At 35.6% G+C, this 72,089-nt stretch overlaps 4 protein-coding genes, 1 long non-coding RNA gene and 1 pseudogene across 9 annotated transcripts; 5 read left to right on the top strand and 1 right to left on the bottom strand.

The window, feature by feature from the left end:
- The first annotated feature begins 455 nt into the window (after positions 1-455).
- LOC145005420 (uncharacterized) lies at positions 456-4,155 on the top strand. The gene is made up of 5 exons (XM_078964504.1): positions 456-645; positions 1,528-2,535; positions 2,655-3,402; positions 3,496-3,614; positions 3,685-4,155. The coding sequence occupies exons 3-5, from the start codon at positions 3,375-3,377 to the stop codon at positions 3,958-3,960; spliced, it is 423 nt and encodes a 140-aa protein (XP_078820630.1). The 5' UTR covers positions 456-645; positions 1,528-2,535; positions 2,655-3,374; the 3' UTR covers positions 3,961-4,155.
- Positions 4,156-4,722: 567 nt separating this feature from the next.
- LOC145006213 (uncharacterized) lies at positions 4,723-5,868 on the top strand. Its single transcript, XR_013662836.1, has 3 exons — positions 4,723-5,114; positions 5,208-5,326; positions 5,397-5,868. It is a non-coding gene; the product is annotated as an uncharacterized LOC145006213 (long non-coding RNA).
- A 5,566-nt stretch (positions 5,869-11,434) lies between these two features.
- Positions 11,435-16,058, top strand: LOC145004448 (uncharacterized). 5 transcript variants are annotated; one of them, XM_078963373.1, is made up of 10 exons: positions 11,435-11,950; positions 12,064-12,170; positions 12,417-12,558; positions 12,650-12,943; positions 13,032-13,179; positions 13,289-14,203; positions 15,169-15,407; positions 15,481-15,554; positions 15,632-15,740; positions 15,866-16,058. In XM_078963373.1, exons 2-10 carry the CDS (start codon positions 12,130-12,132, stop codon positions 15,905-15,907), a joined length of 2,004 nt encoding a protein of 667 aa, XP_078819499.1. In that variant the 5' UTR covers positions 11,435-11,950; positions 12,064-12,129; the 3' UTR covers positions 15,908-16,058. The 5 variants fall into 5 exon arrangements, with proteins under 5 accessions (XP_078819499.1, XP_078819500.1, XP_078819498.1 ...); XM_078963374.1 differs by having other exon boundaries at positions 11,435-11,980; positions 12,111-12,170; XM_078963372.1 differs by having other exon boundaries at positions 11,435-11,980; positions 12,067-12,170.
- Positions 16,059-26,774: 10,716 nt separating this feature from the next.
- LOC145007365 (uncharacterized) lies at positions 26,775-31,401 on the top strand (annotated as a pseudogene).
- Positions 31,402-42,418: 11,017 nt separating this feature from the next.
- LOC145004584 (glucan endo-1,3-beta-glucosidase 12-like) lies at positions 42,419-44,993 on the top strand. The gene is made up of 3 exons (XM_078963529.1): positions 42,419-42,552; positions 42,642-43,976; positions 44,819-44,993. The coding sequence occupies exons 1-3, from the start codon at positions 42,507-42,509 to the stop codon at positions 44,851-44,853; spliced, it is 1,416 nt and encodes a 471-aa protein (XP_078819655.1). The 5' UTR covers positions 42,419-42,506; the 3' UTR covers positions 44,854-44,993.
- A 19,027-nt stretch (positions 44,994-64,020) lies between these two features.
- On the bottom strand, positions 64,021-65,659 carry LOC145005887 (large ribosomal subunit protein uL30w-like). The gene is made up of 7 exons (XM_078965002.1): positions 65,544-65,659; positions 65,095-65,286; positions 64,921-65,018; positions 64,775-64,832; positions 64,605-64,684; positions 64,417-64,519; positions 64,021-64,333 (listed from the first exon to the last, which is right to left on the bottom strand). Exons 2-7 carry the CDS (start codon positions 65,275-65,277, stop codon positions 64,118-64,120), a joined length of 738 nt encoding a protein of 245 aa, XP_078821128.1. The 5' UTR covers positions 65,278-65,286; positions 65,544-65,659; the 3' UTR covers positions 64,021-64,117.
- Between the last annotated feature and the right edge of the window lie 6,430 nt (positions 65,660-72,089).

Below are 72,089 nucleotides of genomic sequence, written 5' to 3'. Positions count from 1 at the left end.
AAATTGTAAAAATAGTCCATCTACTTTTCATTTTATGTGTGGTTAATGTCCAAATCTTTAAAACTTGTAGATTTTATCATTTTTAGTATAGTTTTATTGTAGATTTAGTTTATCTCCAAACTAAAAAGACTATTTTACCCCATTTTTCTTTTTATAGATTTTAAATAATTTCTAAATATTAAAAAAAAAAAATACCAGTGTTGCAGAAATCGGCTTTGGCGGCCGATTAATCGGCAATTAATCGCTTAGCGGCCATGGGCCGATTACGATTAAGGCTAGGCGGTAAATCTAATCGGTCTTTGGTCAATATCGGTCGACACCAGTTCTTGGCGGGTTAATCGGCCTAATCAGTCAACTAAATTCAACTATTAAAAAAAAAAAAAGTGATTTTCCGCTCAAAATTGGAAAAAGGCTCCAAATTCGTTCAGTCAACCCTAAAAGTTATTTTTGTCAATTCCTTTCCTCTCTTTTTTTTTCTCTCTACAGACGGTGATCTCCTTGTGCTTTAGCATCACAGTTCTCGTTGACAACACTTCGACAATCGACACCATCGACACGGCACCATCGAACGACGGCGACACCATCAAACGCCGACACAAGGGCAGGCGACGCAACTCACAGAGCCAGGAAACGCAACTCAGACACGTATGTATTCTTGAATCTTTGCTCTGGGATGTTTACTGATCTTTAATGGATGTTATGTGAGTAACCGGTTATTGTAAAAGTGATTATCGTGATCTCTACACATCAGTTATGCATTGTTTTTCTTTCTTTTTCGGTGTGGTGGACCATTTTACCCCTTGAAGTTCATTATCGTGATCTCTATGCAGTTGTACAATTTCGATTTCACGTTATTTTCTATAATTCCTCTGCGTTTTTTTTTTTTGCTGAGATTGCTCTGGGTTTTGTTCTTTCTAGTTGTTTTTGGTGTGGTGGACCGTTTTACCCCTGGATGTTATGTGTTTGCCCCCTAGAAGTTCATTATCGTGATCTCTATGCAGCTGTACAATTTCGATTTCACGTTGTTTTCTATAATTCCTCTGTGTTTTTTTTTTGCTGAGATTGCTCTGCGTTTTGTTCTTTCTAGTTGTTTTTGGTGTGGTGGACCATTTTACCCCTGGATGTTATGTGTTTGCCTTCTGCGTTTTTTTGCTTTTTTTTTTTTTTGTGTTTGATGGAGTTGTGAGTTGGTTTTTGCTATTGGTTCCATCTGTGATTGCTTCATGTCCAAAACACAGATTATGTAATTTTATTACAATAATCATTTCATTCTGTTTCATAATGTTACTGTTAGTGGGTTTGTTTTTGGTGTTTGCTTGATGGTGCTTGGTGGGTTAGTTTCTTTTGTTGTTCCTTCTGTGATTGTTGTTATTTATCAGTACAATTATGTAACTTTTTATAGTAATCATTTCCTGTTTGGTGTTTCTATTTCCTAATGTTACTGTTAGTTTCTTTTGTTGGGTTTTTATGTTTCCTGTGTTTTTATCTGTTCACTAAAATCTGATGTTATTATTGTTTATATGACAGTTGTGGATGAACTATGACTTCTAATACTGCCACCGCTGCTTATAAACGGAATTTGGATGACATTGGTTGGGAATATGGTTTTTGCCCAGATAAAAACAAGTTGGATAGAGTTAAATGTAACTTGTGTGGAAAAGTAATTAGCGGGGGGATTTATCGATTTAAACAATATATTGCTCATGTCCCGGGAAATGTTACTGCTTGTCCAAACTCTACTAAAGATGACCAATTGAAATTTCGAAATTATCTTAACGAAGGGAAGTTAAAAAAGATAGCTAAACACACACACGATAAGGCCTTAAGATCGGAGGCGATGCAAGAATTACATGACAGTGTTGATGTGGATGAAACTGAAGATTTTTTGGGGTCTAAAGCACCAAAGGTTATTGGCCTAATGGATACCTATGCAAACAAAATAAACCCCGAAGAAGGGAAAGGGAAGAAAAGTTGATCTTAACGATATTGTTCGGAAAGATAGAATATTAGCATGTCATGAATTCATTAGTAGGTGGGCATATAAAACTTTGATTTTGTTTCATGCATTGGAAGATGATAGCTTCAAAATGATGTTGGAGGTTATTGGCCAATTTGGAATCGGGCTTCCACCTCCTACTAGATATTCTTTGAGTGGCCCACTTCTCAAGCTTGAGGTTGAAAGAACAAAAAGTTTGTTGAAAAGAAACGAAGCTGAATGGAAAGAGATTGGATGCTCGATCATGACAGATGCTTGGTCCGATAAAAAAAAAGGAGCATTATGAATTTATGTGTAAATTCAAAAATGGCTATTGTGTTTTTATCATCAAAAGAATGTTCCAGTGAAGCACATATAAGCCACCATATATATGATTATGTGGAATCTTGCATCAAACAAGTTGGTCCCGAGCATGTTGTTCAAGTTGTGACCGATAATGCCACGAATAACACGGGAGCGGCGAAGCTACTAAAAGAGAAAAGACCAACAATTTTTTTGGATATTATGTGCGACACACACCATTAACCTTATGCTCGAAGGTATTTATATTTTTTTATTACATTATTTAGTTTTAACATGTTTTTAATTTATTATTCAACATGTTTTATTTTATACTGTAATTCATTAATTTATTATTCATCATGTTTATTTCTTCAAGGTATTGGTGGACTTCCAAGGTTTAAGAAAATCCTAGATCAAGCAAAGAAACTAACCATATTCATTTATGCCCACCACAAAACCTTAGCTATGATGAGAGACTGCACCAAGAAAATGGAAATTATCTGATCGGGAGTCACAAGATTCGCTTCCGCCTTTCTAACATTACAAAGCTTATCCGAAAAAAGAGAGCAACTAAAACATATGTTCACAAGCACCGAGTGAGAGTAATGCAAATTTTCTGGTACTCCTAAAGGGAGAACCTCATATGGAACGGTGACAAGTCTCCAATTTTGGGCCGGTGTGACACTATGTTTAAAAGTGTTTTCCCCTTTGGTGAAAGTTCTTCGAATGGTTGATGCGGATTGGAAGCCTTCAATGGGTTTTGTTTACGAAGAGATTAAAGTAGCAAAAGAAGAAGTTATGAAAGCTTTGGGTGGCCAAGAGAAAACTTACAAGCCTATTATAGATATCATAAACACCAAGATGAAAGGAAGGCTAGATTCAAAATTACATCTAACGGCGTATCTTTTGAATCCTTATTATCATTATAAGGATTCACAACTCCAACATTATCCCAACATAATGGATGCGTTTCTTGAATTTTTTGATACATTACTTTTTGGAGATTTAGAGATGCAAAGACAAGTTGTGACTATTGATTTGCCAAAGTACAAGGAAAAGTTATAGATTTGGAGTGAAGCTTGCATATAAATCTTGTATGGTGAACGATACCGACTTTGATCCGGGTAATTTGTTTTTACTTTTATTTATTTATTTTATAAAACAATAAAAATTTATATCTTTTAATTTAATAATGCGTTTTTATTTAAAAATTATAGCAAGATGTTGGGGACTTTTTGGTGGCTCAACTCCTCATTTGATAAAGATTGCAATGAGGATTCTTTCTTTAACAAGTAGTTCATCGGGTTGTGAAAGAAATTGGAGCACGTTTGAAGCGGTTAGTTATAAAGTTATAAACTTTAAATATCAAAAATATTTTTAACCCTTTTATGCGTGTACTTTTATAGGTACATACAAAGAAACGAAATAGATTGGAGACAAGTAGAGTGAACAATCTTGTTTATGTTCAATTCAATGCTAATTTAATGGGAAAAAAAAAGAGAAAAGATAGAACTTTGGAAGTGCTTTTAGCAAATGATTCTCACTCGGCTCAAGAATGGATTGTTGATTCTAATGATCGAGATATAGACGAAGTTGACCGAGAATCAATTATGGAATCGATTGATGAAGCTCTCAGGACTAACGATAATCAAGCACCCCGTCAAAATTCAACAACTAGATAACTTTTTGATGAAGATTTTGAGTCCGAGAATGAGGAGCAAGTGTTCGAAGAAGGTGAATATGAATCGGATGGAGTTCAAATATTGGAAGATGTCGGAGGAGATTAGAAGTAGATGAACATTTAAATCTATGAAAATGTGTTTTTTTGGGATTATTAAACTTATTATGTTTTAGACTTGTACTTTGATGGCTTTTTACTTAAATGTTTTAATAGTAGATTATATATATATATATATATATATATATATATATATATATATATATATATATATATATATATATATATATATATATATATATATATATATATATATATATATTATAATAATTAAGGGTCTCCGATTAATCACCGCCAACATCGATTAATCGCTTGGCACCAGTCGACCGCCGAGCATTTTTTACAACCTTGAAAAATACTAAAATAGAAAAATACCTCTTACCTTTTTTTTCAAATCCTATCTCCTCACCTTTCTCTTTCCCTTCACCGAAGAATACCTCCCCACCACAAACTTCAGCCTCACTACCTTCACATGTAGCCTCCTTTCCCCACCACCCTTGAGCCACATCCATAATTTATTACTTTAGTGTTAAATACCACTTTTCTGTCCTCCCCTTGATCTCAAATCAAAAACCACCACTATCATTTCCACCTATAACAAATCTTTCATGCCTGCCACCAAGACACACATACATAGACCCGTATAAATCAATCAATACATACACATACACACCTGAAAATCAATCAACACAAAAACTATCCTGCAAATAAACATATGTAGCTACATAGCGAACTTTCCTACACCATCAAATTAGGAACCTAATATATCCTCGAATCCAGAACCCAATAAACCCTTAGATCCATCTTACACACAAAGTTTCTCATAAACACCAAGATGAAAGGATGGCTAGATTCAAAATTACATCTAACGGCGTATCTTTTGAATCCTTATTATCATTATAAGGATTCACAACTCCAACATTATCCCAACATAATGGATGCGTTTCTTGAATTTTTTGATACATTACTTTTTGGAGATTTAGAGATGCAAAGACAAGTTGTGACTATTGATTTGCCAAAGTACAAGGAAAAGTTATAGATTTGGAGTGAAGCTTGCATATAAATCTTGTATGGTGAACGATACCGACTTTGATCCGGGTAATTTGTTTTTACTTTTATTTATTTATTTTATAAAACAATAAAAATTTATATCTTTTAATTTAATAATGCGTTTTTATTTAAAAATTATAGCAAGATGTTGGGGACTTTTTGGTGGCTCAACTCCTCATTTGATAAAGATTGCAATGAGGATTCTTTCTTTAACAAGTAGTTCATCGGGTTGTGAAAGAAATTGGAGCACGTTTGAAGCGGTTAGTTATAAAGTTATAAACTTTAAATATCAAAAATATTTTTAACCCTTTTATGCGTGTACTTTTATAGGTACATACAAAGAAACGAAATAGATTGGAGACAAGTAGAGTGAACAATCTTGTTTATGTTCAATTCAATGCTAATTTAATGGGAAAAAAAAAAGAGAAAAGATAGAACTTTGGAAGTGCTTTTAGCAAATGATTCTCACTCGGCTCAAGAATGGATTGTTGATTCTAATGATCGAGATATAGACGAAGTTGACCGAGAATCAATTATGGAATCGATTGATGAAGCTCTCAGGACTAACGATAATCAAGCACCCCGTCAAAATTCAACAACTAGATAACTTTTTGATGAAGATTTTGAGTCCGAGAATGAGGAGCAAGTGTTCGAAGAAGGTGAATATGAATCGGATGGAGTTCAAATATTGGAAGATGTCGGAGGAGATTAGAAGTAGATGAACATTTAAATCTATGAAAATGTGTTTTTTTGGGATTATTAAACTTATTATGTTTTAGACTTGTACTTTGATGGCTTTTTACTTAAATGTTTTAATAGTAGATTATATATATATATATATATATATATATATATATATATATATATATATATATTATAATAATTAAGGGTCTCCGATTAATCACCGCCAACATCGATTAATCGCTTGGCACCAGTCGACCGCCGAGCATTTTTTACAACCTTGAAAAATACTAAAATAGAAAAATACCTCTTACCTTTTTTTTCAAATCCTATCTCCTCACCTTTCTCTTTCCCTTCACCGAAGAATACCTCCCCACCACAAACTTCAGCCTCACTACCTTCACATGTAGCCTCCTTTCCCCACCACCCTTGAGCCACATCCATAATTTATTACTTTAGTGTTAAATACCACTTTTCTGTCCTCCCCTTGATCTCAAATCAAAAACCACCACTATCATTTCCACCTATAACAAATCTTTCATGCCTGCCACCAAGACACACATACATAGACCCGTATAAATCAATCAATACATACACATACACACCTGAAAATCAATCAACACAAAAACTATCCTGCAAATAAACATATGTAGCTACATAGCGAACTTTCCTACACCATCAAATTAGGAACCTAATATATCCTCGAATCCAGAACCCAATAAACCCTTAGATCCATCTTACACACAAAGTTTCTCATAACAACAACGAGATGAATCAATTATGGAAGCATTTGTTGATCCTCCTGTTGGTTTGCCATTTCAACTTTGAGATTGATTGTGGCGGAAACGGTTGATAAGTGTTTTTCGTTTTGGGTTGGGAAAGGAGTGGAAAGCATCTGTTAAGGGTCGATATGTAGAGAAAGACAAGAATTAGGAGTAATCGGAGGTGGTAGCTTGATCGGTAGAGTGTTCTCCGGCATGTTATACTTATTCAAATAATTTGATTATTGAGCCTAACATGTAACCAAGGAAGGTGCAAAAAATCAATCATTTGAAGGTCATAAATAAGAGTTACGAAAGTTTAAACTTGGTGGCATACAAATTTTGTTGTTGTAAAAAAGTTGACAATTGACTTTTAGCCACGTTTTGTTAAATTTGGGATCTTTTTAATAAATTAAGTAAAATTGAATTATAAACATGTTAGAACCTTAAAGTTACTAAAATTAGGTCCTAAAATTCAAACAAAATACATTCTGGTAAAGTAGGATATGCCTAAATAAAAAGGTGCCAACATGGAAAATGGATTAAAAGGTCTTGTTTGTTGGATTTGGTGCTTAAGCCCATAATTATAACTGGATGTACTTGACCCGATTATAGCATGGTCCTTTTGGGTTGTCTTCGCCAGTGCAATAGGATGGACTTTTGAGAATAAGTTACTTATGATTTATTAATATATTACAAGTATAATATATTAATATGAAATCATATTATTTAATTAGTATTGATCAATAATTAATTTGGAATTAATTTTATGATCAAAAGAGACTAATTGAATATATAGGGATTGATTATGTAAATTAATGATTCTTATAGTGTGGGCTAATGATCCATGTTATTTAGGATGTGATAAACCAATGACATAATCCATGGATAGTCCATGGAGGTTTTAACTTATGGAGCCTAAATAATATAAAAGGTCATCAGGGTTTACAATGTGTAACCCTAGCACTTGCCACACTATAAATAAACCACCTAGAGCTAAAATCGGTGACACGAGTTGCCACAACATTCTTGGAGGGTGTGTATTGATTTTGTGCTAAGTAACCTATTCTATCAAGCCTCCTCTTGAGGTACTCAAGCTTTCAAAGGTCAAGAACTACAAGTCCTTTTAAGAGGTAAGTCATCTAACTAGTCAAATGTCAATTTGTATGCTAGTTAGGATGTATGCTTTGGAAAATTGAAAATATGCATGTATAATTAGAGAAAACATAGATCCAAAGCATCTAGGGTTGCATGTGCACCATAGGAGTGTTATAGTGCTCAAAATCCAACAGTTGTATTAGAGCCTAGGGTTGTTTTCTGTTATACGTGATACTTATTAATTTTCAAAGTTGAAAAAATCAATTTCCTGGCATCTGACTGGTGAACTCACCGAGTCCACTCAGTAATAGAGCAACTCGACGAGTCAGTTCATGCACTCAACGAGTTGCAGGCTCTGGTTGCAGAAATTTGAGGTTTTTAACCAAAATTGGATTAGGATCAATACCACAAACTCTTTTGAATCATAATTTTTTTTTTCTGATATGGTAGTGATTATCTTCATCCAGTTAGAAGATAATTGTCAAAATTTCAAGATTTGTATTAGTTTATATGATTAGGCTAATTTATTGTAAAATTGTTGATGTGAATTATCTTGTGTTATGAGTTTAACTAGATCATAGATAAATTACTTGATAATTTTTGTTAGTTAAAATGTTGATCTTAATGCTTTTAATGACCTCCATAACTTGTCCTCAAGTTATGAAAAATGAAAGGTCGCATCCATTAAAATGCAATTAAACTCATAAGTTATAGAAATGAAGAGTTTTGACAAGTTTCAAAACTTGTCCTCAAGATTTGGAATTTGTAAAGTGTCACTAATGAAACTTTAATTTCAAACCCTATAGTTTTAAAAGTTAAAATTCAACCCTTAAGGGGGTATAAGGTTACTGCCTATAAAATCATATTTTAATGGGTGCCCACCATCACCCACTGTTTCCTTGATTGATGGAGGATCGTTAGGTGAACAAGTAGGATAGGATATTAATTCTCCCTCATTAAAATTATAATGATAAATATAAAGTAACTAAACTTTTATTAGAATCTTAATCTTAATTACTTTAGGAAAAATGTGAAAATGATGTTAATCCATAAAATTACACTTTGTACCATTGTTAAGTTGTTAGTGGAGCGTGGATGGTTTACTGGCACACTAATCTAGGACTGACAATGTGTGGCGCAGGGTAGCTTGATGTTAATCATAGATCAATGAAGCGTGTGTGGTCAACCGGCACATTGATTAGGTGATTTGTAACATCGGGTATACCAAGCTAATTTGCATGGTTATTCACACCTTGGGCCAACCCAATTCAAGCCCACCTAAAAGGAGTTGTGCAAGGCCGCCCGGAGGCGTCAGGCAAGGCTGACAAGCGCGCCACGGACAAGGCGGGCGAGCGAGTATCAGGAAAGGCTGACAAGGGAGCGACAACCAAGGGAGCGTCATATTGGGCCGACAGGAGAGTCCCCAACAAGGCTGGTAAGGGAGCGTTAGAAAAGGCTGGCACGCCAAAGCTGTCTAGGTCATGCTAATGAACCATATATTCAAAAAGACGTGGACTAAGTCAAAAGACACGTGGAAATAAGAGACGTTGAGTCCTTTCTAAAAATTAGGTTTAATTTGGTTTTGAAACAAAATAAAAATAAATAAATAAATAAAGAGTTAGAACAATCTTAAAATTCGGATTTTGAATCCAAAAAACCCAAGATATACTGGTCTTTCTATTTCTATTATTATACTACAAAAATACTCTATTGTTGAATAAAAACCGAGCTCGTTGTTATTAAGGATTGGAATTAAAACATACATCATTATGAAATCACCAAAGAACCCAACATTCTATCATCATAATAACTTCAATCGCCATCTTCTTGTGTTGAAATAATTGCAATAGCTCATACTAATTTACAATGTCAATAACTTCTACCCAATGATATCAGATGTTGTTTCCTTTTTAGGGGTCGGGGTTCACGTCTCGTTAAAAACATTAGTGAAATTAAGAGTAGTTTAAAAGTTGATTATATTTGTCGTCCAAAAAAATATAATGTTTATAGAAAAAAAAGTTCCTTCAAAGTCCTACCTATAATAACTAAACTATTAAGTTATTTTTTAAAAAAGTATGTATTTATCTTATGTCTTTTTATACAATTTTATACAAAGACTTACAATTTCCTTCAATACTGTCTTTTTATTATATTGTCGTTAATAAAGAAGTCTTTCATACCTATGATTGCAGTATCCAATTTGAACGATAATTTAGCAAACAAGATGACCTAAGGATAAGTACTTTAATATTTTATAGAAAAGGATCCTAAAATGGTATTAATGGACGCATTTGTTTTTGTTGGTTTAGGTGGGTTGAGAAATTTAGCCATATAAAACCACAACCACGTGCTACCCCACACGATAAGAACAACTGCTTCACACAAATCGATAGACATAACACGCGACAATATAGCAGTTGGGCCCTTACATTATTACCCATTGCTTCTTAGACCCTCATGTTACCAGAAGTTGACATAAACCCCCTTACCAAAAATGTAAAGATGTTACTAGCTAATTTGTTTATGTAATTCCTATGGTAGGATACCAATATTATTAGTTAAAAATACGTCCCAAAAGTCTCGAAGATCAAACCATTTTTTTAAATAGACAAGTATCAACCTAATAACAAAATGCAAACATTATAGATGACAAAGTTTTAAAAGCAAACACAAATCTAGTTGTAAATATTATGTAAAGTGATTAAAAAAACATATTATGAGGCCATTTATATATAGATGACAAAGATTCTTGGTGTAATGATTTTTCAAAATACATTGATACTTTGATAGAGACATGTACTTGTTTCTTGATACCATGTTTTATCTTTTGGCATATATGTGTATTTGTTTGATAACGACTAGAAAACTAATATGGTTTTTGTTTCTTTAAGTCATGTTCCAAAAATAAATAAGGACTCAAATTCAAAACAAAAATCAACCAAAAGCAAGAAACAATCCAAAACAAATTTGAAAAAATAAGAAGAAAAAAGATCAAATAAGAAAAAAAAACATATAAAAAAGAACAAGAAAAAAAATCGGAAAAGATAATAAATTTCATAGTTAGAAAATTTTCTTTTATTTTTTGCAAAAAGATGACAAGATATTTTTTAGATACTGCGTTGCCTCTAAAGTATAATAAATTTGTCGATATATGTCCTCGTATAAATGTGTAATTATAGTTATCTTTTTCTTTAGAAAAAAAAACATTTAAACCTTTTTGATCTAGTTGTAGATGACACCAACCTTTACATGTTTGATACCTCAATTTAAAAAAGATGTTATCTTCACCAATACAAACACCCATGGTTTTGGATTGACATACAAAAAATCTTCCTTTTTTTAGCTCTAACTCTACATGTACAAGTCATTTTTCAACATAGAACTTATTTAGTTATTTGCTTAAGTGAGGGGCAAGTGAGAATAAAGCATTAAATACTTTGAAAAATATTAATTATCCACATTAGTCTAAAGCAAGCAACAACTAGCATTGACAAACAACATACTCACTTTTCAAGATCTATATATAGATATATGTGGCTTCTCCATGCATATACATGTCTTTTATGTGAATATGCAAATGCTTTATACCTAAAACCTAAAACTGTCTATCAAATTTTACACATATATGTAAGCCTTGCATGGATAGTTTTGCTGAATTTCTATAAGGTTTCTTATTTGCCTTTGCAATCTCCATGATATTAAAGGGGGTTTATCTACATGATTTTAATAAATGAGGGGCTTCTTTTGCAACTAGACCATTATACAAGGGGGTTCCAAAGAGGAACCATAAGATCCCATGGACGTGAGCCACATAGTATCATCCCCAACTGACCCGCAAATCCTGCCCGGGTTTATTCGGTGGGCATCTTTAGCATTTATCCACTTCTCCGGCGTCGCTCTCATAACGGCGATGGCGGCAGAAGTCTCATACCTCTGAGTAAAATTATCTTTTTGCCCCTCAATCCTTCGCTTTCTCCCCAAGCAGCAATTGAACCTTGATTCGTCTCTTACGTATGGTTGACGAGATCCACGCCATAATTCTTCATCTCGAAGTTATTCGAAGTTTCCCCTTCTTCTTAATTTTGATATCAAGTCTCACACACATACACACACAGAGAAAATCATGTTTTTGTGTGTGAGAGAGTAAGGGAAGAAGATTACTACGCATGTGGTATTGATTGATTTTAATTCATAAACGGATTTGAATTCATCAATTCATCATCGGCGTGATATGTGGTTTAATTGCTCATGGATGCTCTGATTCGTGTGGCGTGATCCCTCTCTCTGTTATGAAGTTCGGCAGTACTTCTTTCCTTTCTTATTCTAGTTCGTTACAACACGCATGTGGGTACTGGATTAATCAAGTATCTTCAGGTTTAAATTCACTTGATTACTGTTACATTATTTATGTTCATTCACCAAATTTGTGTGTTTTCACTCTTAATATCATCTCCTAGAAGCTCATGAGATTATCGCTTTGATTTGGCCGATCGAGTTCAATCAGGAGTTAAAGCGTGGTTTACATGAGGAGATACTTCTATCCTTTAACCAGCTTCCAAATTGGGTATGAACTTTTCCTTTATCTTATCAAATTCACTTGAATTAGCAATGTTCAGTTTCGAATTGCGATTTGGTGTAAAATTTGAATTTTTTTTTCTGGTAGACCCCTTAAATTTTCGAAATAAAGTAAAAGTTCAGCTTTAAAGCCTTGATCTCTGACATTGTCTCTTCTGAGAACAAACAAATTGATAAAGTTTTTATTGCAAATTCTTATACCAGACATTAATCGTTGCTTTCTTTTTCCTCACAGGGATCTTCAGTCTTATCTCTCCGATCTTACCCTTTTCTTAACCCCTGATAGTAACACCTTTTATGTATTGGTGGATAATCGACCATGGCTGGAAGATCTAGCTTCAAGACCTGCACATCTATGGCAGTTGATGGTTACCAAGGTATCATACATCATAGATTCATAATGATTAAGTTGCAATTATGTAATTATGTTCAAAGATTCATGATGTTTCTTGTTGATTACATCTTCAGTCAAGGATGTCCCCTTTTGCAAACACAAGGGGCAGAAAGGGAAAGAAAAAGACCAAAGAGTTCATCAACCAGAAGGTGAATTCCAAACCTTCAACCCATACCCAAAACTTGAAAAAATGGTTTTCAGTAGTTGATGCTGCAGCTTTATCAAAAAAGAGAGCTTTATTACCTGTAAAGAAACTCAGAAGCTCCCTTCTTGCAAATAGCAAATTACACAGAACTTTATACGGATTCATTGTCTTTCAAGTTTCATGGAAAGATGTTCGTGGTATCAATTACTTAAATGAACTTCAGGTATTTCCATTTCTTTCCTTATTCCTTTAGATAAATATATATATAATTTATAATTTATAATCCCTCAATATCTGTCACTTATGAACAGACTGATACATCTCTTGCTATAGAGGCTAAATACATGAAAAGATGGGAATTCGATAGCATAGCTCAATCAGTTAAATGCATAAATTCATGGTTTCCAGGAACACCTAATGAAAAATCAATCTTGGAAGAGCATCTCAACTCTATGCTAGGTATAATTACCTTTTTGCCCTTGTCCCATTTTTCCTTTTCTTTTTGTGGTCTCTTATTTTCTTTCTAGATCAAGAAAATCAGGTTAACTGATATGATATGTATCTACAGGAGATGAGTTTTATGACGCCCCAAAAGAATTCCAAGAATACCCTTGTACAAAAGATGATGAAAAAACCTTACAAGGGGAAAATCTTGATAAAAAGGTAGAAACTTTAGAAAATGAAACAAGTGAAGAAATCCACACCCCTCCACCTTATAAGAGAAGAAAACTAACAAATTCAGCAGGAATCGATATCGAGGTGAATATTTACACAGACATAAGTAACGGAAGAACCGTAATTACCAAAATGCCCTCGTTAACCGATTGCGATGAAACAGCTGAACCCAGTGAGTCAAAAGACGTGTTGCTTTTATTCAAGTTTAACAACCATGATCTCCCTTTTGAATTAAAGGAAATAATCGTATCTGATTTAAGATTATTGACTCTTCTAGAAGCTGGACTTCCATCATGGGTAATTTTCTCCCAATCTTACCCTGTTTTTTGCCATATTTATCGACCATGGATGTGCCCTTTAGCAAGAGCTCTGTATGTCATCATCTCCATTGTTACAGTTGTCATTGGTTTCTATGATCTTTACAAAAACGTCCCTGTGCTTAAAGCAACTGCTTCACGTTTATGTGGGCCACTTTTTGATTGGATTGAAACGTGGGAAATGGTGTCGAGGATTAAGTATTTAGGGACGATGCTTTTTTTGCATAATTCCGAGAAAGCCCTTGTGTGGTTGTTGATGATGACGAGGACTGTGAGATCGTTTGTTTCGATTGTTACACAACCGTTATCTGGTCCGTTTCTTGATTTTCTTGAAATTCTTCTTCCGTTTTGGAATTTGTTTGTGAAATTTGGGCAATATTTGTGCTCGTTTTTGGGGATTTTGATGGAAAGTTCGTGGGATTTGGTGGAAAATCTAATTGAAGCTGTTATGCTTCCTGTGTGGTTCTTATCTTCGGTTGTTTGGACAATTGGTAAGTTGACTTGTCTTTTAAAATGTCGATTTTGTTAATTTGGAGCATTTTTTTTTTTACTCCTTAGGGATAATAACAAAAAGTTCGTATGTAAGAAATTGACCATTTTTTAGTTCCTTTTAACAAAATGACAATTAATTTAGGAGTAAATTACACGAATGGTCCCTATGGTTTACGGTAATTTGTGTATTTGGTCCCTAACTTATTTTTTAAACTCAGAAAGTCCCTATTGTTTGTTTTTGTTACGCGCTTGATCCCTACGGTTTGTTTTTGTTACGCGTTTGGTCCCTATCTTAGCTAAAAATATTATTATTTAAATAGGAAAAAATGATGGAGTGGATAAAAACAAAGTAAAATGAAGGGATGAGGCTGAGAGTGTATTTATTTAAATAAATTAAAAAATTAAAGGCAAAATAGTTTTTTTTTTTTTCGACAAAACACGGACCAAGCACGTAACAAAAACAAACAGTAAGGACCTTCCAAGTTAAAAAAATATGTAGGAATCAAACGCGCAAATTACATTAAACCAGGTCCATTCATGTAATTTACTCTTAATTTAGCAATGTGGTCGATTGTGAAATGCTAACTTGCTTTATAAATGGTCCCCACCACCAAAAAAGAAAATCATATTTCACAAATATGTGTGAAAGTAAATTCGAAAAGAAATACATATTTCACAAATATGCGTGAAAGTAATTTCGTATTTTATTATAGTAAACTCACAAATATTCCCATCATTAATTAAAAAAAAAAAAGAAGAAGATTGAGAACGATTATATTTCGTAATTATATTTCAAACTTGTTCATATTTTGTGAAATGAATTGTTTAAAAAAAAATCAGTAATCTGTCGCACCTTTTGTCGGTAAAAGTAATTTTGCAGTTTATGGAATTTCGCAAAATAAGTGGTTATTTATTTTGTTAAAAGTGATTAATATTTATTATTTGTTTTTTTTTTTTTTTGCAGTAATGAGTATTATGTACCCAATATTTTGGTTCATTTGGGGGATACTTTATGCACCAATAAGTCTCATTCTTGGTGTATCAAATTTTGTGGGATTTATGTACAACCAAATATACGATTTATTTAGAGAAATATGGATTCTCGTGAGTGATATATTTAAATTAGCTTCAAATGCTGAGTCAGCAGTCCACACTTACGAGGTTTCCATTTGGAGATCCCTTTGGAACGACTTATTTTCCCAGGTGTAATTTTTATTTCATTAATTAATTTTTCTCTTTTTGTTATTTTTACTTACACATTTCCTTATTGTTTTAGGTTTTCCGAGCTGTTCGGAGTATTTTAAACGGGTTTGTTGCGTTCTTTGCAGCTTGCAATAGACATCGATTGAGGTTAGATTCGTAATTTCTACACGTTTTTTTTTATTAAAATGAAAATTTTATAAACTTTTTTTTTAATGAATATGCAGTATATATAATCATTTACATGAGTTGATTCGAAGAGTTAATCAGCCAAGTGAGAGATTAGAGGGTGTGAATGTGAACTCTAGCCATGAATCACAAGGAACTCGGTTACTTGTAAGTATATGTCAATAATAGCAATGTACTTTTTTTTACATTATTTATATAGTTAAAAAAAAGTAAAGTAGGATGCTATTTCTTGATTTGAAGAGAATGTTGAGTTTGTTTTGAATGTTTTACAGGGGGGAGAAAAACAGGATAGGAGAAAGTGGAAGAAGAGTTAGATGATAGATGCAAGAGATGAGTATATAAATATAATACTAACTAAGAAGTGTATAAAGTACTAGTTATGTTATGATGTTTATAATTATAAGCTTAGTTCTTTTTGCTAACTAAAAATTTTAATTTAATTTGTTTGATTTGTTACTCGTAGAATGTGAATCAAGTTAAAGTATTTTATATATAAATGGATTGAAATTGTGGGTTCAACAGGAATAAAAGCAAAAATAAATATGTGCTATGGATTATGGGAAAGGTTTTTTACAGTTTGTTACCCAAAATGATTTCTTAAGGTTGTTGTATTGGTAAATGGTATTGACCGAATTAAATGTGAATGAAACTCCATACTCAATAGTATAAATAAATTCTGTTAGTGTTATTTGTTATTCCCAAACATATCATGGTCACTGTTTTCATCACCAACTATTTAGATTATGTAAACAGTAATTTTTCGTTTATTAATTCAATAAGGTATTTATATAGGGAAAATACCGGTTATAGATATTTTTTGGAATTAAATTTCAAAATATAGACATAAAAAAATGGATTTTCGGGTATAGTCATGGATTCTGTGGAGGCAAGCTCTAAGGGCTCCGCGGAATCTACTGTAGTTCCGTAGAATGACAAAACCGTAAATAAATCAGGGTATTACAAAAGAAAAGAAAAAAAAAAAAAAAAAACTCAAGATCCATTTCTCGGACTACCTCTGCAGGATGAGTTCATTCCTCCGATGATTCTTTTATGTAAAGATCTCCGATTAAAAGACCAATTTTTTCCACCTTACATTCATTCCAAACATTGTCAAGAAAAATTCATATTTTCATAATCTATTATTAAAAATTATTAGTTGGGGAATGAGTATAACCCCCAAATAATCGATATGAAAAAAAAAATGGAAGATCCATTGCTCAGAGCTACCTCTGCGGAATGAGTTCATTCCTCGGAAGTAGCTCTGCGGAATGGATTATGAGTTTTTTATCTTGATTTCTTTACGATTTTATCATTCTACGGAGCTACATGGATTCTGCAGAGCCCTCGTAGCTTATCTTCATGGAACCCATGTCTATACCCGGAAATCCAATTTTTTGTGTCTGTATTTTGGAATTCAACCTCAACAAATACGTATAGCCGATATTTTTCCATTTATAAAATCCAAATATATTGTTTTTCAGAACCATATAAATATCACATGATCCGACATACTGAACATGACATATTTTCAACTCTGAAATCCATTTTTCTTTATATCGTTACAAAAGTACGTTTTTTTTATATCGTTATATCATAATGTTAAAATTCATACAAACCATAAGCATTTAATAAATTATATGTCGTTTTCTATTGAACTAGATATTATAAATGTCAGCTTTAATAAATGGGATAATGGCTTGAAAGGATACTGGATTTTCGATTTTGTTCACATTTAATCACTAAACTTTTTTTCATTATCAACCTATCACTGAACTATTGAAACTGTTCACATTTTACCCTTATGACCGGTAACAGCCGGCCATAAGGGTAAAATGTGAACAATTTCAATAGTTCAGTGGCAAATAGAAAAATGTAACGTTCATAAAATTCGAACCAATTTAAAACTTTTTAAATCATTTAAAACCATTCAGTTATTAAAATTTGTTTTCAAAATAGTTTAAACATCAGAGTTCCCAGAAATCATAATCATCAATCGAGGAACTGTACGGTCACGCCTTCGCCTTCTCGCAGTCATCCGCTGAACCTGAAATAATAAACTGAAACTGTAAGCTCGAAGGCTTAGTGAGTTACCCCCAAAATACCAACCTCATATAACCATAATCATATCATATCAACAAATACAGAACAACATGCATAATGAGCCTTCAGCCTGACTGGACCGCTTCGAAGGGACTACAACCTATCCGGACCGCTCCCAAGCCTTCGGCATGACTGGACCGCCTCACAGGGCCTTCAACCTATCCGGACCGCTCGCTGGGTATGTTGGCCTTCAACACAAAGTAGGACCGCCTCAACCCAACCCCCAATCAAATAACCATGTGCACATATAACAGATATTCACATCACAGTCTATAGCAGACAAACCAATCTAACAGATCATAGCAACATATAACATCATATCTATGTAACATCCCCCTCTGGCACGTATCACAATATTGTCCACTTTGGGCCACTCGGCACGAGTACTTCCCAGGGGGTCACCCATCCTGGGAAGTACTCGTGCCGAGTGGTCCAAAGCGGACAATATTGTGATACGTGCCAGAAAGGGATGTTACAAAATGGTATCAGAGCTAGGGCACGGGTCGATGTGTTCAACGGGGACGTCGAACCCTATAATGGGGGGGGGGGTGAAAGTGGGTTAGATCTGATCCCACATCAGCTGGGAAGGAGAACTAAACATTCCTTATAAGGGGTGTGGATACCTTCCCTATCACAACGCGTTTTAAAGCCGTGAGGGCAGCAGATCCCACAAGAACTCTGCAGTTAAGCGTGCTCGGGCGGGAGTAGTACCAGGATGGGTGACCCCCTGGGAAGTCCTCGTGCTGAGTGGCCCAAAACGGACAATATTGTGATACGTGTAAGAGGGGGATGTTACAAATGGTATCAGAGCTAGGGCACGGGTCGATGTGTTCGACGGGGACGTCGAACCCTATAATGGGGTGTGAAAGTGGGTTAGATCTGATCCCACATCGGCTGTGAAGGAGAACTAAACATTCCTTATAAGGGGTGTGGATACTTTCCCTATCACAACGCGTTTTAAAATCGTGAGGGTAGCAGATCCCATAAGAACTCTGCAGTTAAGCATGCTCGGGCGGGAGTAGTACCAGGATGGGTGACCCCCTGGGAAGTACTCGTGCCGAGTGGCCCAAAGCGGACAATATTGTGATACGTGCCAGAGGGGGATGTTACGATCTACCAGGATACTGATCAAACGGATCATAACAACATATAGATCATAACTCTTGGATAAGATGTCTAAGTCCATAACTATTTCTGGTATGTACTTGACCCAGTTTGGCATGGTCCATTTGGGTTGCATGGCATCATGCATTTGGATAGACTAAAATGAGAGAAATAACACTTATGACTTATTAATATATTATAAGTTCTAAGATACTAATAATAGTATTTATTTAGTATTGATCAAGAATTAATCTAGTATTAATTAAGTGATCAAAATGTCACTAATTAAATATATGATTTGATTGAGTAAATCACTCATACTTGTATACTCGGCTTAATGCTCCATGGATTATAAGTTAGGCTAAGGCTCATAAGATGTTCCGTGGGAGTTACAAACCCATGGGTCATGGAAATGAAGAGTCATGTGACATTAGGGTTTACATGGTGTAACCCTAGATGTAACACACTATATAAAGGATATGAAGCTCACCAAAATCGGCCACTAGAAGAACAAGTGAGCACTAGTCGATTTTAGAAGTATTATACATTCTCTCAAAGTCTTTCCAAGTGTACTTGGTGTTGTGTGAGACATTTAATGCATCACACTTGGGGTGCTGGGCTCACAAGGTTTTCAAGGAATCAAGTCAACTACATTGTATGTAATTCTAGCCATATGTTATGTTTAAAGTTCCCCATATATTTTAGATAGGATTATGAACCTTGGAAAAAGTATTTTACATGTATTTTAGACAAACATAGATCCAAGGTTTTCTAGGGTTACATGTATACCTAGGAGTGTTAGAATGCTCTAAACCCTATAGTGGTATCAGAGTCTAGGCTTGTTTGTTTGATACTTGATGCAAAATAGTTGAAAAAATCGATTTTCTTGTTGTCTGCACAGGGGACTCGCCAAGTCCATGGGAGGACTCGACGAGTCCAAGTGATTCTTCAACCAACTCGGCGAGTTGGTTATTGCACTCGACGAGTTGGCCATACAGAGTACATATTTTCTATTTTTGCTATTGGAAATGGACTAAAAACATTACTCTAAACTATTTTGGTGTTTTAAAACTTGTTTTAGATGGTGTAATGGCAGTTCTAATCCATTTACAATGGCTAATATCAAAATTACATGTTTATCTGTGTTCATATGTTCTTGAAATTTTGATATGTATATTCATGTTCTTATGAGCTCTTGATAGATCATAGGAATTACTTGTTTAATGCTTAATTCATGATCTTTATGTGTTTTAATGGAGTCCATAACTTGTCCTCAAGTTATGGATAACCAAAAGTCACTTAGTATTAAATCCATTAAAAGAACACATAAGTTACAAAAATGAAGAGTCTTCATTTTTAATAAATCATAAGTTATGAATTAAAAGGTTTTCTAAAGTTACAAAACTTTCCCTCAAGTTTTGGAATATGTAAAGTCATCTAATAAACTTTAGGTCCAACCCTTAGAATTTTAAAAGTTAAAATTCAACCTTTATACTTTATAATATTATAAGTTTATATATTGTGACATCCCCAAAATCTCGGCCAGAAAAGACCGATTTTCATTTATGCTTTAAAAATAATTTCAGACTAAATCCATTTGATTTGAAAGAATTGCGGAATTTGTTCCCAAAAACAAAACATGATAAAACAATGTTTACCAAAGCATTTAATAAAAGAAATGTATTTTTCATTATATAATCAAAACTCGGGGTGTCATGTTCCGATACATACCAATAAGCATAAACGATAACATTACAAGTCATTCAACAAATATATACATATACAGACTTGTAAACAAAACAACTTGATGGTTCATCCATCTTACGCCATTGCGCCACTTCCTGTAATACAAATAAAACTGAGTGGGTCAGGCTTGGGAGCCTGATGAACATATAGGGTTTTCAACCCACAATAAATAATTAAATTAATTATTATCAACCAACAATAACCCAGTTACCCATTCCCGTTATTCTCACTTTATGTCCCTAAAATAACTAACACAAGGGACCTAGTCTAAGAATATTTTCATCGGGGTGACAACACATGCTGCGGGGGTTCCTCAGCAATATAAGTCAAATAAGGCAACCATGAGGGGGATGGAATACAGGAATGAACACCCAAGTTCATTAACACCTACAGGTTATGAGCCTGCTAGCGTTCCACTAGACTGTCTAGAAAAGTCCGTGGTCGCCATCTAAATTCCGCTAGATGACTGGATCAAAACAACGAGGCTTCTCATCTGTTTATTACACACCAACTATCTACCCATGCTCTACCCAACATATTAGTAGATAAAAACATACATTTTTATACATATTTTCAAAACCTGTATAGCATGCTTGATCAATACATTTTCCATATAACAGATGAGCACACACACAACACGTATGTCATACAGAAATAATCAGATCTGTAAGATAGAAGAAAGTGAATATACTTTCACACACATAACAACAAAATATACACATAACACGTATCTCGTATAAAATACTCCATAATTATATGTTAGGAGAAAGTAACAACACACTCACACATATAAACAACAATATACTTAATACACTCAAACCATACTTGTATTATTATTGCGTTTATGAAAGGTAGTATGCACTCACTTGATCAGAAGATGATCGGACAACACTACGACTTGCAAAAGTAGTAATCCTCAACAGATCTGGAAGATCTCTACAAAAATCGAACTTCTCGCGGGCAGAGCTTCGGCTCGGAAACTGCACTTCTCAGGATCTTTGGGATCTCGGGACTTGCTTCGGGACTCGGGAATATTACCAGGGCTTCGAGGTATTTCTGGCACGCAAATCGAGGCAAAACGGGAGAGAGAATGTAGAAAAATAGCAAAGAAGCCGGCTGCCCTCGCATCCTAATTATAGGAGGCTGGAGCCTCGGAGTACGTGGGGCGTACGCCTGTACGCGGGGCGTACAAGTCCGAAATCGTCACTGTGTTCGTCATCCGAAGCCACTTGATGCGAGTGTCGACATCCTCGGTGTACGCGGGGCGTACACGAGTACGCGGGTGATAGTTAGTTTTGTTTACTTCTTTTTATAGTTTATTTTAGCATATTTCATTCATAATTTAGATAATTTCCATGCATATTTTCCATTTTGTTATTTTATGACTATTCCGGGTACTTTCGAATCTTGTGAGCATAATTGCAGGTTTTCGGGTCTAGCGGAGCGGGAGTGTTCGGGACGTATGAGAGGCGATGAGATTTGGTAAACAAAAATGATGTTGGGATTGATGGGTAGTGGAGATGATGCATGGAGTGATCTTGATGATTATTTGAAGACTTGGAGAGAAATAAACTTTAAATTTGCTAGATGCGGGGGAATATTCAAGCGTACGTAGATTATTAATCGGGCGAGTTCACGAGCTTTGGAGGATTTGGAGAGGTCAAATTGGGATTAAAATGAAGAAAAACTTGAAGAAAATGGGCTAGGAGGTGATTGGATTCGATCTGGGCTAGTGAGATATGCTTCGGAGGCCCAAAATCTCAAAGAAGCCCATGTCAGGCACCACCCGCGCAACCCACCCGCGCAGCAGCACGCGGGTCGCGCAAGGCTCTGCAGGGGTAATTTCGGAAATCCATTTGGAAGGCTATTTGAGGAAGGTTGGTGCCTATCTTTTGGAGACTCTTAGACATCCGATTTTTGGAGATTCTCTCTGGAGTTTTGAAGACTTTTGAAGGCCAAGAACCCTTGAAGAACATCATATTTTTACCTCTTGATTCTTGCTTAATGTTTGGTACAATTTTCTCTAACATTGTTTCTTTGGGTTTAGCCATGCTTGGCTAAGCTAATCTGGTTGACTTTTGGTTAATCCTTTGAACTTTTGTTGAATGTTGAAGAATCCATGAACATGTTCTTGAATCTTTATGGGAATTTTTTGTTGGATAAGGTGTCTAAGTCCATAACTTATTTGGTATATACTTGACCCGACCGGCATGGTCCATTTGGGTTGCATCTCATCCAAACTATTATGGATAATTTTATGAGAGTTATACACATATGTTTATTAATATATTATGAGTTATAATATATTAATATGAAGTTACGTTATTTAATTAGTTTTAGTCTTAAGTTAATTATGAATTAATTTAGAGATTAAAAGGAAGACTAATTAAATTATGGGCTATTTGTTTTATATAGTGTGGGCTAATACTCATTTGTTAATGGGCTAGGCTTATGTGGAAGTCCATGGATGATCCATGGAGCTTTTAACCCATGGATCCTTGGAAAGGAAAAGACATGGGTTATTAGGGTTTCACCCTAACCATGCATACTATATAAGCATGCTTATGGAGCATGAAATGGAGCCTAAGAGGAAACTAGTGAACTAGTGTGTGTGTGCATGTGTGTGGCCGATTTTATACAAGGTGTATACTCTCTCAAAGTTTTCCAAGAGTTTGTGGTGTTTGTGATTCCATTTGAGGCATTCACACTATTGGTACTTGGCCCTCAAACTCCTTAGAACCAAACTCACCAAAAGGTATGTAATCTCTTCTAACTCTTTTATGTTGAAATGTTCCCCATGCCATGTTAGATAGGTTATAAACCTTGGAAAATTATTATTTTGCATGTATTTAGACAAACATAGATCCAAGGTTTATTAGGGTTGCATGCACACTTAGGAAGTGTTAGATTGCTCAAAACCCAACATGTTTTGTGTTTTAACATCTTATCATTACTTGTATGTTTTAGTTCATGATTTTAAATGTGTTTGTGGTGATTAGTTGGTTAATTTCTTGATTAAGTAAAGGATCCTCAAATTAGCAAGCAACAAATGATTTTTGTGTTGTTTTTGCTTCACACAATCATAAAAACATTTCCTCCAACATGGTGGTGAAAGCATTTGACCCCTCTTGGATTTGGTGACTTTTTGGTTCTTAATGCTAGTTGACTTTCACTAATTACTTGCTATTTGGAATTAGTGACTTTGACTAAGGAAATTGTTATGAGCTTCTCTAGCCATTTCAACAATTAAGAAAAGTCTAGGTAATCTCAAACTCCTTGGATTACTATACCCAAATTAAGGATTTAAATCAAAGTATTGCACCATTGGAATCTAATGATATGTTCATCAAAAGTCAAAGTGAGGAAACTTTAAGTCAACCTTCTCTCCCTTATTGATTTTACATCAAACTCTTATTTTTGTTGCATTTGTCTATTTAAATCATAGTTAATTCTAGTTTGTTTCAAGTGTTTCAAAACACCAAAACCCCCCATTTTATATTTATTGTCATTTTACAAGTATTTTTACAAAGAGATTTTTTACATAGAGTTATAAATTGAACCAATCTCCGTGGATTCGATCCTTTTACCACTATACACTATTTTAGTGTGTAATATTTAGGGTTATTATTTGTGTTGGTCTCGACAACCACCAACTTTTTGGCACCGTTGCCGGGGATTGGTTTATTTTTAATCAATTTGTTTCTCTATGCCCAAATCTCAGCGTACAGGTGACTTGATTTACAATCCAGAAATCGAAAAAGAAGCAAGGCGTTTGGCGAAGGAAAAGCGAATTGAACGTGGTCAAACTTCTAATCCTCACGGGGATCCGGAGGTTGAAACCGCTTCATTAAGGGACATAGAGCCCGATTCTAGTCCCGACCCTCGCCAAGAAATTCCCGAAACACCACCCCTACAACAAAATCCACCCATTATTGAACCAATTGAAATGGCGGACGGAGGAGAAGTTCCCGAAAGAACTTTGAGGCAAATGATGGAGACCGATGTTACACAAACTCCAACCGGTATCAATTACCCGGTTTTGGAAGGAGGCTCGGAGTTGAAGTCAAGTTTAGTCCATCACCTACCGACTTTCCATGGATTGGAGAATGAAGACCCTCATAAGCATTTGAAGATGTTCCACATTATTTGCACTAGCATGAAGCCACAAGGGTCAACCGATGACCAAATCAAGCTAAGGGCATTCCCCTTTTCATTGGCCGATAGAGCAAAAGATTGGTTATTCTATCTTCCACCGGGGTAGATCAACTCATGGACCGACATGGCAAGAGCTTTCCTTGACAAGTTTTATCCCGCCTCAAGAGTCTCAAGTCTTCGAAATGAGATTTGTGGAATCCGCCAAGGTCAAAATGAGACTTTCCATGATTATTGGGAGAGGTTCAACAACCTGTGCTATAGTTGCCCACAACACCGAATCCCGGAACAACTCCTCATTCAACACTTCTACGAGGGATTGTTGCCAATGGAGAGAAGACTAGTTGATGCCTCAAGTGGTGGAGATGTCTTTAGTAAAACCCCACAGCAAACAAGACAACTTTTCAACACCATAGCCGCGAATTCACAACATTTTGGCCCTCGCCAAGATATGAAAAGAGACACACAACACAAAGTCAATGAAGTGGGAACATCAAATCTCGAGTCTCAAATCAAAGATCTAACCTCCATTTTCCAAAAGCTAGCCATGGGGCAAACTCCACAAGTGATGGTTTGTGGAATATGTGCAACAATGGGACATCCTACGGATATGTGTCCCATCCTTCAAGAAGATGCGGAGCATGTGAATGCCACAGGAGAGTTCCAAAACTACCACAACAAACCATCCGGTTACCAAAATGCATATAATTCAAGTTGGAAGCCAAATCCCAACATGAGCTACAACCTAAGACCATTGCCTCAAAATGCATTGGTTAGACCATCCTATCCAGCACCACAACCTCATTACCAACATCAACAACCACACTATCAACCCAAACCGCACCCTCCACATCATCATCAACAACCTCCTCAATCTTAACCAAGTAGCTCCGGAATGTCTCTTGAAGACATTGTCAAATCTCTAGCCACTAGTACCCAACAATTCCAAAAAGAAACAAGGACTAGTATCTCCAACCTTGAAGCACAAATGGGAGATATAGTTACATCCATAAGCAAGTTGGAATCCCGTGGTAAACTCCCTTCTCAAACCGAAAAGAACCAAATGTCAATGTGGTGACCTTGAGAAGTGGCAAACAAGCCGGAGAAAGTAGTTCAAAGAAGAAGCCGAGGGAAGAAGAAGAAGAGATAGAAGTTATTCCTGTTGAAGTACCTATAATCAAGAATGATGCACAAGCTGGAGTTCCAAAGAAGACTGCCCCTCTAGTAACACCAATAGCCACTCAACCACCGTTCCCCTCTCGACTTGCAACTTCAAAGAAGAATATGGAGGAGAAAGAGATTTTGGACACCTTCCGAAAGGTGGAAGTAAACATCCCTCTACTTGATGCAATCAAGCAAATCCCGAGATATGCAAAGTTCTTGAAAGAACTTTGTACCAACAAGAGGAAGTTGAAGGGAAATGAGAAAATTTTGATGAATGAAAACGCATCCGCGGTTTTACAAAGGAAACTTCCACCCAAATGCAAAGATCCCGGAATGTTCACGGTTCCTTGCAAGATTGGAGATGTCACTTGTAGTAGTGCTATGCTTGATCTTGGTGCTTCTATCAATGTCATGCCCTATTCAGTGTATGAACCATTAAATGTCGGACCCTTAAGTGAAACCGGTGTCATGATCTCTCTTGCGGATAAATCAAGTGTCTTTCCTAGAGGTGTTTTAGAAGATGTCCTAATGCAAGTGAACCAATTAGTCTCCCCGACGGATTTCTATGTGATTGATCTAGATGAGCAAGTGTCTTCCAAATTGGCTCTAATCTTGCTTGGGAGACCATTTTTGAAGACGGCTAGGACAAAGATCGATGTGTATGCGGGAAGTTTGACAATGGAGTTTGATGGTGAAACAATAAGTTTTAATATTTATGATACCATGAGATATCCTAGTGATGTTTCATCTTTGTACTTTGTTGATGTTGTTGAGCCAATTACTCAAGAATTGTTTGAGTTATCTAACGGTGATATGTTGGAGGTGATCTTAAGCAAAGGATTTGATTGTGGGAAGCTAGCCGAGCAATTAAAGCTTTATTCTTTGGATTCGGAAGTTGAGAAGTTGGTAAATAAAATGGAAATGAAAAAATCCACAAGATTAGATGTCAAGCAAATTGAATTGTCCCCAACTCATACAAAATTGTCTCCATCCCTTGTTCAACCACCCGAATTGGAATTAAAGGTCTTACCTCAACACTTGAAGTATGCCTACTTGGGAAAGAATGAAACCCTTCCGGTTATCATCTCAACTCATTTAACCAAATTTGAAGAAGAGCAACTCCTCAAGGTGTTGAAGGAGCATAAAGAAGCCATGGGTTGGACGATTGCGGATATCAAGGGTTTGAGCCCCTCCACTTGTATGCACAAGATCTTAATGGAGGATGAATGCAAGCCAAGTAGAGACGCGCAAAGAAGGTTAAATCCACCAATGATGGAAGTTGTGAAGAAAGAGATATTAAAACTTCTTGATGCAGGGATGATCTATCCAATCTCGGATAGCAAATGGGTGAGCCCGGTGCAATTCGTTCCAAAGAAGACGGGAATCACGGTGGTCGAGAACAACAAAGGTATGATGGTCCCCACCCGTGTGCAAAACGGATGGAGAGTATGTATTGACTACCGCAAACTCAATGCAAGCACACGAAAAGATCATTTCCCATTGCCTTTCATTGACCAAATGTTAGAAAGGTTGGCCGGAAAATCCCATTATTGTTGTCTAGACGGGTACTCTGGTTTTCACCAAATCCCGGTGGCACCGGAGGACCAAGAAAAGACAACATTTACATGCCCATTTAGTACTTTTGCATACCGGAGAATGCCATTTGGATTGTGTAACGCCCCGGCCACTTTCCAACGTTGTATGGTTAGTATCTTTTCGGATTACGTTGAAAACATAATTGAGGTTTTTATGGATGATTTCACGGTACATGACAACTCTTTTCAAGAATGTTTGACTAATCTCACAAAAATTTTAAAAAGATGCATCGAAACAAACTTGGTTTTGAATTTTGAGAAATGTCATTTCATGGTGAGTTAAGGTCTTATTTTGGGTCACATTGTGTCTAAAAAAGGAATTGAGGTAGATAAGGCCAAAATTGATGTGATTCAAAGCTTAACTTACCCTACTTGTGTTCGGGAAGTTCGTTCTTTTTTGGGCCATGCAGGTTTCTACCGAAGGTTCATCAAGGATTTTTCAAAGATAACAAGACCAATGTGCCAACTCTTGCAAAAGGAGGTCGATTTCGAGTTCAATGAGGCGTGCAAAGAAGCTTTTGACAAGCTCAAAGAGTTGCTTACATCCGCTCCCATCATGCAAGCACCAAATTGGGATCTCCCTTTTGAGATCATGTGTGATGCAAGCAACTATGCGATAGGCGCCGTTTTGGGTCAAAAGAATGGGAGGGCCTCCCATGTGATCTATTATGAATCAAGGACACTAGACAATGCCCAAAGCAACTACTCTACCAAGGAGAAGGAGCTATTGGCCATAGTGTTCGCCTTGGAGAAATTTAGACAATACCTACTTGGTACCAAGGTCATAGTGTATTCGGATCACGCAGCTCTTAAGTACTTGATGACGAAGAAAGATTCAAAGCCGAGACTCATCCGGTGGATCCTACTGTTACAAGAATTTGACTTGGAAATCCGGGACAAGAGCGGATGCGAGAACCTCGTTGCCGATCATCTAAGTCGGATCACTTCAAATGAAACTCCTCTCCCATTGCGGGACGAGTTTCCGGATGAGCATCTCTTTTCCCTTACCCAATCTATTCCTTGGTATGCCGATATCGTTAACTTTTTGGTCACAAAAAGGTATCCCGACACATTCACACGTGCTCAAAAAGACAAGTTGAAAGGTAATGCAAAATACTATGTGTGGGATGAACCTTATTTGTGGAAACATTGTCCCGATCAAATCATTAGGCGATGTGTGCCCCAACAAGAGCACCAATCCATTTTGCAATTATGTCATGAATTTGCTTGTAGGGGACACTTTGGACCTAGCCGGACTTTGAGAAAGGTCCTTGAGTGTGGATTATTTTGGCCAACCATGTCACGCGATTGTTATATGTTTTGCAAAAGTTGTGAGCGATGCCAAAGGACGGGAAACATTTCGCAAAAGAACCAAATGCCCCAAAATCCAATCCTTGTTTGTGAAATTTTTGACGTATGGGGGATTGATTTTATGGGCCCATTTCCCGTATCATTTGGCAACGTTTATATTTTACTCGCGGTTGACTATGTTTCTAAATGGGTTGAAGCCAAAGCCACAAGATCGGACGATGCCAAAACGGTTATCGATTTTTAAAGTCTAATGTTTTTGCGAGATTTGGTGTGCCTAGGGCTTTGATTAGTGATAGAGGGACGCACTTTTGCAACAAAATGATGGAGGATCTATTGAAGAAGTATCATGTGACTCATCGTGTCTCTACTGCCTATCACCCTCAAACGAATGGTCAAGCGGAGGTCTCGAATCGTGAAGTGAAGTCTATTCTAGAGAAAACGGTGAATCCGACAAGGAAGGATTGGAGTTTGAGACTTGACGATGTCTTATGGGCATATCGGACCGCTTATAAGACCCCGATTGGAATGTCGCCCTTCAGATTAGTTTTTGGAAAATCTTGTCATCTTCCCGTCGAGTTAGAGCACCGAGCATTTTGGGCGGTCAAGAAATGCAACTTCGACATTGACGAGGCTAGAAGGCATAGGAAACTTCAACTCCAAGAGCTAGAAGAATTGAGAAACGAATCCTATGAAAACGCAAGGATTTATAAGGAGAAAACAAAGCTCTTCCACGACAAGTCCATCACCCGGAAGAATTTTGAACCGGGACATAGGGTCTTACTTTACCATTCACGGTTGAAGTTATTCCTGGGCAAATTAAGATCAAGGTGGATTGGCCCATTTGTTGTAATAAAGACTTTTGACCATGGAGCGGTGGAAATCCAAAGTGAAGAAACGGAACAAATTTTCAAAGTTAACGGGCACCGATTAAAGCCATTCTATGAAAGTTTTAATGCAAATGTTATTGAAGTCATCCACTTGGATGTCCCGGTGTGTTGAACCAAGCTAGAAGGACGTCTCGCCTAAGACGTTAAAGAGAGGCATTTTTGGAAAAGCTTTATGCTTTCGTGTTTCTATGTTCGAATAAAAAAGTTTTGAAAATGTTTTGATGCGTCTTTTGAAGTAATTTTTGAAGAAATCAAGAGTTTCTAGGTGTTTGGGGCATTTGGGATCAAGAACTAGTGAAGAAACGGAAGAAAACAGAGAAAAATCGATTTCCGGGAGCAGGGATCTGCGCGGCCCGCGCACGGGTGCGCGGCTGGTGTGCGCGGCCGGTCTTCAACTTGCGATAAAAATCAGATACCTAACTGCATGATCTGCGCGACCCGCGTGCCCTTCTACGCGACCCGCGTGCTGCTTTGACGACCAACCCATATTTTGTTGACCAGCTTTGACTTTCGTTGACCAGGTGGTTTAATGAGTTGACCAACATTGACCGGGTGTTGACCACACTTGAATATGGATTGAAAACCTCCAGCAACTCTTCTTCTTCATTTCATTCTCTCAAAAACCCCACCATTCTCTCTCAAACTCTCAAGAACACATAAACCCACTTTTCACAAAAATTTGATTTCCCGGAGTTCCACCGGTCGGAATACGACGAGACCACTACCATTCTTCACCATTTTCCGTGCTCTACAAACCCCACCTGAAATTTACTCCGATCCATCGCCGGGTCTAGGGGCGCCACCACCACCCAACTCGCCGCTTTCCGGCCATTTTCCGGCCAACTCCTACCACCTCTCGCAATTCCGACACCACCAAAGTGTTTCTTTTTCAGGGATCTTTACATCTAACCAAACAAAACCTCAAAATCTCACCAAAAATTTTCCCATAATTTTTGAGCCACCACGAGCCGCCGCCGGATTTTTCACACAAATCAAGTTGAAAATATCCCTTCAATGAACAAGTCTTGCATTTAGGCACCCACGAATAACCAAAGCTTGGGGTGCACGGTAGCGGATTCCGGGTTCAAGTTCAATTTTGGGATAATACGGGTATTCTCTTTCCTTGGTTTTTATTACATTGCATTGTTTCAATTCGATAATTGCATCCAATTATGCTTTGGAAATTGCCTAAGATCGTTAGTTGTTGTCCGGTTTATTTGAAAACATTGATTTGAGAAAGGTTGAGATTGGTTAATTTGCTTGGAAATTTGTTCAAAAATTGTTTAAACTTTGGTTGGGATTTTCTCATTTTGTCTCGTATTGCTGCCGAATTTTTGTTGGGATTATCAAATTAACCGAGAGGTGTTGTTGAAACCATTTTACATTGTCAAAAGTTGGGTGTCATTATTTCTTGGATTTTTTTGTGTTCGGTCTAAAGATAGTTGCATTGATTTGAGAGTGGTGAGGTGAGGGATTATGTTGGTGAAGTTGTTTTTGATATTGTAGGTTTCGAAAATGGGCAAAACCGCGGCTCGGACACGCACCCATGGATCATCGATCGATCCTAACCCGCAAAAGGATGTCGCCGGTCCATCACGCAAAGCAGCCGGTAAACGAAAAAAAAGAGGAGAAGAGGGAAGCGATCCTTCCCTTACAAATACTGAGATCAAAACCTATCGCTCCAACCTTTTGGATGCAAATTTCCGGTCTCGCAACCTTCACCCCGAAGGTTGGAGCGATAGGTTTTGATCTCAGCATTTGTAAGGGAAGGATCGCTTCCCTCTTCTCCTCTTTTTTTTCATTTACCGACTGCTTTGCGTGATGGACCGGCGACATCCTTTTGCGGGTTAGGATCGATCGATGATCCATGGGTGCGTGTCCGAGCCGCGATTTTCCCCATTTTCGAAACCTACAATATCAAAAACAACTTCACCAACGTAATCCCTCACCTCACCACTCTCAAATCAATGCAACTATCTTTAGACCGAACACAAAAAAAATCCAAGAAATAATGACACCCAACTTTTGACAATGTAAAATGGTTTCAACAACACCACTCGGTTAATTTGATAATCCCAACAAAAATTCGGCAGCAATACGAGACAAAATGAGAAAATCTCAACCAAAGTTTAAACAATTTTTGAACAAATTTCCAAGCAAATTAACCAATCTCAACCTTTCTCAAATCAATGTTTCCAAATAAACCGGGCAACAACTAACGATCTTAGGCAATTTCCAAAGCAAAATTGGATGCAATTATCGAATTGAAACAATGCAATGTAATAAAAACTAAGGAAAGAGAATACCCTTATTATCCTAAAATTGAACTTGAACCCGGAATCCGCAACCTTCAACCCAAGCCGACAGCGAGCCAAGCACATCGTTCACCCCTGCTGGCGAATTGCTCACCGAGTCCTTACGACGAGTATCTTCGGGCGTCTCGAGCCCGGTCAAATCAACAGATGTGATCTATTTTTCCTCCGAAGCATGAGGCGTGCACTCCCCCTCAGTTTTTCAGGCTTCTTTTTAGACAAATGCGACTCCATACGCCAACGTTCCTCAGGGGAAATTTTTATCGGGGGACTTATCACGATCATAGGTCGAGCCATCGGCCTAGACTTCCCGGCTCCCGAGTACATACCTGTCGACACCCCACCGAACTTCCTGCTAGACTGTGACACTCTCATCCGAATGGAGATGTTGCTCGATCGGGGAACCCACACGTACAGTTGGTTAGACTCTGACAAAGCCTCGGTTTACATCCTGCCAAGTTGGATCGGTTCTTCATTCGATACAAGCGACCCCGACACTTGGCTTCCTCCAGATCAGTTGACCCAAGCAGGTGTATTCCCAGAATTCGGTGATGATGAGGGTGACGACGCAGAGCAACAAGAGGAAGAAAATGACGAAGAGAACGACGAGATGCCCGAAGCTGAGGACCATTTTGACCAGCCCTCAATGCAGCAGCCGATGTTTCCGCATGATCAATTCCAGGCCCCTCCACACCATTTTGACCAGCCGCATCAGCAGGAGGGACACGAAGTCCCACCATATTCCCCCCCCCCCCCCCACGTTCTTTGACCAATTTGCCACAATGTTCTCCACGGTGCAGCGCATCGATGCCCAAACGCAAGAGAATTCGAGAGCCATCCAAGATGTGGCAAGTCGTGTTGATCGATTGGAGCAGTCCTTCCCTCACACTTCCCGCCAGGTCCAGGATATGTGGGACTACCACTATCGCCATGGGCATTTCCCGCCGCCTGACCCCCCGATTTAGGTCATTTCCGCCCTTTCCTCAAGCACTGAGGACAATGCTTGTTCTTAAGCTTGGGGTGGGGCATATCCCTTATCTTTTATTTATTTATTTATTTATTTTTCTCATGCATTTTTAATTAGGTTGCATAACATTTAGTTTTAAACTAATTTTCATTCATTTTTTTTATATAAAATTCCAAAAATATTTTATTTTCTTCTTTTTCACCTTTTATATTTTTGCATAACATTTAGCTTAGGGCATTAACATTCATGCATTTTTATTATCTGGTTATTCTCACCTCCTTGGATGCCATAGAACAGGTTCATAGTTATTGTATCATTATTGGTCCAGGATCTTGTTGCTATCTCACTCATCGAACCGGGACCATTAGCTGCAGTCTGGGACCTCATACTTGGGATCAGATGCTGGTAGCTTAAAGGGGTAAGTGATCATGGACAGGTAGTTTTCATGAAGAATTATGCATACAATACTAATGACTGTAGGATATACTATAGCAATGGATGTCTTAGCCTTGCGGTCACTACCGCCGAGAGGATCACACTTGATCATGTTTGAACCGTTAGGATGAAGCACTAGTGCTTGTCCCCGAGTAGAATCCATATCCAGTCTTTTTACATCACCATATCTTTTTGCGATTTTCTTAGGATTTTAGAGAAGTTTTTTAGTCCGCATGTGGACAATTTCGTTATGTTTTTAAAAAAATAAATAAATAAATAAATAAAATTAGAATATATATATATATATATATATATATATATATATATATATATATATATATATATTCACAAATTGGAAGAGGAGCTTACATTATATCTTTATGCTCCACACATGGTCATTTTCTCGCTTAGACCATTCGGATTATATTACCACCCTTTCGGTTCCACTTACACACTTTAGGAACCAAATGTTGAGTCAAAGGGTTGTTATTACATTACCTTCAAGTATGGTAACATCTTAAAATATATATATATATATATATATATATATATATATATATATATATATATATATATATATATATATATATATATATGGTGTGCAGACAAATTCCCAGCTGCAGAAATCTGAGAAGGGTGACCGGTTCAATTATTGAACTAATTTTTGTAACATTTTGGTCACCCGGCGTTTGATATTCATTTATTTAGGTATGTTTTATTGTATATAGATCGAGTTGTTTTTCGCAAATTGGTGATGTTAGGGAGACTGTCGAGTCGGATACTACGGGAGGTTTGGGCCAACACCAAGTGAATCGATTCCTACAACGGTGCTCGAGCGATTAAACCTAGTTACACATGAGAGAAACCGGCAAATGTGAGATCAGAGTGTACACTTAAAGAAGAGCTCCACCCGAGCCCATCCAGCTGCTTTTTCCCTACTACAGGTATTCTTCATTGTATGCATGTTCCATTGAGGCTGCGACTGCTCATCCCTCCTTACTCACCTAAAGGAGTTGTCCTGGTTGTGGTTTATGGTACCGGTGTCATCGGATGAAAAATTCGTAAGGTAATAGCAAGATCAATTCTGACCATGTTGACTAACTGTGATCAGGTTCTGCGGTTCTACCCATTCTTTTTTATTTTCTCTAGGATAGTTCATCCCAAGTTCATTTTAGTCTTGTCTTACTTGAGGACAAGTAAGGTTTAAGCTTGGGGTGATTTGATAGTTAGTTTTGTTTACTTCTTTTTATAGTTTATTTTAGCATATTTCATTCATAATTTAGATAATTTCCATGCATATTTTCCTTTTTGTTATTTTATGACTATTTCAGGTACTTTCGAATCTTGTGAGCATAATTGCAGGTTTTCGGGTCTAGCGGAGCGGGAGTGTTCGGGACGTATGGGAGGCAATGAGATTTGGTAGACAAAAATGATGTTGGGCTTGATGGGTAGTGGAGATGATGCATGGAGTGATCTTGATGATTATTTGAAGACTTGGAGAGAAATAAACTTTAAATTTGCTAGATGTGGGGGAATATTCAAGCGTACGTAGATTATTAATCGGGCGAGTTCACGAGCTTTGGAGGATTTGGAGAGGTCAAATTGGGATTAAAATGAAGAAAAACTTGAAGAAAATGGGCTAGGAGGTGATTGGATTCGATCTGGGCTAGTGAGATATGCTTCGGAGGCCCAAAATCTCAAAGAAGCCCATGTCAGGCACCACCCGCGCAGCAGCACGCGGGTCGCGCAAGGCTCTGCAGGGGTAATTTCGGAAATCCATTTGGAAGGCTATTTGAGGAAGGTTGGTGCCCATCTTTTGGAGACTCTTAGACATCCGATTTTTGGAGATTCTCTCTGGAGTTTTGAAGACTTTTGAAGGCCAAGAACCCTTGAAGAACATCATATTTTTACCTCTTGATTCTTGCTTAATGTTTGGTATAATTTTCTCTAAGTTTGTTTCTTTGGGTTTAGCCATGCTTGGCTAAGCTAATCTTGGTTGACTTTTGGTTAATCCTTTGAACTTTTGTTGAATGTTGAAGAATCCATGAACATGTTCTTGAATCTTTATGGGAATGTTTTGTGTTTTAACATCTTATCATTACTTGTATGTTTTAGTTCATGAGTTTAAATGTGTTTGTGGTGATTAGTTGGTTAATTTCTTGATTAAGTAAAGGATCCTCAAATTAGAAAGCAACAAATGATTTTTGTGTTGTTTTTGCTTCACACAATCATAAAAACCTTTCCTCCAACATGGTGGTGAAAGCATTTGACCCTTCTTGGATTTGGTGACTTTTTGGTTCTTAATGCTAGTTGACTTTCACTAATTACATGCTATTTGGAATTAGTGACTTTGACTAAGGAAATTGTTATGAGCTTCTCTAGCCATTTCAACAATTAAGAAAAGTCTAGGTAATCTCAAGCTCCTTGGATTACTATAGCCAAATTAAGGATTTAAATCAAAGTATTGCACCATTGGAATCTAATGATATGTTCATCAAAAGTCAAAGTGAGGAAACTTTAAGTTAACCTTCTCTCCCTTATTGATTTTACATCAAACTCTTATTTTTGTTGCATTTGTCTATTTAAATCATAGTTAATTCTAGTTTGTTTCAAGTGTTTCAAAACACCAAAACCCCCCATTTTATATTTATTGTCATTTTACAAGTATTTTTACAAAGAGATTTTTTACATAGAGTTATAAATTGAACCAATCTCCGTGGATTCGATCCCTTTACCACTATACACTATTTTAGTGTGTAATATTTAGGGTTATTATTTGTGTTGGCCTCAACAACCACCAGCGGGGCGTACTTCGGATGAGTCCGATGACTCGTCCTCGGATAATACCGGATTTTTCAATTAAATTTAAATACAAATTATTTAATAAACTTCGTAAATTTATATCTTCTTCATACGAACTCCGTTTTCGACGTTCTTTATATCCACACGAAGGTAAGACTACGCTCTACAACTTTCGTTTAGACTCCGTCGGCTAATTTTGAATTTATTTTTATTATTGATTTTTAATAGGCCGGGACAGAAAATTTCGTTATAAATTCATAACTTCTTCGTTTGACGTCCGTTCTCGCCTAACTTTTTATTGCTTTGATACTAACAACGAGATCTTCGATTCTCGTTTAGATCACTAAGGCTAACTATCGTTCTAACGTAAATTTCACTTTTTACGTCATTCAGCGTTGCCGGTTCTGTCGCGAAACTTCGACATGTCATAACTTCCTCGTTATAACTCAGATTTCGGCATTCTTTATATCTTCGGAAACCTTGTTTCAACTACTACAACATTATCTAAAGATATCGAGTTTATTTTACACTTAAATTTTGATGCTTATTTTTATTCTTAGTTAATCAAACCACATAATTAAGCAATTAAGCACAAAACACATAATAGTCAAATAATACACTTCTATTATTTCAAAACGGGTTAGAAAGGTTAACCTAGACTATTTCATTGCTAAAAATGGCAAGCCCAGAAACACATGCGTTACATATATATATATATATATATATATATATATATATATATATATATATATATATATATATATATATATATATATATATATATATATATATATATATATATATATATATATATAAGATCAAGTCGTTTTAGCGTTAGTAGGCCTCATTCACGAATCCGGTCTATAAGGGGGGTATAAGGTTGTTGCCTATAAAATGACAGCTTAATGGGTGTCCACTCTCACCTACCGCTTCCTCGACTGGTGGAGGGTTGTTAGTCGAACGGGTAGGACAATAAATTAAAAATTCTCATTAAAAGTATAATGATTATTATAAAGTAACTATTGTTTTATTAATTCTCAATCTTAGTTACTTTAGGAAAAATGTGAATAAGGTGCTAATCCATGAAATTACACTTTGTACATTGATGAAGTCATTAGTGGAGCGTGTGTGGTTAACCAGCACACTAACTTGGACTTAACAAGGTAGGCAAAAGGTGACTTAAGGTTTTTCTTAGGTCGGTGGAGTGCGTGTGGTTAACCGGCACATCAATTGAGTAAAAACATTAAGGGTACCAAGTAATTTGCATGGTTACTTTACACCTTGTTTTGTGATCCTCAGCATCCCAATCACAAAACATGAAGGGCATACTCAAGATTGAAACATTTCATTGAAAAGTTCAATGAATCTCAAAAGAATCTAGGAATTTCTAAAAAACAATTAAAACCTAATAACTTATGTTTCGTTTTTCATAGTGGAAATTGGTGAATCGTCATTCACCTACCTTTTAAATATATTATAGGTTAGATTACGACATCCCTTTTCTAAGTTATAATATATTGTGATTGGGTCCTAACCTTAATATTACATTTGGGTGTTTTATTAAGGACTATATTGATATCTAATCTAAACTTGTTTTCTTCTTTTAATATGTCTTCCAACAACGCTGCTTCAGGCTCAAACCCTACCGACTCCTTCTCTCTCATGAACCTCTGTGAGAGAGTCATATTTGATGGTTCCAACTTTATGGATAGGATCCGGAACATCAGGATGGTTACTCGCTACGAGGACAAGGAATATTTCCTTGATAAGGAGCTGAAGGAGATTGATGAGTCCACTACTAACCCTCAGGAGATCGCTGACTTCCAGACTCATGAAAGAAATGCCACCAAAGTGGCATGTATCATGATGGCTACCATAATAGTTGAACTCCAAAAGTCCTATGAAGACTATTACCCTTTTGAGATGCACCAAGACTTAATGGACCGCTATCATCAAAGTGCTCGACAAGAGAGGTATGATATAATCTGCTCCATGATAACAACCCGAATGAAGGATGGTGAACCTATCACCGACCACTTGCAGAAAATACAAAGGTATGTGGACCGGTTGCTGAAACTGAAAGTGCCAGTTTTGTACAGGAAACATACAAAGTCAAATATAAATTGAAACTGCCAAACGAACTAACCAACAACATCTGAGAGAGAAAAAGAAGTTGAATCTTTAATGAAATTAAGCAACAACATCAATTTTAAATCTATTATCAATAACTATTGGATTTACATTAAGTATGTCATGTTCATAAAGATTTCGAACTAACTTGCATCAACTCAAACATGAAGTTGAGCATCGATATTTAGATAAAATCAAAACACCTTATTGGTTGCCCATGATATTAGATTAAGTGTCTAAGATCAAAACTAAGTTGATATAACTTTATGAACTAAATACAAAACACTTTTTGTGTAGCCTTTAATATCTAGAAATAGCTAGGAACAACTTAAGGAGCGTGATGAAATAATTCGTTTTTTTATACCTTTTTGGGGTATAATATTAGGATAATTTGAAAGGGAAACGAACTTTCAACTTTGTTCACATTTAGTCATTAAACTTTTTTTCATTATTTATTTGCCACTGAACTATTGAAATCGTTCACATTTTACCCTTATGACCGGTAATAAGAGTAAAATATTAGGATAATTTGAGAGGGAAACAAACTTCAACTTTGTTCACATTTAATCACTAATTTTTTTTTCATTATTTATTTGCCACTGAATTATTAAAATTGTTTACATTTTACCCTTATAACCGATCATAAGGGTAAAATATGAACAGTTTCAATAGTTCAATGATAAATAAATAATAAAAAAATCTGGTGATTAAATGTAAACAAAGTTAAAAGTCCATTACCCTTTCAAGTCACTATCTCTTAATAAATTGTATGTCATTTTCTATTGAACTAGATATTATAAATGTCGGCTTGATTTTAAAACTTATTACACGAACATCAAGTTACGATTAGTTCTTTGTAACTTATCTCAATATAAAAATATCATCAAAATATAAAATTCGATCAACTTCTTTTTTATCCATATAAAATGTTAAGGGTGTGTTTGACAAAATTATATAGTTGAACCTGTGATTTTTTTTATGAGTGTTTTGCAAAAATAGGTCTTATATTTTAACAACTAAAAAGCTTGTATCTCTTAAACTAATTTATGAATTAATAGCATTTGATAAAAAAAAATAGTTTATAAGGTAGTTTATAGCTATCAAACAACAAAGTACAGGTGGAAAATTTTTATATGATTTTTTTTCAAATGAAAATGAAAATTAAAATGCATTTGGTTGATTTAGTTTTCGAAAAATTTCCTAGAAAATGAAAGTATTTTGTTTTTTCAAATTGTATGTAATTATAAAGTGATTTTTGCAGTTTTTCAAAATTTTTTATTGACAACCGAAAATGAAAACTCAGCTCTATTTCATAAAAACATATTTCTAGAAAAAATAAAAAAACAACCAAACACAAAGGAAAACTCAATTCTATTTTTTCGAGAAAATCTTTTTTTTAAAATTTTTTTCCACAACCAAACACAAAGTTCCCAAAACAACCAAAACCTTCCTACCAAAAAACTCTAAATAACTTTAGATAAATTAATAAAACAAGTAAAACCTACAATTTTGTCACCAATTTATAAAATCGATCTAAAAGTTCGTTGCTATTTTTTTTTTCCATTTAATCCTTCCACCGTTTTTGCTGCAACCTTCAACTGGGTAGAGAAAGATGGTAGTTATTTTATGATTATGTTTTGTACTTTCTTTTTTAACTATTAAAAGAAAGATGTTCGGTTTTGGTGTTTCTTAATCATGCTTTAAATGCTTACAGAAGGTTTGGTCATGTGCCAAGATTGTTGAAGTAGGTAGCAGCAAATAAATCTACACTTTCATGAGTTGCAATCATTTTAATGTTTTGTCTTTACGCAATGATGAAAATGTAAAAAAAATATATAAATGATGTTTATATTATACTCATTTTAATTTAATATTTTGTCTTTACGCAATGATAAAAATGTAAAAATTATATAAATGATGCCTTATATTATATTCATGACAAATTAGAAAATCGTATCGTGTTTTTGTCTGACACAGCACCACACAACACAATAATGTTTTATGTAATATGGCACGATGTCATGTTTTTTAACTAACACAAAAATAAACCGATTAAAAACGGTAAATACGACACGACACGACAAAAATAATTTAAAATAACAATTAGTTTGTTTAATTAATACATAATCATTTATAACACGACATTCAAAAAACAAGACAAACAAATGTTAAATCATGTCAATTTCGTATCGAATTTTGAACATGAACACGACATCATGTTTTTTATACTTGACATGAACACAAATTCAAATTTTAATTTCATCTCAATTTCATTTCATATCATGCATCTCATCTCAATTTCATTTCATATCATACATCAATTGCCACTCTTGATATACATAATAATTATTCATGATATACATAATAATAATATTATAATAGTAATAATAGTACATCACATTCTTTACTCTCATGATATAAGGATCAACATGAATACTTCGCTACCTTTACAATTATTTCGTATAACACACTCTTTGCTCTTATGATATTAGGATCTATATCATTAATGAATACTTTGCCATTATATATATATATATATATATAAAAGTTGTCATTTTTGTAAATCTTTTGAAGTTATAATTTTGTGGAACTTGATGACTTTAATGTTGTGTATTCCTAATCACTTTGCGTCGTTCTAAGAAAACCCTAACCATTTTGTGTAATTTGAATATGTCACTTTGCGTCGTTCTAAGAAAACCCTAACCATTTTGTGTAATTTGAATATGTAAAAGTGCCGAAGGAAATTCAAACGATCATATATTATAATTCAGTCGACAGAGAGTGTCTACTGACATAAAAATAGTTTAAACCTGGAATGACGATGGTGAGGGGCAACACCCTTATGACCAAAACAAAATTTTCAACTATAAGTATAAGTACGAGTCCAATATAGAAGAATGGAGTTTGACTACGAAAATAAATACTTTAGTTAACCCTTTAAACACATTATAAACATCCTTTTTAGATACCTTTAGAGTTTAAAACCCCTCCAAGGCTTCTGAACTTCTAAAGTGAACTTCACCCTTGAGACTTCTAGAGTGAATTCCACCCTTGAGAAAGTGGTCGATCATAACTGCTATATATCTGTTTGTGAATTATAGGAAAAAAAAACATTTCTTTTATCATCCTTATCTTTTTTAAGAGTGTAATAAAAAATCGAAAAGTAAATAACGTTTGATTTATTTACTTTGATCGGTTAATGATAGTTTTATTTTAGGTGTTTTCGTCAAAACTACTAGGTAGCGGGTAGCTTGTAGTTTGTAGCATTTTGTTAAACGCTACGTGAAGTGACATTTGGATTTGAAGTATTTTGTTTAAACTAAACGATAGAAACTTGTAATGTCAAACGAGACTTTCTATTCAAAACTAAACGTTTTGTCAAACGCTAGAAGCTCTTAAAAAAAAACGTTTTGTGCCGAACACATCCATTGTTTCGGTTAATAACCAAAAGAGATTGTTTGCTTAATATTTTAAAATTATATTTTTATACATTAATCATTTTGAAACCTAAATTGTGTTTTATATAAGTTTCATTTACCTTTTTTTTTAGTTAAATAACAAATATGATATGATGTTTTCAAATTTACAAAGACGTATTTGTCCAAAATAAAACATATGGAATCTTATTCGGTTTACCCAGTAAACAAAACCGCACAACCCAAACCGATTAAAGTAAACCATATTTGAGTTGGTTACGATTAAATTAAAATTGTTATAAAACATATTGGAACCCCAATCGAATAAACCAAAATCCGATTAAACCGATCTAATAACATCCGCATATTTTATGGGTTATATACTAGATATACACCACCTTTTGATCTCTCTTATAAATTTAAACATTTCATACATTATTTAGTACATTACTTCAATTTTTCTCCCAAAAAACTTAGATGTGTATGAGTATTTTAGTTAATTATCATTCACACTCTTTTATCCCCTCTTTCTAACAGTAAATATTTGTTAATATTCCAGCATAATTTTGGCATTTTGGTGATTAGTCGAAATTATGTCGATGTAAAGTAATTCAAAATTGACAATACACATTTTTGTGACTTTTGTAACAGTGCTGAAATGGTAAAACTAAGTGGGCCCACATTTCGACATGGCCTCACAAATCCAACGGCTCCGATTAACACTAACCAACATGACACCCCCTAAATAAAATCACTTTTTCCTCTTTCACTCTCCTCTGTTTTCCCAGCAAAATGGCACCACTCTTCTTCTTCCTCCTCGCCATTTTCTCGTTTGCAGGTTCATATCTCTCATACATTTGCATTACTGATCACCTTCATGGTAATCGGTCTTATATTTCTTACATGGGTTTTGATTTACCTTTACAGATGGAGGTTCAATCGGTGTCAACTATGGTAGAATCGCTAATGATCTACCATCGCCTTCGAAGGTCGTTAAGCTCCTGAAATCTCAAGGAATCAATCGAGTTAAGGTCTACGACACTGACCCTGCTGTACTTAAGTCACTCGCCGGATCCGGCATTAAGGTCACGGTGGACCTCCCCAACGAGCTCCTCCGCGCCGCCGCTAGTAAACGGTCGTTTGCTTCCGGATGGGTGGAGCGAAATGTCGCTGCGTACCACCCACACACGCAAATCGAAGCCATCGCCGTCGGTAATGAGGTGTTCGTCGACCGGAAAAACACAACCGGGTTTCTCGTAACTGCCATGAAAAACCTCCATGAAGCTCTTGTTAAGTTTAATCTGCATTCCGATATCAAAATCTCGTCGCCGGTGGCATTGAGTGCTCTACAGAACTCATACCCTTCTTCATCCGGGTCTTTCAGACCCGAACTCATTGAACCGGTTTTCAAACCCATGTTTGAACTTCTCCGTCAAACCGGGTCTTACCTTATGGTTAACGCCTACCCGTTTTTCGCATATGAATCAAACTCCGATGTCATCTCCCTCGACTACGCGCTCTTCCGTGAAAACCCCGGTGTACCTGACGCCGGCAACGGCTTACGTTACTTCAGCCTCTTCGACGCTCAAATCGACGCCGTGTTTGCCGCAATGTCGGCTATGAAGTTCGATGACATCCCGTTGGTTGTAACGGAGACGGGGTGGCCGTCGAAAGGTGACGACAACGAGATCGGAGCTAGCATGCAGAACGCCGCTGCTTACAATGGTAACCTAGTAAAACGCATTCTCACCGGCGGTGGTACACCTCTCCGGCCTAAAGCAGACCTCACCGTTTTCCTGTTTGCTTTATTTAACGAGAACAAGAAAGACGGACCTTCGTCGGAGAGAAACTACGGGTTGTTTTACCCGAACCGGGAAAAAGTTTACAATGTACCGTTCACGACGGAGGATTTGAAAGATTACAGAGACAAGCAGTCGCCGGCCACCGGTGATATGGGTGGAGGTCAAGTGAGGGTGTCAGCTCCAAACAACGGGTCTAGGTCCGGATCCGGGTCTGGGTCGGGGAATACTTGGTGTGTAGCAAGTGATGTGGGAAAAGATAGGCTGCAGACTGCTCTAGATTACGCTTGTGGAGAAGGACGTGCTGATTGCCGTCCGATACAACCAGGTTCCACGTGTTACGATCCTAACACGTTAGAAGCTCACGCATCGTACGCTTTCAATAGCTACTATCAAAAGACTGGACGTGCTGCTGGTTCGTGTTATTTTGGTGGGGCAGCGCACACTGTAACCCAGCCACCTAGTACGTACCTTATTTTATCTCCGTAAACAATAGCTACATTTTTTACTTATACAAAAAATATAACACTAGATTCTATTTAGGGTAATTAATAAAATAAGTAAAATTGAATTTCACAAAATAGTTTTGTTATTGTTTACGTTTAGCTTTTTTTTTTTTTTTTTTTTTTTTTTTTTCATATATTACCTTTAAGACCAGAGACGCTACAAATATAATATATATAATATAGAAAAACAACTATAAACAAAACTAGTTTCCTTATTTTTGCTCATTTATTGATTCACCCTTTTATTTTCCATTGCGATTAAAATTTAAAAGCACTATGGTCAACAATTAACATTATTTTTTTATAATATCAAGAACATAGAAGACCGTGAATGTTTTTTGGAATTACTAGATTTTTTGGTCTAGTGGTGCTAACATGCGCATCTGGTGGTGATTGACGGTGGCCATCTCTGACAAAATGGTCGAGGGTACCTATTTTTATACATAAAGTACCACTAAGAAGATTCTTTTATATTATGGGTATATGAGTTTTTATAGGATTTCTCAATAACATGATATGAATATTCAGGGGTCAAAGTTGTAAAAGTGAAAATTACCAAGTTGTTTCTAAAATAAGCAAAGTACAAATCTTCAAGAATAAGTTACAAGTCTACATTGTAGTGTTGTGGAAGCATGTCACCCTTATAAAAAGTTAAAGAAATACAGTAAGAATTATGAAAGTGAAAAGTGGTCAAGATTTACGTATCAAATCTTTGAATAAGAAGATTATGACGTTAACAATTTATTTATTTTACTTAATATTGGAGAATTAATATTTTTTTTTTTTGTTAATTTTGCAGAATTTGGGAAATGTGAGCTTCCAACTGGATACTGAAAAGGTGAAGTGGTTGGACAGATTGTTAGAATTGATTGTAGATTTTGTAGCTTCTCTTGTTAATCTAATTAATGTAATATGGATGGTGGTCTAATTAATTCATTTTGGAAATGGTCATTTTCATTATTAATGTTTGATAATAGTTATATGTATTTTTATTTAATTTACTTATTTGGTATGTTTTTATCTCAAACATGTCAAATAATTTTAAAAATTAAGTAAAAAAACATAGTCCAAAAGTTGCATCTTGCTTGGTTAATTTATTATTTATTATTTTTGTAGCATCATTTTTCTGTTGATTTTATTGGATAAAATTTATATCAAGTGTCATCTTTAATATATTATTAGGCTTTTCATTTTGTTTAATATATATATATATATATATATATATATATATATATATATATATATATATAAACACATTATATTTTGCAAATTAATATTATTTTACATAATGATAATTATTTAAGAAAATATATACATGTTACTTTAGTATAAACTAAAGTATTAATAAATGCATGAGCAAAATATATCAAATGAATAAACGCATTAACCACTAAGCTTTTTTAATGGCCGAAAGTAACTTAAAAATATACACATATCGATGGTAAAAGTCTTTCAAAGATGTTATCAAATTTACAAAAATGTTACTATCGAAGATGCCTCTACTACAGAAAAATATCAATAATTGTTTATATTATAGTTTTTGGATTAATATTCAATGCTTCAATTGTTTAATAAGTTATTTAACTTGAACCCCTATCTAATCTCCTTAACCCTTTTCACTTTGTGAAAAATTATATCCGTATTATCATATCAAATCAAATTTGTGTTGCATTGTATGTTATCTAAAACAATTAAAAAGTATTTATAAATATTTAAAACATGAAACATTGGATTCCATGGCCTTTAAAATGGGGAAAACATTTATTCGAAAAGGTTTGAATGTGGGTGATACCTAGAAAAAGAGTCGAATTAAAGTTGGTCCCATGACTAATAAACTTTAGGCAAAATAAAGTGTTGTTAGCACTAAAGCTTGTAAGAGGGCTTGAAATGGTCAACTTGCATGCACTTTGCACTCCTACCACTACCAAAGTTAATATGAATGGATAAATTTGAAATAGGTTGTGTGTTGTGGATTGGATTCACTGCTCAATACTTTTTTTCTAGTTTACAAACAATTAATATAGTATATATATTATTACAAAAATAGTCAGCTATAAGATAATGTGTTTTTCTAAATTAATAAAAGGTTAAGATGTTTTTATTCGTTCACCACGAGACTTAAACCTGTAATAACTTAAAATGGAGCTTAAGATTTAAGTAGTTTATATGAAGTTGTTAAACTAAGTTTGTGATCTTGTCAACGAGTGATCTACATTCCAACAATGCAACCATATGTGACGAGATTAGACTTGAAAAACGTGTCAGGTCATATCGTATCGGGTTGAAAAATTAAACATGTTGAAAGAGCTTGACTCTAACATGGACCTTTTATTTATTGTGTCGTGTTAAACTGTTTATTTCCATATTGAGTTTTAGGTTAAGGTTTAGATATTGTAAACAGTGTCATGTTTGACTGAAACACTAAACAGGTTGAAATAGTAAGATTTAGAGAGACGGAATGATAAAATTTGTAGTAAGTTTTGAGGAAGAAGTGGAAAGATTGCGAGTTAAGGAAGATTGAGAGGGGAGGAGGAAGAGGGAGTGGGCTAAGAGGGATTGTGGAGTATAAGAATGAAAGAAAATTTAAATTAAAGTCTTAACCTACACAACTAAATTGTTTCCATATTATAAAGAGTAAACCCAAGAATTTTCTTTTACATATGATTTTTGTTTTGGGTTTCTCATATATAATCTAAAAGATATTAAAAAACCTTGCATATTTAAACAGATTATTCTTTAGTTGAAATTTTCGTACCTAACCTTAATCACTTAATTTTTTTTTATTGTCATGTCAACTTATTTAATCAAATAGGTTAAAATCTCTTATCAAGATACGTTTATTTCATGTTAGCTTAGCACATAACGTCGATTTTTGCAACTTCTAGGTGAAATGTGATGATTATGCAAACTATATAATGACCAATAATATAAAAGTTACTATAGTGGCCTAATAAATGGTTTAAACATTGTTTTTTTTTTTTCTACAAAACCACTTATACTTTCGAAAATTACCTTGCTACACGATTATTACTTCTTGTTGGGTTTTTGACGGCTTTTTTTTTTTTTTTTTTCTAAAAACCACCAACTTTTTACAAAAAAAAAAATAATAATAATAAAAAAATCATCATGATCACTATACGTTTTTTGTTTTTGTTTAAATTTTTTCGGAGTTTATTGTTTATTGAAAAAAATAAATATATTAAAGTTTATAACTTTTTATTCTACACTCATCAATATCAACATTTGAAGCAAATATTGAATTGTTTACGATAAACGATAAAAGTTTATATAAAAACTTATTATTTACATGTAAAACTGTGAATTTGGCGTAAGTGTGGCTTTTCGCCACATGTTGAGTAAAAGTATCCAAATGAATCCATCAAATGTTGAATCTTAACGGCCATAAGAGCTTGAAATATGTTTTTTTTTTTTTTTTTTTTTTGACCAAAACGAAATTTTTCTGATAAAAAATAAGCTATAAAAAAAAAAAAAAAAAAAAGGATAATAGTAACGGTGAAATGATTTCAAAATACAAAGATTTTTTTAGAACAAAAAAACTTGCAAAAACAAAAGCAACAAATGGTTACGATGATTTTTTTGAAAGTATAAGTCGTTTAGAACATTTTTTAGTTAAACCTTATACTTGTCAAACTATAGTAACTTTTTATGTTAATAGATAACGTTTATGTTATTAGCCCATTATATAATGGGTAAAACCTAATAGTTTTTTAAAGACAAAACTACAAATTTAGTCGTTGTGGTTTGCAAAAAACTTTGGATAGGATCCAAAAAGTTTTCGATTTGCATGGAAAATCCAAAATCAAGGTTTTTCTGTGTTTTTGGTCCAAAAAAAATTTGAAAAGACGGTTATACCCTTTTACTTTCTTTTTTTATTTTTTTTCCATTTTAAAATACTATTTTAATTTAAAAAAAGAAAAGAAAATAACTCTCTCTCTCTCTCTCTCTCTCTCTCTCTTTGTGTGTGTGTGTGTGTGAAAGTCAATTGGGTACCACCCAAGCACCTATAAACACCACCACCACAACCTCCCTGTCGTTCTTGGGGTTGTGCCACTGGGAACCACCCAACCCGTCTACAAATTGACCCCCGTTTTGATTTCCCCTAAATCCGTATAGACTCATCAATGGTCCTCCATTCAACGAAATCAGGTAGGGCATCAACGGAACAAGGAGAATGACGATCCCTTTTCACATTGTTCGACTTCCGCCTAGAATCGATCGTCTTAGCATTCACGTGGCCTAAAAGGAACTCTTCCTTCGTCAGATCTGAGAACGTGTGGGTTACCCGATTTTTTGCTTCCTTCCCTCCAACCTTTCTCCTTCTATCTTCCAAATCCAGATGGGGTTTTCATATCAGGGCTCTTGTATCATCTTCCTCCCTCGTCTATTAGACACCACAGGTAAGGAACGAACAAAACAATCAATCCTCTTGATTGATCGAACAGGAAAACAATAATAACAAGGTTGAGAATTGGAATTATAGGGGTTGCAAGGGGTGACGAGGTTGGTTGGAGATGTGATCGACGGAAGCAGCGGCTAGTGACGATAGTGGTTCACAGCAACGCCGATGTGGTGGCAGGGGCTGCTTCGACGACTTCTGTTGCTTCGTTTCTAATAAGCTCGACGAGAAGGAGGGCAGGAAGAGGATGATGGTGAACGGAAACGACCGAAATAAGGTGGTGGGGGTTGTTGGTCGGTAATCCAAGGAAGAAGGAAGGTGGAGTTGGGTGGTTCCCGGTGGCACAACCCCAAGAACGACAGGGAGGCTGTGGTGGTGGTGTTTATGAGTGCTTGGGTGGTACCCAGTTGACTTTCACAAGGGGAGAGAGAGAGAGAGAGAGAGAGAGAGAGAGAGAGTTATTTTCTTTTTTTTTTTAAATTAAAATAGTATTTAAAAAATGAAAAAAAAATAAAAAAGAAAGTAAAAGGGTATGACCGTCTTTTCAAGTTTTTTTGAACCAAAAACAAAGAAAAAGTTTGATTTTGGATCTTCCATGTAAGTCGAAAACTTTTTTGGATCCTATCCAAAGTTTTTTGCAAACCACAAGGACTAAATTTGCAGTTTTGTCTTTTTTAAATAGGTATAACTTGATAGTGTGTTATGTGTGAAAGTTGGTAGGCTAGTAACGTGGTTTTACAATTCAATTGGACATTAATAATAAATTAATAAATGATAACAATAGTGGTAGTGTCTACTACAACCCTTTTTCTTTGAGTTGTATGTGCACAAATGCTCAAATTATGACTATTAACGTTGATGTTGAACTAGAAGCGGGCTAGATATCAATGGCATTGTCACGATATATGAGTATGGTCTTTGTGACATTATCAACAGGGATGGATGTAGGATTTCGTAATACGTGTTGTCAGTGAAACAATTTATAGTAGAAAAAAGAAAAAAAAAAAAAAATTGCATTGTGTCTGAAAAAACCAGGTGTGGTTGGTGCCACTAGTGGCACCATAGTAGATCCGCTCGTGATTAGCAACCCCTAAGAATGGTAGAAAGATGGAAAGAATGAGAAGGAAAAAGAAAGTTGTAGAATTAAACATGTTGCAAAGTGAATGGAAAAAAATACCCTCATGGTGCAACTACATGGGGCTTTCTAACTGCAAAATAGACTGAATGTCCACACAAGTAAATAACAAATATCAAAGGTATGGATGGTCCGACTTAAAAAATAATAAATTAGGAGCCAAGAGTGAAAATAACACCAAACTACAATGACCATCCGCGTAATTTTCTCTAATATTAATCTTCCTAGATTAACTCAAAAGCACCTAAGTTTAACTCAAATGTAAACATGTAGTTCACTTAAACGACGACATTGTAAAGAGAAAGAATTAACAATATATTTCTAGGAAATGAAGTAATCAAATATAGGGCTGACAATTCTTGATACGATCCGCGAAACGGTACGAAAAAAATGGGAATTGGTTGAGTTTTTCAACCCGCTAACCCGTTTATTAAACAAATCATATATAAGTTTTTTTAAAAATAAACTGGTTGGTCCGCCAACCCGTTTATATTTTTAATAAAAAAAAAATTATATTATTTTTAAATATATCAAATATTAATATTTAATAAGTATTATATACCACTGATTCATTATTCATTCACCATTTGACATTTTGACTTGTGCACGTGGCCATAATGACGTAACCTTTAAGGCTCAAAGGTTAAAACCATTTTGCTCATTTGCCCTAAAAGCTAAATAATGAGAATTGTGTGTGTTTTAACATTGCTTATTGTTTCTACTTGAAGGTTGAAGCTCATCATAAAGAAGAAAATTATGTTGGAGAATTGACTTTGTTTTTTAGGAGAAAAAATTAGGAATTGTGGCTATTACTTTAGCACTTGAACTATCTATTTTTGTAACTTTGTATAAATGTTTAGTTTAAACATGTTTCTGTGAATGTTTTACTTTTCATTTGGATGTTTAACACTTACGTTTCTAAAATTTGGATATGTTTGCATTAACTATCAAGAATTTATTCATGTTTAATTATCAATTTTATTTATGGAATCTAACCTACAAACCCAAATCTAACTCACGAACCAACCAACCTGTAAACTCGTATAAATAAATTGGTAGGCGGGTCATATATGAGTTTTTGTTTCAAACCCGCCAACGCGTGACCTGTATAGTTAAATGAGTTGTATTCGGGTTGACATATTTTGATCTGTCAACCCGCGACCCGCCAATGCGAACACGACACGATTGTCAGGCCTAATCTACCATATGATATTTAAAAAAAATAACCATTTTTTTCTTTGAAAAATCATTTTTACAGGATATCTAATTTCAAAGAATGCTCAATTTGGAGTTTGATCTTTAAATTCCAAAGTTAAATTTTTTTTTTCAACTTTATTTTTTGAAAGAATATCCTTATTTAAATCTGAAATGTTTATTTCGAAGTTTTTAATGTTACTGTTTCACTCATTAATACTTGTATATATTTTTTGTTTGTTTAAATTTTTGTTAAATTTAAGTTCAAACTATTTTTTTTTTTTTTGAAATTACAAAATTATCCATTAGACTCTGGACTGTTTATTGAATTCTAGAGCTTTTTTACAACGAAATTTTAGTCCATAATCTAAAATATTGGCCAAAATTCAATCCGAAATATTTTTTTATATCAAAAAATGTTATTTTTAAGATCCGGACCAAATGGTTAATTTTACTAAAAACATTTTTTTTTGGATTATTTTTTCGAACACACATTAAATTGTGTTGAGTTAACTTTACTTCTTCATATTTCTTTTTTTATTGACAAAACTTCAAAAATGGTCCTTGTGGTTTTCAAAAATATCAAGTTTAGTCCATAAGTTCAAAAAACCTCACAGATGGTCCTTGTGGTTTCAAAACTTTTAACATTTGGTCATTCCGGCTCACTCCGTTAGCATTTCACCGTTAACTAATTTTTTTATTTTATATTGCAGGGGTAATTTCATCATTTCAGTTGTAACCTTCTCTCTTTATAAAAAATTGCATGTCCGATTTTTAGGCAAACCCTTTACCTTTATCAGTCGTCATCTCTCTTCTCCCTTCCACTATTGCTCGACCTTTGCACCTTTCACGATATCCAATCGCTTCTGATTCAAAGATGGTAACTTGCAGATGTGGGAATGAAGCAATGAAGATCACTTCATGGACGGATCGTAACCCTGAAAGATAATTTTGGAACTGTACAAGATGTGGGTTCCTTCGATGGTCTGATCCTCCAATGTATTGGTGGTGATTCTAGGTTTGATAAGATCAATGAACCGATTGGAAGAGAGGGTTGCCATTGCAAGTGCAAAATTATGGAACTACCAGCTGTTGTTGTTTTGTTCATAGGTGTTTTTTTTGGTATTATTTTAATCTCTAAGTATCTTGTGAAGGTTTGGATGGTAATGGAGTTTTGGTTTTCGGTTTGTAACCATTGCAAGGTTTTTATTTTTTATTTTAATTGAATAGGGTTTTTTTTTTGCTTTCAGTTTATGTAGGGGGTTTTGGAATTGATGGTGTTGTATTTGTTTTATGTATCAGATTAATGTGTAATGGAGTGGTAATGGTAATGCTAATGGAATGTAGTTTGTAATAGTTGATTGTTCAATTTCTTGAATGTTTTTTAAATGCAATTGTTAAGTGTATTTTAAATGCTCATTTAAGATGGTTTTGATTTGCAACTGAAATGTACAATGTTATTAATTGATCTGTGAAGGGTAGTACACAAAACAGATTAATTCATTACCAAAATGTGCATACTGCATACACACCATTACATGCAAAATTTTAAAGTTCTTAACAAAAACATCATACTAAGTTTCAAAAGACCTACAACACAAGCATTACATGTAATTCCTGAAAAGTTCTTAACACATCTTCAAACAATTACACTTGACTTTAGTTTCAAAACACCTACAACACTAGCACCAGGTCCAACTACTAAAAATACTTTTCAGCCCCCTCCAACTTCACCACTATCTCCCTGCCCTTTACATGTTCTGCAATTGTGCCCTTGGTTATGACGCTTAGAATAAGTGACTGCCATATATTTCCTGCTCAATCTACTAGCTTTGCTGTTTGGCTCATCAACACCCCTCCTTCTCTTCTTCTTAGGCCTTCCAACCTACACATATTGATGCGGAATTTGTTCCCAAAAACAAAACATGATAAAATAGATATTTATCAAAACATTTCATAAAGAAATATGATTTCATTTCATAATCAAAAGTCGGGATGTCATGTTCCGATACAGATCATAAAGCATAAACGATAGCATTACAAGTCTTTCAACAAATATATACATATACAGTCTTTCAACAAATTCATAACTTCTTCATCTGACGTCCGTTCTCGCCTAACTTTTCATTGCTTCGCTACTAACAACAAGATCTTCGATTCTCATTTAGATTGTTTCAGCTAAAAACCGCTCGATCTCAAATCGAGTATTCGGGCTGCATACTGCCACGTCGAAACTTCAGAAAATCATAACTTCGTCATACGAAGTCAGATTTGGGCGTTCCTTTTATGCACGCTCTCGGTTTAACGAAATCTACGACTTTCGTTTAGATTGTTAAGGCTAAATATCGCTCTATCTTAAATTCATATTTTACGTCACTCATCGTCATACCGGTTCTGTCTCGAAACTTCGACAGGTCATAACTTCTTCGTTATAACTCGGATTGTGGCATTCCTTATATCTCCGGAATCCTTGTTTCAACCACTAAAACTTTATGCAAAGATGTCGGGCTTATCTCACACTTTAATTTTGACGCTTATTTTATTCTTAATTCATTAAATTATAAAAATCAAGAAAATAAACACATAAATCACATAATTCACATAATTCACAAATAATACATTCTTATTATTTCAAGTTGAGTTACAAAGGTTAACCTAGACTATTACATTGCTAAAAATGGCAAGCCCAGAAACACGGGCGTTACAATTCTCTCCACCTTAGAATGATTCCGTCCCCGGAATCACACATCAACAAACAAATGCGGATAGCGACTCCTCATGTCACTTTCCGTCTCCCAGGTGAGGTTTGGCCCATTCGTGTGTTTCCATCGGACAAGCACTAACTCCACCATCTTACGTCGCAATTTCTTAGTCTTTCGGTCAACAATTGCCTCTGGTTCTTCAATCAACCTTTTGTTCTCATCGATTCTCAACTCCGAAAGTGGAATCATGTCGGGAACTTCCCCCGTGAACTTTCGTAAATAACACACATGAAAAGTGTTATGAATTCCACTCGGTTCTTCTGGTAGTTCGAGCTTGTAAGCTTGGCTCCCAATCCTCTGAAGAACTTTAAACGGTCCAATAAACCTTGGACTCAACTTTCCCCTTTTACCAAATCTTATAAGTCCCTTCCACGGCGAGACTTTAAGCAAAACCGAATCCCCAACTTCAAAAGTCGTTGGTCTTCGCTTTTTGTCAGCATAACTCTTTTGATGATCTTGAGCTGCTAACATTCATTCCCTAATTATTTTCAACTTTTCAGTAGTCTGATGAACCATCTCCGGTCCCATAAACTGCTTTTCCCCAGCCTCAAGCCAACAAGACGGCGTACGACACTTTTGTCCATACAAAGCTTGGTAAGGTGCCATCTTAATGCTCGAGTGAAAACTATTGTTATAGGAAAATTCTACCAACGGTAGATGTTCATCCCAATTACCTAGGAATTCCAAGGTACATGCTCTCAGCATATCTTCAAGTGTTTGTATCGTTTGTTCGCTCTGGCCATCGGTCTGCGGATGGTAAGCTGTACTTAAACACAACTTGGTACCTAATTCTTCTTGTAGACTTTTCCAAAATCGCGAGGTGAAACGACTATCACGATCCGACACAATTGTTAACGGAACACCGTGAAGCCTCACAATTTCCTTTACGTAAGAATTCGCAAGCTTTTCCATAGACCATTTCTCCTTGGCTGCTATGAAATGCGCACTCTTAGTGAATCGATCAACGACCACCCAAATCATGTCGTGACCATTCTTTGTTCTGGGCAGTTTAGTGACAAAATCCATGGCAATGTCTTCCCACTTACCCATAGGCACAGGTAAAGGTTCTAAACTCCCGTACGGTTTCTGATGTTGTGTCTTGACTCTCGCACAAGTCACACACTCGGTCACATACTTTGCAACATCAAGCTTCATCGTCGGCCACCAGTAGTAGGGTTTCAGGTCCCTATACATTTTAGTGCTACCGGGATGAATCGAATACATGGTCTTGTGAGCTTCTTCCATCAGAAGATCTCTAATTCTTCCTGACTTAGGTACCCAAATACGATCTTGGAATACCTTCAGTCCATGACCGTTTGTACCAAACACCAACGTTTTACCCAAACGTTCCTCCTTTCGGTCATTTTTCTCAGAAGCTTCCTCTTGAGCTTTCTTTATACTTTCCACAATGGTCGAGACAACTTCAATTCTCAACGCTCTTGGCCTTTTCCTTTCAAGATTGACTTTCCGACTGAGAGCATCAGCAACAACATTAGCCTTACCGGGGTGGTAAAGTATCTCGCAGTCGTAGTCCTTGAGTAATTCCAGCCAGCGTCGTTGCCTCATATTCAATTCCTTCTGATTAAAGAGATATTGGAGACTCTTATGATCAGTGAAAAGTTTGCACTTAGTGCCATAGAGGTAATGCCTCCATATCTTCAGAGCGAAAACTACTGCTGCCAACTCCAAATCATGAGTCGGGTAGTTCTTTTCATGCTCTTTCAGTTGTCGAGACGCATATGCTATCACCTTTTCTCTTTGGGTTAAAACACAACCCAATCCAACCCCAGACGCATCGCTATAAACAGCGAAGTCTTCAACTCCTTCGGGTAGAGAAAGTATCGGTGCCTCGCATAGTTTCTTCTTTAGCTTCTCGAATGCTTCTTTATGCTTCTCACTCCAAGCATAAGCAGCTCCTTTGTGGGTCAAAGCTGTCAATGGAGTAGCAATCGAAGAAAAGCCTTGGATAAACCTTCGGTAATATACGGCTAATCCTAAAAAGCTTCGAATCTCCGTGGGACTTTTCGGTTGTTCCCACTTCATTACAGCTTCAATCTTTGCTGGATCAACCATTATCCCTTCCTGGTTGACCACGTGACCCAAGAATTGGACTTCACGAATCCAAAAATCACATTTGGAGAACTTAGCATACAACTTCTCCTTCTTCAAAACTTCTAACACTTCTCGCAAGTGTCTGCCATGCTCCTCCTGGCTTTTTGAGTAAATCAGAATGTCGTCGATGAACACTATCACGGATTTATCAAGGAACGGATTACAAACCCTATTCATTAAATCCATGAATGCTGCCGGAGCATTGGTTAGTCCAAACGACATAACCAAGAACTCGTAGTGTCCATATCTAGTTCTGAACGCAGTCTTCTCTATATCCTGCTCTCTTACTTTCAGCTGATGATATCCTGACCTAAGATCGATCTTCGAGAAATAGCTCGAACCTTGCAATTGATCAAATAGGTCATCAATCCTTGGCAACGGATATCTATTCTTTATTGTTGCCTTGTTCAGCTCTCTGTAATCAATGCACATTCTCATACTTCCATCTTTCTTCTTCACGAATAACACCGGAGCTCCCCAGGGCGATGAACTAGGTCTAATGAAACCTTTGTCCAACAACTCTTGAAGTTGCATCATCAGCTCCTTCATCTCCGTTGGTGCTAATCGATAAGGTGCTTTTGCTATTGGCGTGGTTCCTGGTAGCAAGTCTATTCTGAACTCTACTTGTCTATCAGGTGGTAATCCAGGAAGATCTTCGGGAAATACTTCCGGATAATCACACACCACAGGAATACTCTGCATCACCTTCTTTTCCTTCTTAGCATCAATCACGAATGCTAAATATGATGTACATCCCTTGGTCAAACACTTTCTGGCTTTCATTAGGGAAATGATTCCAGAATTCACTCGGCGCTTGTCCCCATACACCATAAACGATTCATTTCCAGGCGGGTTTACTTTAACTATCTTCTTTTTGCATAAAATTTCGGCATCATTGGCGCTGAGCCAATCCATTCCCAACACGATGTCGAAACCATTAAGTTCGATAGGCAATAATTCCTCGTGGAACTTATTCCCATTCAAGTCGATTAAGATGTTTTTCATACGATGGCTAACAGGTACAAACTTGCCACTAGCAACTTCGACTAATAAAGCATTATCTAGTCTATCAACAGGCAAAGCTAGTTTTCTACCAAATTCATGCGATATAAAGGAGTAGTTGGCTCCAGAATCAAATAAAATTTGGGCAGGCAAATTGTTAACGAGAAAGGTACCTGAAGCGACATCAGCTTCATCCTTAGCAGCTTCCAGTGTCATCTGGAATGCTCTCGCCTTTGGCTTTGGTGGAATGTTGGGCTTAGCTGCCTCCTTCTTCTTCGGACAGTCTTTCAAAATATGCCCCTCTTCATTACAACCAAAACACATCCTTTTGTTGTTCGGACATTCATTGGCAAAATGTCCAATCTTTCCACACTTGTAGCAAGTTACATCCTCGCTACATTTCCCGAAGTGCTTTTTTTTACACTTTTCACACCACTTCGCTTCCCCTCCTTTACCCCCACCAAACCTTTTCGAATCAGATTTTGAAAATTTGCTTTTCTTGCCGGAACCAGATGTTCCCTCAAACTTCCTCTTCTCACCAACCTCAACCTTGTTGGTGGTTCTCCCCTTTATCATGTTCTCAACAGACTTGGCAGCCCAGATAGCTGCCTCTAAAGTATGTGCCTGACGTACTGGCACCTCATACTCCCATGGGAGTCCCTTCGCATACCGGTCCACCTTCGTCAGCTCGTTTGGAACGATACGCAAGGCAAACTCCATCTTATCGGTGAAGTTATTGGTGTATTCATCAACTGACATACTGCCCTTAGTCAATGTCAGGAACTTGTTCTCCAACTCCAACAGATTTTGAGCCGAGCAGAACTTGCGCTTAAACTGCACCAAGAACTCCGCCCATGACAATTGCAGTGGCTCATTAGGGCTCAAAGTCTTCCCTAGAGTGTTCCACCAACGAACGGCTCCACCTCGGAATTGACGCACGGCATAGATGGTTTGCAACTTACCTCTACAGCCACACGTCATGAAGGCTAGCTCCATTTCGGAGATCCAATCCATAACCCCAATCGGATCCTCCTTTCCATTGAAGGTCGATGGTTTGCAAGTCAAAAAGTCTTTGTACTTGCATCCCATTCCATCATTCCTTCCATCGCGGTTATCTTGCCTAACTATCGGTGGGTTGGCTTGACCAACTGATCCACTGAAGTTTCCACCTTCCGAGTGCCCTTCATTTAATTCAGGCTCTTCCACACGAATCGACAGTTCTTCACGATTTTGTTGAAGCAACCGTCTAGTTTCCTCCATCTGACGATCCAACATCGTCTGAATCATCAATTGCACACCAGCCATGGTTATTGGCTCAGGTGCTGCTGCTACAACAGGTCTTTGTTCAATCACTGGTGGTTGATTCCTATTTTCATCAGCATTTCCAACTCCACTTCTTGTTCTCACCATTTTTGATCTACACACCGAATAAGGTGAAATTAGATCCTTATTCACGATAGATATTCAAATCATCCTTATCACTCCGAAACGTTTACATGCTAGTTCTAATATCGTAGACGTACGCTTAGAATCCTACACACATAAGGTTTCTAGATCCGGTCGGCAACAGACCATAGATCCGAACAAATAATATCATATATGGCAACATATAACATTTAGCACATAAAGCATTTTAGGTAACTTTCCTAAAATAAACTAGTGCTTGTGTCTTAAAACATAACAGACACATCTCAAAATTCCACTTAGCATTCTAAGTTTAAGTCTAGAAATCCTACAAATTCCTAGTTCGCTTAAACTAATGCTCTGATACCAACTGTGACATCCCCAAAATCTCGGCCCGAAAAGACCGATTTCATTTATGCTTTTTAAAATAATTTTCAGAATAAATCCTTTTAATTTTAAAAGAGATGCGGAATTTGTTCCCAAAAACAAAACATGATAAAATAGATATTTATCAAAACATTTCATAAAGAAATATGATTTCATTTCATAATCAAAAATCGGGATGTCATGTTCCGATATAGATCATAAAGCATAAACGATAGCATTACAAGTCTTTCAACAAATATATACATATACAGACTTGTAAACAAAACAACTTGATGTTCGCCCATCTTAAGCTCTTGCACCACTTCCTGTAAAATAAATCAACTGAGTGGGTCAGGCTTGGGAGCCTGGTGAGCATATAGGGTTTTCAACCCACAATAAATAATTAAATTAATTATTATCAACCAACAATAACCCAGTTACCCATTCCCGTTATTCTCACTTTATGTCCCTAAATAACTAACACAAGGGACCTAGTCTAAGAATATTTCATCGGGGCGACTACACATGCTTCGGGGGTTCCTCAGCAATATAAGTCAAATAAGGCAACCATGGGGGGGATGGAATACAGCGAATGAACACCCAAGTTCATTAACACCTACAGGTTATGAGCCTGCTAGCATTCCACTGGACTATCTAGAAAAGTCCGTGGTCGTCATCTAAATTCCGCTAGATGACTGGATCAAAACAACATCGAGGCCTCTCATCTGTTTATTACACACCAACTATCTACCCATATTCTACCCAACATATTAGTAGATAAAATATACATTTTTATACGTAGTTTCAAAACCTGTATAGCATGCTCAATCAAAACATTTTTCACATAACAGATGAGGCATACACACATAACACGTATTTCATAGAGAATACTTCAGATCTATAAGATAGAAGAGAGTGAATATACACTCACACGTATAACAACCAAGTATATACACCTAACACGTATTTTATAGGAAATACTTCATAATATTGTGTTGGAATGAAAGTAACTACACACTCACATGATCAGAAGATGATCGGGCAGCACTACGGCTTGCAGAAGAGGTGTTTCTCCGTAGATCTGGAAGATCTTCACAAAATCGGGCTCCTCGCGGGCAGCGTTTCGGCTCGGGAATAACGCTCTTCGGGATTCTCGGGGCTTCGGATCTTGCTTCGGGGCTCGAGAATATTACCGGGGCTTCGGGGTATAAACGGCACGCAAAACGAGGCAAAACTTAGAGAGAAAGAAGAGTTTGAACAAGAGAAAATGGCTGAATTCGAGTTCTATTTATAGGCTGCTGGGTCTGGGATTACGCGGGGCGTACTCGGGTTACGCGGGGCGTACTTTGACGTCACTGCGTGCGTCGACTGGTGGCACTCGAGTATTGGTCAGACAAGTTGCAACCGACTGAGTACGCGGGGCGTAATTGACTTGTCAAACTTCTAAATTGCGTAACTTTCGCATACGAGCTCCGTTTTCGACGTTTTTTATATCCACGCGAAGGTCAGACCGTACTCTACAACTTTCATTTAGACTCCGTCGGCTAATTTTCACTTTTATTTTTATTATTTATTTTTAGAAGGCCGGGACAGAAAAACTTCGTTATAAATTCATAACTTCTTCGTCTGACATCCGTTCTCGCCTAACTTTTCATTGCTTCGCTACTAACAACAAGATCTTCGATTCTCATTTAGATTGTTTCAGCTAAAAACCGCTCGATCTCAAATCAAGTATTCGGGCTGCATACTGCCACGTCGAAACTTCAGAAAATCATAACTTCCTCATACGAAGTCAGATTTGGGCGTTCCTTTTATGCACGCTCTCGGTTTAACGAAATCTACGACTTTCGTTTAGATTGTTAAGGCTAAATATCGCTCTATCTTAAATTCATATTTTACGTCACTCATCGTCATACCGGTTCTGTCTCGAAACTTCGACAGGTCATAACTTCTTCGTTATAACTCGGATTTTGGCATTCCTTATATCTCCGGAATCCTTGTTTCAACCACTACAACTTTATGCAAAGATGTCGGGCTTATCTCACACTTTAATTTTGACGCTTATTTTATTCTTAATTCATTAAATTATAAAAATCAAGAAAATAAACACATAAATCACATAATTCACATAATTCACAAATAATACATTCTTATTATTTCAAGTTGAGTTACAAAGGTTAACCTAGACTATTACATTGCTAAAAATGGCAAGCCCATAAACACGGGCGTTACAATGTGCCCTTCCTGAATAATAGATATTAAGAGAAGACAATTATACATATAGTAAACACACAACAGGGAAGATTAACATTTATCAATAAATTTATAGAAACTTACCACTAAAGTGAGATTTAGCCCAAGTGTTTGGTGGGATCTTACACACCCAAGCATGAGCCTCTTCATTGATCTTCCTCAACTCATCCATTGCTCTGTTAAAATGATTGACTGTTGTTGCTCTACCACACTCCCATAGCTGGTCACTTAAGTCTTTTCCTTTCCATTGTTTCTTCATGTTTTCCTGGATATGCCTTAAACAAAACCTGTGTTATGCACTAGGGAATACCTTTTCCATTGCTGGTATTTTTCCCTAAACAAAAGTCAATGTATGCAACATCAGTTACCCAAATGTGTTTAGAAATGGTACTAAAAAAAGTTAGGTGATACACACCTTTTGTCTATCAGAAATGAATGTAAAGTTTGAAATTGCTCCTAGATCCAGATCTTCTCCTAACAGTTCCAAGAACCATGTCGAACTACTTGTTGATTCTGTCTCTACCACCGCATATGCTACAGGGTATATGCCATTGTTTGAGTCCAACCCTACAACAGTTAACACTTCCCCAGGGTAAGGGCCCTTCATGAAAGTACCATCGAGACCTAGAAAATCTCTTAACCCAGATTTGAATCCTAACTTCAGTGCACCCAGACAGACATATATTCTTCTAAAAGTTCTTGTGGTAATAGATAGGGAGGTTTCTGGATACACATCAATCCGAACTGTTGTACCAGGATTAGTGTCGAGTAGCTCCAACACATAATCCCTCAAAAATCCACACTGTACTTGGTAGTCCCCACTAATGATACGTTCAACCATTGACTTTTCCCTAACAAACTTTTGCAATGACATTCCTACCTCTAGTTTCTTGCACAACTCTTCGTGTAAAGCTTTCACTGGAATTTTAGGGTTACTCTGAATTTGTTTAACAATTAAGTTTGCTACGTATCCGGAAGTGCAAGTTTTAACCGCCCTTGTTTGCAAACATTTATACTCATCATGTACTGTTTTCACCAACCAAGCCTGATTTTCATTAGCCCTCGATATTTGGACTGCCCATGGACATGTACCTTTATTGGTAATTACATCTTTACCCTTACGCTTTGCCCTACTTCTAGTTGAGGGCCCACCATCATCAACTACTTTAGATGGCTTACTTACAACACCTTTACATTTCACCCTAATCTGGATCTTGTCATTTTTTGCTAGGTATAAAGACCTCCTTGTTGCTACAACGTGTGAGTTCATGTAGTTTTTAACATCACACTTGGTTTTGAAGACATGGCCAATCTGAAATGGTTTTACATGAACCTCTCCATGTGAGCATGTACTTGACTTACTCAACTCTTTTAGCACTCCCTTCCTATCATCTTCATGAAATCCCGCAAATTGATAATCATCAGTGGCAATAACTTCCAACTCATCATCAACCATGTCATTACCTTCATCTTTTGAATGATTGTTCAAGATTCCATGTTCATCTATATCAACAACATTATGGAATTCCCTCATGTCTACATTTACATCAAATTGTATGTTAGACTCATCCACATTGTATTCACGGTCATCAGAATCATCTCCACTATCCTCAGAACCATGGCCACTCTCAGAATAAAAAGCCTCTCCACTATCATCACTCACCATACCCTCTAGATAATCCACTTATGGTTGTTGTTCAAATGAAGTTTGAACATTAAACTCAACATCATAATCAGCATAAAGTGAGTAATCCTCTATAAATGGTTCATAGTCATCAACTGTTGCAGTATTAGCTCCATCATCAGCTTGGTAGCTTGGTTCCTGTACATGGTAAGTTCCCAATGGTTCTTCAATTTCAACTGCACTAGTGATCACTTCTTCTTGAGTTTCAAGTTCACGATTCACCACTTCCTCTTGAATGACATGACTTTGTTTGCTAGCTTGTGACCTTATAAATGGCAAAATACTCTTTGAGTAATCATGCCCTTCATCAACATCTAATACTTGTGACTGCTCATAATCAGGGTTCATAGACTTGTTTAGATCAAGCTTTCTACTACATGATCCTGCTTCTCTCCTACAAGGTTTCTTTCTATTCATTTCAGGTGATACGCTATCAAGCTCCAACTCTTCAATAACAACTTTAGAAGGAGACTTGTAATAACTAGCTACCTTTGTCTGACCAGTTTCAATATACACCCTAATAAGTCTGTGTTTAGGGACATATGATACCATTTTAAGTACATCTTGGTCATTAACTAAAGACATTAATCCATAGTCCAAAGGGTATTCAGGGATACAGAAATGGTAGTAAAGGGTTTGCTCAGTTTTGTACCCTAGTTCTCGGATCATGTCGTCAAGCTCATGAACTGAAAATAAATCAGTGTCAACATCATCTACATATGCTACAACACCATCAACGTATTTCCTTCCAGGTGCTTTGGTGAAGACACCAATGTAGTGTATCTTCAACGTGAAATAGTTGTCATATCCTTCTGCAAACACAAAAAAAAAGAGTAAAATCAATGATTTCTCTATGTGAACACAATCGACCAAGAAAAAACAAGTTTTGTTGTAGTATTGTATCGTATCTTTTTCCCAAGTCCTCCACGTTTACAATTTTTCTAGAAAACACCATATTAATAGCACCATTGCAATCCCTACAACTTAAAACCCTAAATCGCAATTTTTGTTCTTGCTTCTACGATGAGAATGAACCCGATGAATACAAATGTAACTAGTTATCTTCTTGGGAGAGAGACGGGTAGTGACGTGCAAACAATAGGTAACCATTTCATATTAAAGAGAAGAGGTTACAATTAAAATGACGAAATTACCCCTACAATATATTAAAAAATGAATTAATGGTGAAATGCTAACAGAGCGAACCAGAAGAACCAAATGTTAAAAGTTTTGAAAACATAAAGACCATCTGTGAGATTTTTAAACTTAAAAACTAAACTTGATATTTTTAAAAACAATAAGGACCATTTTTGAAGTTTTATCTTTTTTATTTGTAACAATATATAAAACCATATATCAACTTTGTTTATATTCATAAAAACTTTATTTGTTTTTTAGTCTTTTTTTACGAAAATAGAAAAACCGGGAACATAAAGATTAAAAAAAAAAAGGCAAAACATCTATACAACATATATACAACTATCATTTGGTCATACTTCGATCTTGACACCAAAAGCCCAAACCCGAACCAGAATTATACATTCGGTTTGGCTTCCCGTTTGCACAACAACCCAATTTCGCTTTCGGTCTAATCCCTCTAGGCACTCTAAACCCCTAAATAAAAACAACAAAAATACTCAGACCATATCAATAAAAACCAACACACGAATAATGACATAAAACATGCAAATGAATAAACCAAACATAAATAAATTCCAAAATTTCCAAATAACAACATTTCACCAAAACAAAAACATATTATCAAAAATCTAATTCATTCTCCTGATGAGTTCATTGATATAATCTTCACGATTTCCAGCATCACCACCTTCCACATAATGATTCCTCTTCTTCTTCATCCCACCAAGAGGCGCCTTCAACTTAAACGGCCACAAAAAGTTATTCGCTTCCTTAAAATGTGGGCCCGCACTCAAAATCTCATGTATCAGATCTTCCACACAAATCAACCCAAATTTCCCCAAACCCTATAAAATAAATATAATAACTCACATTAAAATATAATAAATAATAAAATTCAATAAAGTGAAAAATAACAATATGAACAAACCTGTTCGACAATAGAATTATCCGTGAGTGCAATTCTTTGTTTGTTGAGCTTTCCATATCCTCTCTTGTAAATCAACTCCTTGACACTTTTTAAATTTGGATACCTTAACAAAATTGGAAATTGTAATAATTTTTAAAAATGGGAATGTGTTATAATTATTTATAATTATAAATTGTAAAGATTTGTACCCGTATGTAACGTATGGTTCTACTCTGTGAAGCATGTTTAATGTTGCTTTGTTGACTTTCAAGAAGACTCCGTTAAATATCTAATTATGTAAATATATAAATAAATATAAGAGATCAATATAATGAAAATTTAGTAATTTTTTTGTTGGGTAAAAATAATAATAATAAACCTGTCTCAAACGTAAAAGCTGCAAAATCTTCTTTGATTTAGGGTCCATTGCGTTGATACTAGACATTGTGCACAAGAAAATTTATATTTATGTAATTATAAATATTATTAAAAAAAAAAAAAAAATGGGTTTATTTGAACACCTACCCACGGATACGAATGATGAACAACATTTTGGCTTCTGGGTTAACATAGAATCCACCTTTCAATCTTGCTTCACGTTTCAATTGAATTAGCTCCTTTTGCTGAGCTTATGATGAAATTCATGAGTAATTGAGGGAAATGATTATATAAAGAAACAGGAGAAATGAGAATGAATACCTGATCTTCATACTCTTTGGTGTAATGTTTGGCTCTATTGAAGATCAATTTCCTGTTTGCAGCATTCTTCTTCTTCACAAGTTCAGTTTCTTGCTTCTTTGCTAAAGCCCATTCTTCGCTTCTCTTTTGCTTCTTCAATACAGATTCAGGAACCAATTGTCCTAATTTTGTATCTTCAACCATTTCTTCACACTACAAATTCTCATATAAACAATAAATTCATTACAAAAATCTAGACACGCGATGTTCTCTCATCGTAAAAAAACCTAACTACAATCATCGAGTACTAAGAACAATCGCAAAAGGTTGCAGATATAAATCCAGATAATCTACATATCATGAACTAAATGAAATGATTTCTAAACTGAATGAGAATACAACACAGAACGATTTGATCATATATGCACTAATCAAGAATACGATGATGCGAGAAAGAATTATAAACTTACGGTGGTGAATGTGCAGCTCGGAAAAGTTTGATCACCGGAAGCGTCACCGGCGGGAGGGGGCCGCCTTTTACTAGTATAAACTATCGAACTCTGAAAATAAAAGGGGAAATAGGGTTTTGTAATTCTAGGGTTTGTTTTTCCTCTTTCATGTTTATGGGCTTATGATTGACATTACCAAATGAGCCTGGTTTTCTTAAACAAGTGGGCTTTAGTGATAGAATCTATTGGGCTAAATATAACGTTAAATAATATTATGTGGTTATTGGAAGGGATAATGACTTAAAAAAATAATATATTTTTTGATTTGTATACATTTGGTTACTGAGTTTGAGTTTTTTTTTCGTTTATATTTACTTCTTCAACTTGTTAAACTGTACATATCCAGTACTTATGACCGGTTACTCCAGGTTAGCCGGGAAAAGTGATTTATTAGGGTAATATATTTCTCATTTTGTATACATTTATTCTTTAATATTTTTGTACACATTTAGTCCTTAATTTTTTTTGTTTAAAAACAAGTCATTTTTTGTTTTTGTACAAATTCAGTACTTATGAATGATTTATTTAAAGTTTTTCTCACGATATCTAACATGAGACTATCATTGATGATAGGGATCATTCTCTTTGGGTGCCCGCAGTGGCACCGACAACCCCTGCTTTTCTGTATGCAGTGTAAATTTTTTGATATTTTTTTCTTTTTTTCTACTTACTGGCAACACCTACTACGGACCGGCAACACCCCTGATTGCTGAGGTGTTTGAGGATGTTGATGTTTATGTTCATCGCGACCTCGACTGCTTGGTTGCTTAGGTCTTGTGGTTTGACTTAGGTTTTGTATTCCGAACGTTGTAACTTCTTCATATGATATCTAATTTTAACGATCTTTATGTCTACATGTTCGTTTTTTAAGTCTGCTATAACTTTCGTTAAGATTACACCCGTTAAAATATAATATGTTTTTACTTACGATTTTATATAAAAAAAAAACATCCATAAATGCATTCATAAAAAACGTATGGATATAAAGTTCGTAATTAAAAAATATATTACTTTTTAAAGAGAGTAATCTAAACTAAAGTCGTAGTAGACTAAAATACAAACACATAGATATAAAGATCATTAAAATCCGAGATAGTATGAAAAAGTTATGATGTTCAAAACACATGACCTAAACAACCAAGTAATCGAGATCGCGATGGACATAAGCATCAAAAGTCTATAACACTTCGTTAATGATTGTTCCATGTAAGATGTTGTGAGAAAAACTTAAAGAAAACATTCATAAGTATTGAATGAGTACAAAAAAAGAATTGCAACAAAAAAAAATTTAAGGACTAAATGTGTACAAAATGAAAAATATATTACCCGATTAAAACATTTTTACTAGTTAACCTAAAATAATCGGTTATAAGGACTGAATGTGTACAGTTTAACAAGTTGAATGAGTAAATATCAGTGACCAAAATTACCCAAGCAAATGTATTTTTGAAATGAGACATGTTTGTGAAAATCCATGAAAGTGACTCCTTCACAAAGTCCATGTCAAGAGTTATCATGCATGTGGATTCTTCTCACCGACTTTAACTATTGAGCACAATAGTCAACCACCCATTGATTATATCATCGACGTCTTGAATCATCGTTAACTGTTGTTGAAGATGACAAATTAACATCGGAATATGTATGTAAGAAAAGTAAGCATTCTTGATTCTTTTACCAACATGATCTAATCAATATTATAATTAATTATTTAAAGATAAAAAGTCCGAAATAATTCATGGAACTATTGTGCATGTTTCCATTTTGGACCTATATTTTTTTTGTTTCATTTTAGTCATTTCATTCTATTTTTATTTTGTCATAATTTCATCATTGTAACTGCAACGAACCTTAACAAGATGATGTGAATTTCTGTCCTGACATGTCACGTGGTTGTTTATATGACAAATTTTTTCAAAAAGAAAACACTGTGTTTTTTTCCTGTCTCTAGTCACTGTTTCTCATCCTTAACGATTGATAATTACAAATAATGTAAATTGTTACTATTTGCAATCATATTGAAGTACATTATTTTGCTAATCATTTTCACACCAATTATGTACCTTGCTATCATCTTTTACTTTGCTACTAAACTACAATGATATTGCTAATTGATTTACTTTGCTACTAAAGTACAATGATATTACTAATCAACTCTGACCCCCTATTGTAAGGATTTGACAACAATCAACTAAGGCCCCGTTTGATATGCGTCTGACCGAGTCAAGTCAGACGTTTTTGGCTGACTCGGTCAGCAAAATGTGTTTGATTATCCAACTTTGGCCATCTGACTCGGTAAGAAGTGTCTGACTGAGAAAGGAGTTGGGAGGAGGCTGACTGAGAAAGAAAGTAAGACTTTACAATAATACCCTTGGCCTTGGATAAAAACAAGTGAAACAGGAGGTTACAAGAATTGAACTCGGGTCCCCCTTATAAATATAATGATGTTTACCAGCAAGCTAAAGGGTTTTTTGTGTTTTAATCTCTAAAATAATATATTTAATGTCTATTATGCTGGAAGTTTTTGTATACATTATTATTATTATTATTATTATTATTATTATTGTTATTATTATTATTATTATTATTGTTATTATTATTATTATTATTATTATTATTATTATTATAAAGAGCATCAGGGTAAAATGGTCATTTTGCATCAGTCAGTACATTCACTCAGATGTACAATCAAACAGCATAGTTTCTTACTCACTCAGAACTTATTACTCAGACAGACCTTTCTCAATCAGCACTTTCTCAATCAGCAACTATCAAACGACCCCTAACATTGTAACTTGTAAGGATTTGATTGATTAATGGATTAGCAATAAGAAAAAGTCAAATCTTCAAAACATTTATAGTTCCAAGTTAGAACGTATTCTAAAGAGTGTATCACAAAACATTTAGGAGTATTTAACATTTGTACTTGCAACATACACAATAAATGGCTAAGTGTTCATAAGAGCTTAAAACCGAGGTTTTCCTTATTTTAAACAATCAACCTTTAGATAAAACCCTCAAAGTTGTCCATAATAGTTATTGTCACAAAGATATATCTATGTTATGTTCCAACACACAAAAGTGCCAAATGTTCATTTGAACACCAATTTAATATAAAAAATGGCCAAACAATGTTTAAAACCCAAATTCAATCATAAGTTGTCATAATTTGAAACTCATAGCCGTAGACAATTGTAATAAAATCATTAGCTAATTACTTTCACCGTACATTACATTAACCAACCAACAATAACTTGAGTTCAAACATCAATATAAGCAAAATGAAGAGCAAACCCTAGATTTAGACATCACAAGGATGAATAAAAGACAAAACCCATCAAAATACCAAACCCAATGCAATATAGTCAATGTAGTCTCTTCTAGTAACACTAAAATGGATTAAATCATGTTAATCATAAGTAAACTAAGAAAAATCGAATGAAAATAAATAAGTGATAAATGGAAAATTTAACCTAAGCAAATCTTAATGGAGAAGATGGAGATGAAGATTCACAATGCACTCTAACGTTTTAAACCTCTTAACTTTGGAGTACTCCTTTGCAAAATAGTCCCAAAAACTTGGAAAATATGGGTAAAATCCCCCCTAAAACCCTAGAGAGAAAGCTAGAAAATCATATGCCAAAATAGAGGAGGATATTGCATTTATATGAGAATATGCGCAAACCCACAACCTGGGGAAAGTTTGGTATAAAACACGCTCAAGAGTCTATGGCTTGAGGAAATACATGTCTTCAAAATTATACAACCATGACCTAGGGATTTTTAACACAAGGTCATGGGAAATTTGGTAAAATGCTCAATCATATCTATTTTCTTATGGTAAGCTCCAATAATCCATCTAATTGTTGGTATAGTCGTTCGTAAGGGTTAAAAGCATATATGATGATTTTGTGTTGAATTTGAACGGAAAACAAAATAAATCAATCAAAGTAAATCACTATTTAGCATGAATATCGCCATATAAGATGTGTACATTTGGGTTGATAACATTTTTCTTATTTAATTGTCTAGGAAATGACAACCTCTTTTTATTTTTATTTAGGTGTGCACATAAACATAAGAAATTAAAAGATTATGTATTATACAATCATCAACATATAATCCACAATAAGAGATTGAACCATATGATTCAGTAAAAAAAACAAATAATAAGAGATGATTGAGTGAGGTAGGATTAACAAATTAAATATGATCCATAATAAGCATATGATCTAAACAAGTAACTTAACCATACGATCTAATAACAAAAACAAATGATCAAAACTAGTTAACTTTTGTAAAATAGTTAGAGTTAACATGTATGTGAATGTTGAAAACTGAAGACAAATGTTAAAATAAAGACTAAATTACGTTCTTTTTTTAGATTTAGAAAATGACTTCTTTTAAAAGCTCGTTCATTGTTAAAGGTTTTTATACTATTGTTACCCATTTAAAATATATTTTTTATTCTTTTGTTTTAATTCGTTTATGTTTTATGAATGTAATCATGAGTTAACAATAACATCGAGGTATTATTGTAAAAAATATGGGCATTTGTTAAATAAAGATTCGTCTCTTATTGAAAGACTCAATCTTTCATACTTGACATTTTTACTCCAACACATGCTATGAAAGACCCTAACTTTCGTATTTATGAAATACCCAAACTTTCATACTCGACAATATAATTACTTCAAAACATGTTACTTGCATATTCATAAAAACAATATTTTACATTGATAAAGAGATTACAAACTACTGGATACAAACCGACTATTTTAAAGTGTTATATATTACATAACTTCTCAGGATTCTATAGTTTTATACATATGGGAGTGCAAAATACAATAGTTTCAAACTATTCATAAGCTTCTATCGATACAAAAGTTTCAAACTATTCAAAAATCTTCTACCAGTATATAACTATACTGGATGTTTATCTCCTGCAATTTGTTAAACATCGAGAGGGTAAGCGGTGACGCTTAGTGAGTTCAATAATAGATACAATATAATGTTATACCATATATATACTTTAATATGGCAGAAGCAAAGAGGAACAAGGAAGAACAAGGGCATATGTGAATCATGTGACAAAACATTCCATATCAATCATTGATTAGATTTAAAGACATACAATCAATGAGACATAACAATTTACATGCTTGATATACATCAATAAAGCTTTGGCCCAAACGGCACAGAGGATATACAACTTCGGATTAACATTTCGGTAGATTTCAGGCTTATAGCCCTGTCTAACCTTCTGCCACTACCATAGAATAGAATTCATTCTCTTACGGAGACATGTTCCACATGGTCAGAGGCTACATACCAGTACCAACGTGAATATAAGTCCTTTCACTAATCACATGGTCAAAGGTATTTCTTTGCTATTAAAAATAGCAAATAAAAATAACCCGGGAAAATAACCCGGAATAATAACACTCAAAAACACGTAGCACATATAACACATAACATACAATTATTTCTATATATTAAACTCACCGTGAAATAACCGGGGGCTAAAATATTAATTTGGACAGTACTTCGGCTCTAAATATGACTTTCGTCGTTGAAAATCGGGAGTTTTCTTGAAAACCGGGCTCTGCGAAGGTAGAGCTTCGAAACCGAAAAGATAAATTTTCCGGGCTTCTCGGGCACTTCGTGGAGTATTCCGGGCTTTACAATCGATATCGAGGCTTTGCGGGATGTTAAGATGAAAGAAATATGGGTTTAGGGGGTTAAAATTGACAATTTTTCAAAGTTACCCGGGAGGTCTCGCACCCTTCTATATATAGGGGCGAGGCTTCTGATCGGACAGCTGAGAAGCCTCCAGGTGGCCAAGATCCGAGGCTCGCAGGGGAGGGCTCGCATGTGGGCTGCGCGTGCGATGGCTTCCTGGCGGCATCTTACTGGACCGACGCGTGTGTCCGACGTCGGCTCCGGTGCGCAGGTGGTCAGCACATGCGAGAGTCTCGGTGGCACTCGTTGATTGGACCGCGGAGTAATAACCATGTGCGAGGCTCGGAGCTAGGGTGCGAGGTTCGGTCCATATGCGAGCCTCGGACTGGACCTCCCTTCGGTCAAATTAGAATCCGACACGTGGCTCGCATGACTCACCAATTTCGGACACGTGGCATGTTCTAAGCGAAGGTGACGTGGCCGAAGCCACATATGCGAAATTTCTCGGTTTTCGCTCCAAAACTTCTAAACTCCATAACTTTCGCATACAAGCTCTGTTTTTGACGTTCTTTATATGCACGCGTAGCTAAAATTACGCTCTACAACTTTCGTTTAGACTTTGTCGGCTAATTTTGACTTTAATTTTAATATTATTATTTTTAACAGACCGGGACAAGAAAATCCGTTAAAAATTCATAACTTCTTCATCCGACGTCCGTTTTCGTCAGACTTTTTAGCTTTGTGCTCCTAACTTCCTCATACGAAGTCAGATTCATACGGTCTTTATATGAAAGTTGGTTATTTTTACGAGTTCTACAACTTTCA

Source organism: Lactuca saligna, chromosome 7 (genome assembly GCF_052625555.1).
Source record: "Lactuca saligna cultivar CGN05327 chromosome 7, ASM5262555v1, whole genome shotgun sequence".
NCBI lineage: Eukaryota > Viridiplantae > Streptophyta > Magnoliopsida > Asterales > Asteraceae > Lactuca > Lactuca saligna.
This window is presented reverse-complemented; position numbering and strand designations above follow the sequence as displayed.

What these genes read in the sequence shown, in the direction of transcription:
- LOC145005420 (XM_078964504.1), top strand. Translation starts at nt 3,375, where the DNA reads ATGGTGAACGATACCGACTTTGATCCGG. An exon ending in CGATACCGACTTTGATCCGG is followed by an intron (nt 3,403 to 3,495) that starts GTAATTTGTTTT and finishes TAAAAATTATAG; the next exon opens with CAAGATGTTGGGGACTTTTT. An exon ending in ATTGGAGCACGTTTGAAGCG is followed by an intron (nt 3,615 to 3,684) that starts GTTAGTTATAAA and finishes GTACTTTTATAG; the next exon opens with GTACATACAAAGAAACGAAA.
- LOC145004448 (XM_078963373.1), top strand. Translation starts at nt 12,130, where the DNA reads ATGAGGAGATACTTCTATCCTTTAACCAGCTTCCAAATTGG. An exon ending in ATTACTTAAATGAACTTCAG is followed by an intron (nt 12,944 to 13,031) that starts GTATTTCCATTT and finishes ACTTATGAACAG; the next exon opens with ACTGATACATCTCTTGCTAT. An exon ending in TGCAATAGACATCGATTGAG is followed by an intron (nt 15,555 to 15,631) that starts GTTAGATTCGTA and finishes ATGAATATGCAG; the next exon opens with TATATATAATCATTTACATG.
- LOC145004584 (XM_078963529.1), top strand. Translation starts at nt 42,507, where the DNA reads ATGGCACCACTCTTCTTCTTCCTCCTCGCCATTTTCTCGTTTGCAG. An exon ending in CGCCATTTTCTCGTTTGCAG is followed by an intron (nt 42,553 to 42,641) that starts GTTCATATCTCT and finishes TTACCTTTACAG; the next exon opens with ATGGAGGTTCAATCGGTGTC. An exon ending in CACTGTAACCCAGCCACCTA is followed by an intron (nt 43,977 to 44,818) that starts GTACGTACCTTA and finishes TTAATTTTGCAG; the next exon opens with AATTTGGGAAATGTGAGCTT.
- LOC145005887 (XM_078965002.1), bottom strand. Translation starts at nt 65,277, where the DNA reads ATGGTTGAAGATACAAAATTAGGACAATTGGTTCCTGAATCTGTATTG. An exon ending in CCAAAGAGTATGAAGATCAG is followed by an intron (nt 65,019 to 65,094) that starts GTATTCATTCTC and finishes TCATAAGCTCAG; the next exon opens with CAAAAGGAGCTAATTCAATT. An exon ending in AGCTTTTACGTTTGAGACAG is followed by an intron (nt 64,685 to 64,774) that starts GTTTATTATTAT and finishes TTACATAATTAG; the next exon opens with ATATTTAACGGAGTCTTCTT.